Source organism: Oncorhynchus clarkii, chromosome 3 (assembly GCF_045791955.1).
Source record: "Oncorhynchus clarkii lewisi isolate Uvic-CL-2024 chromosome 3, UVic_Ocla_1.0, whole genome shotgun sequence".
NCBI lineage: Eukaryota > Metazoa > Chordata > Actinopteri > Salmoniformes > Salmonidae > Oncorhynchus > Oncorhynchus clarkii.
Genome location: NC_092149.1, coordinates 22,601,597 through 22,673,685, shown reverse-complemented (window position 1 = coordinate 22,673,685; position 72,089 = coordinate 22,601,597). Strand labels below are relative to the sequence as shown.

General features: G+C 44.5%; 1 protein-coding gene and 1 pseudogene across 1 annotated transcript; one reads left to right on the top strand and one right to left on the bottom strand.

Annotated features, from left to right (window-relative positions):
- Window positions 1–728: 728 nt before the first annotated feature.
- LOC139405822 (transmembrane protein 158-like) lies at window positions 729–1,777 on the bottom strand. Its single transcript, XM_071148257.1, has one exon. It carries the CDS (start codon window positions 1,725–1,727, stop codon window positions 1,032–1,034), a length of 696 nt encoding a protein of 231 aa, XP_071004358.1. The 5' UTR covers window positions 1,728–1,777; the 3' UTR covers window positions 729–1,031.
- Window positions 1,778–20,093: 18,316 nt separating this feature from the next.
- Window positions 20,094–69,773, top strand: LOC139385173 (probable leucine--tRNA ligase, mitochondrial; annotated as a pseudogene).
- The last annotated feature ends 2,316 nt before the right edge of the window (window positions 69,774–72,089 follow it).

Genomic DNA, 72,089 nt, shown 5'->3' with positions numbered 1-72,089 from the left:
TTACGCTACTCCTACTCTCTGTTCATCATATATGCATAGTCACTTTAACCATATCTACATGTACATACTACCTCAATAAGCCTGACTAACCGGTGTCTGTATATAGCCTTGCTACTGTTATTTTCAAATGTCTTTTTACTGTTGTTTTAGTTCTTTACTTACCTACACACACACACACACACACCTTTTTCTTTCGCACTATTGGTTAGAGCCTGTAAGTAAGCATTTCACTGTAAGTTCTACACCTGTTGTATTCGGCGCACGTGACAAATAAACTTTGATTTGAACTACACAAAAATGGTTTAATCTTAGATTTTTCCCAGACCTCAAAAGTGGTCTCCTGATGTAGTTTAAGCATTTTTATGGACTTAGAACATCCAATTGTGTTGTTTTTCTATAAAACAAAGTGTGATTTTGAGAGTGAAAATCTGAAAAAATACATCTGAAACCTTTGAATTTCTGATTTAGTTGACAGCCTAATTTATCTGTTTCAATAGTACGCCTACAATTAGCCTCCTTGCACAGTACAGCTTGGGTTGGCCTGACTGTGAAAGACCAATATGGGATTTATCATTTTAGGTAATACAGAATGAATGTCACTGTTTCTCATAGAACTTTTCACACAGAGCGCCTTTCCTTCGCCGGGCAGGCTGTTTGGGACATTTTTTGCCAAAATTAAGAGTATACCTATTCTTCAGTCACCACTACACCATATAGGCAATAATCCTAGAAATATGTAAAACCATACAAACACTGTTTACAGTGAAATGTTGTTAACACACTCTACATATGCACCTATTCTACAGCCAATGTAATACAATAACACAGCCCACCTTTAAAACTATTGGTCTTCTTACCATGAAGGCCTATAAATAGGAAATAGACCAAAACCAAAAAGCACTCTTTCATTCTAAACGGTAAAATTGGGAAACGGACATTCTTTCATACGGGTAGAATGTGAAAAAAACGTTGAAATATGTATTCTACAGTATTTTTTGCCTCTTGGCTTGGGGGCTTATCTCCAGAATTCTTTATCTCGGTCTTCTCTGTTCCATTCCGTTGGGCAGAAATCCTGCAATAATAGGCACCGGCCATATGAGGGCAGCAACACTCCACACTATTATCACTAGAGTCATGAAACAAGCCACTAGAGTTGACTCGATGGGTTTACGGTTCAATCTCCAACTTTTGTCCACATTTAGTTCGTCAAGGCTGAAGTCAACACAGCAGAAATTGATGGGATCCCCCGTCTGCTGAGCCTTTGACTTGCCGAATCGCCGGTATCGTGACATGCCACATCCAACACACAGTCTAAACTCCTGCTGGCCGCCGGTGACTCCGAGGTGTTCGATGAGAACAGGTGAGATGGCTCTGTTGATAGCAGCAGAGAAAAAAGCCCTTCCATGGTTATTGGCGGTATATATAAACACATCGCACTGGAAACCGAAGTTGCTGTCCCAACGAGCCACTAGCGAGGTGGGGAAAAGTCTCTGCACGCTGACGTTGCACTGTGGTAACGGCTGTAACGACGTGTCTGACGAGGAGGCTTCGCTCTCCTCCACGGATCTCTTCGAGTAGTGCACGTCTACCTCCAAGTTGGCCAAGAATCTGTTGGTGGAGTTGATGGGGGGTAACAGGAGGTCCTCGTCGCTCCAGCCGTGGCACCGCTGGAGTAGTCCAGCTACCGTGGTTAGGGCCAGCAGAAAAGTCGGGGAGTTGCTCAGCATGGCATTGGGTGCGTTGCTCCTACTCGCATGATGTTCCCTGGGGACGCAAGGCAACTGACGAGGCGTGTCCGTCGTTAATAAAATGCAGAAAACTGCCGTCTCCAGCGATTACACAAACATCCATAGTGTGCAGCTTCTGTTGCCGGAGAGAACAGTTGGGAACGTCAGTTGCCCGTCACACGCACCGTGCGCGCCCCCTCCCTCGAATTGGTTAAGAAAGTAACTGGCTTCTTGCCAAACTGCTACTGGGCACTACTTTGCAAGAGATAGGCTGTGGTGTGCTGCGAAGACCCTGGTAGTCTCTCTCTCTCTCCCTCTCAGGTGTGTGAGGAAGGAAAGCAGGAGTAGCCCTATCTGGGAACATGCGCGCCACTCTTTAATGCGTGACGCGGCTTCAAGGACAGGGTGGGTGGAAGATGATGTGCACAAATACAAGGCATTCCCCCTCCTCTTCCTCGCTCCCTGTAGGATATCTGCAACCCTGGGACGGATAAGTTGTTGTGTAATGTATGATTGTGTCAAAACACAATTGCTTATTGCTTTCTATTTGGCCAACTGAGTCCCTATGCCCAAAGCCTCTTAATATGAATTGTGATGCAGGAAAATATGTCTCCTCAAATTTTTGACTTTGTCAAAAGAGTAATACGTTCAATGGTGCTAAAGCGGATGCGGGATTCAGCACCATTGAACCGGACAGCAACCCATGAACTCCACAGTTCAGCACCGCTGGACAATGGACTGGGAGAATTCCCTTCCAGGGTGACATTTCCCATTGGTACAGACCTAGGATCAGCTTCCCCTTCCCCTTCCCCTCCCCCGATTTTCCCCGAATGGGGAAAATGCTAAACTGTCCCAGATCAGCGTCAAGGACCAACTTGTCTTCGCCCTACTCCAAGAAGCCCTACAAATCAGAAGGCCTTGCTAAGAAGAAGGCCTGAAGGGGAAGGCTCCCATGCTAGACTGTTCAGCCATATTTAAAACAATAAACCTATATTATAGTAAATAATAGGGTATAAATCTGCAAATAAACAAAAAATGTTGTTTGTTTTAAATCCCGGCCACACCATCAGTGATTCCAGGCCTGTCGCTACCTCATCCTTTCTATGAGAAGGTAGAGTCCCATAATTGGTGCTCATTCAACAGAACCAGTCAATCCATTGATTATCTTCAAATGACTCTTCAGGGTGAGTCTGTGTGCACACCAGTTGATGGTAATTACACAAGCATAAGATGGCAATGAAATCCCCCCTGGGATGCAAGGAGCAAGGCATATCAAATCAAAGCAGGTGCCGGAGATGAATTGCCTTAAGGGGAAGTAATCAAGTTAGATTATCTCTCTTTATGATAATGGATTTAGTCTTAATTAATTATATTTCAGCCCCAGTCAGACTGCTTAGAGTGCATGTTTGGATGTGTTACCACCAGCAGACTCAGTAATGCCATTTGTTGGGATCAAATCAGATTGTATTTGCCACATGCGCCAAATGTACAACATTAAAATGCGTACTTACAAACCCTTAACCAATTGCAGTTCAAGAAATATTTACTAAATAAACAAAAGTTAAAAAAAAAATGTACATCTAAAAGTAACAGAACAAAATGACATAACAATAACGAAGCTATATAGAGTTTGTGACAGACAGCCGTTATGGAGTAGCTATGGTGCACTCAAGGATAGCCAGGCACATCAGTGAACATCTGTCTCTCTCTATAAGTGTCGGTAGGGCACCTTGTGAGAGTAACTCAGCTGTTCTGTGACACATAGGAATAGTCTTTGACTGTATTTAATGTTGGAAAATACAATGAACCTGTCACGACTTCTGCCAAAGTCGGTCCCTCTACTTGTTCGGGCGGCGTTCGGCGGTCGATGTCACCTGTCTTCTAGCCATCGCCGCTCCACCTTTTTATTTTCCATTTGTTTTGTCTTGTTTTCCTGCACACCTGGTTTAAGTCTCCTCATAATTACTATGTGTATTTAGCCCTCTGTTCTCTCCATGTCTCTGTGGGGTATTGTTTATTGTCGAGGTTGGCACGCTTCCGGCTGGTTAGCGCCAGGTTTTATGTATACCTATGTTTTGTGGCAGCCGGTACTTTGTACTTTGTTTGTGGTACTGTGTGCTGCCTTACTTGTTTTGGGCATTTGGTATTGGTGACGCTGTTGCGTTCTGGTCTTACTACTTGCCTCAGTAAAGTACTTCGTGTTCACTCATCTCTGCTCTCCTGCGCCTGACTTCTATGCACCAGCTACACCCACCGTTGACAGAACCTCAATGTGTTAGGAACACCTCCATTTTGTGAGTTGGGAAACCTGATTAGAATTACAGCCACAGTACTGGGACAGAGCTGGCTGCAGTGTTGGCAGGGCTCTTTAATCAAGGTTTACATGTTTTACTGACACACCTGTTCTACTTTGGCATGTGACAATGTCCCATGGATGTCTATATTACATGTCTGGCTTGAAGCCTGGCTGAAGAGAAAAAAACACATTCTGACTGCTTGTCTTGTTGCAGTTGACAGTTTCAAAACAGAATCTATCCCACAAAACACTTCATAATTTAGACCACAGGTATGCATAAATCACATTCATTGCAGGGTCAAATAAACTAAAGATGATTGTTACGAATTCCCTGCAGGTGACTGTTATCAGCATCTCACAACTCTAAGCTCCACACTCCACTCCCCATCCCCCATGACCGGAGCCTGAGAATCTAGACTCTAGGGGGTAACAAAAACCTGCCCCTCAAACTCTCTCTGACCTGTATGACCTGTGTGACCTGTGCCCTGATAGATCGCTAGGGAGGTTACTAGAGGTCCGCACATCTGCCCATCATCTTGACTCTGCAGGTTACACTATACTGTCAGTCTCCCTCAAGCAGTGGCAGAGAGCAACATCTGTCTCTGACCATCAACAACTGGACTCACACATATCTCTGGACTGGTGGGATGGTGTGGGTGTCCAAAGGGAGTTGTGTGACATTTGTATGTTGTTCTTCATAGTTAGTTGCTATGATTGTCTATTGTATGTCACTCCTCTGAGTTTACTGTGCTGTGTGATACTCTGCAGATGGCATATGCAATCTATACAGTCCTTTCACATTTACTACTGCTATATTCTGTAAGGTTCTGTATCTATGCATTTGTGCCCTGATGTATTCGTTCGGTATGTGTGTATTATTTACCTCTGTTTCTGTCCATTACAGAACAATTACACTCTAAGAAAAAATGTGATATCTAGAACCTTAAAGGGTTATTCGGCTGTCCCCATAGGAAAACCCTTTGAAGAACCCTTTTTGGTTTCAGGTAGAACCCTTTTGGGTTCCATGTAGAACCCTTTCTACAGAGGTTTCTACATGGAACCCAAAAACGGTTCTTCCTGGAACCAAAAGGGTTCTCCTATGGGGACAGCCGAAGAACCCTTTAGGAACCCTTTTTTCTAAGTGTACCATTTCACGATCTTTCCCACCTTATGTGCATCCCCATATTAACCTTCCTCAGTGTGTTTAAATAAAGTTCCTGTGTGTTAACTCTTAGGCAGCTTTATTCCCCTCTAAACGCGGGCGATGCCATTGAGTCCCAAACCAGTAAAATACTTGGAGCCTGATCACTGTCTTTCACTGATATACACTAATGTCATATGGGATATTCCTTATTCTAACTGCCCTTTATTGTTTCAGCCAGAAAAGCACTATTAACGTGAGAGCCCTTTTCAAAAGATAAGAGCCAGGCTTTACAGGGTTAACCGTCACAAGGGTCATCAACTTGGAGAGGGAAAAAAGCAAAACAATAATGACACAGTTTTTCTTTTTATGTTTGTCGAGAATATGTATGACACTTGTATTAATTATATTTCCCTTTGAGCTGCTTGAATGGTTTAATTAGCTGTGAAGGACTACCTCCAGCCTTTTGATGTGAGCACCAGCTGAAGTAAAAGACAGGTCACCTCTGGCCTCAATTTGCACCTGAAAACACCTCTCCTCCTTTATTCCTCCCCTGTTGTTTATTAGGTCCTATTCTGTTCCAGCTTTTCCTTGGAAACTCCCACACACACTCCTCCACTACACACACACACACTGCTTGACACACTGATCGAAAACACACAATTACAGAGACACTGACACACCAACTCGCCCACACATTCCCAAATACTGGCCCCCTCCAAATATCAAATATGCTCCAGACAATGTGCCCGGCGAATGGAGCGAAAATGTAAATTACTTTTTTGTTCATTAATTATGCTATAAAAATGTAAATTGCTTCAGCGCCAAAAATGCTAATGGGACAGAGATAAAAGTCTCTCTTGTGCCAAAGGAGAATGTATAAAAGATTCATTTTCTCAGAGTGTATCTCTTTTTACCGGGGACCTTGCTAAAAAGAGACCTGTGCGTGGCTCCTGGTCTCTCCTCCATCCACCCTCACTGTGCAGGAGCAGACAGGCACTATTTCTCTGTACTCTCGGCTGCTCACATAGACAACCTGTTTAATTAGATATTGGCTATTGGACACATTTGTCTTCACATCCTCCGTGCTCTCACTCCTTCTGTGGATCTGAGCCTTGTGACTGACTCCCTTGATACTTCTTACTTCTGCTGTTCCTTTTCATTCCAACAATGGCAAGGCAAGTCCCCTGACCCATCACCATGGTAACCAGCTGACCTTTACTTATTGGTTGAGATGAGGGACAATTTAGAAGTGGAGAGATTTAGAGAGGAATTATATTATTAATGTCCATTTGATTCTATCTTTAGGAGAAACGTGAAAAGTGCCTCTGGGTAGGATGTGTGTTCAGGTTAGGGTTTATGTTAGTTTCTATAGCTACTTGCAAGGCTGGTGCATTGTCTTACATCAGATAGCACGTTGATTCCACCTGCACGGATTGAGGGACGAGCATCGCGGAGAAGTGACGCCATCTGACGTGAGACAATGTGGCTGGAGTGGTTTTGTGTGTACTCATACAGTGAATGAGAAGTTTGATATGATTACATTTGTATATGCCTTAAAAAACAACAACAGCGACAACACCAATGTAAATGAAGGGACTGACACACCAACACACACACAGACACTAACACATACATTATTTTTGTTGTTTTTGTACTGTTTGTATATGAATGTGTTTTACATTTGTGTGACTGTCCTTGTCTATCAGTGTAGCAGTGTTTTCTTATTTATCATGTTTTGTGTTTTATGTGGACCACAGGAAGAACAGCTGCTGCCCCTGTGAAAGCTAATTGTGATTGAAATAAACAAATCAAATCAAATGGAATACTATATAGATTGAGTGTTGGACAGGCGGACTCAAATGCACCCAGCATATATTGTGATTTTGGTGAGTAACAAAATGTTTCGATCGGCAGAGATCAGGGTACCCACCACCTTCCCTCCCCCTACCCCCCCGTGTCTGTGAGACTGCAGAGGGATCCACAGGAGAGAGGAGCACTAATTAGTAGCATTAACTAACGAGGAGTCCTGTTAGGAGCCGTGCGGGATGGCGGGCGAAGGAAGGAAGGAAGCGTTGTGTTGTTATGTACTGTATGTGGAAGTGCTCATCTCTCTCACAGGAAACAGAACTATCAGCCTTGATGAGGCAAAGCAGCACAGTTTATTAGACACACAACATCAAGGCACTGATTAAAACAAGACGATGTGAATCTGAACTCCCATGTCTACCTGTTATAATGGCATGGGAAAGATCAGAGGAACGATACCAACTATAATGTCTCTGTGTTTCTTAATAAGGCCCTCTCAGGAGATTCAGTGGTTGTTGTGGGCTGGATCGGTTAGTATGGGGCAATATAGTTTGGGGCAAATTATGGATTTGATTAGAAACTCATGTATTGACACGTGAGGTATAGGCACTAATACCAAAGTACTTTTTCGTTAAGTTATGTATCTGAGTTTATTGTAATGCAGTTTCTTACTACAGTACTATGATGGTTTGTCAGAATGCATACCACTGTTAGTGAAAAGTAAGAAACTGTAAAACAATGCTTCTGAGAAGTAATCGTTCTCAAAATAGAGCTGCTCTTGCTGTTCCATCTGACAAAAATAAGAACACCAGGGTCATAGTTAACACATTTGCTTGAACACCAAGGCAAATGTTACAGTTGACATGGTAATGAGCTTGGATGTCGGTGTCCAGGCTTTTCTATGGTCTCTAACTAATAATTCTACTCCTTCTGCCTTTCAGAACAGTCCGTCTTCACCATACCACTGTGTTCCTCCTTTTCAATCTTTGTCTTCTCTGGGAAAAGATCAAAGAAGGACACAGTGCACGGGAGGCCGGGCCCATGCTGAGGGGCTGTCGACGTGAAATAGGCCCTGGAAATAACATCACACTTATCAGACCCTCTGAACAATGGTCACAGGCAGAGGCTGATCAGGCCCTTCCTCATTGGACTCTGGGAGCCAAGATGGTGTGAGATTGCTTCTTGCCTGCGCCGATGCCGCCACTTCTCAGCACGGCTGACATGGACGTGAATCACATGGCCGTCCCCCAAAAGGTCACCTTTTGATAGGTGGGAACCGACCAGTCCTCCCCCACCACCTTCCACCCACCACCCCACCGCATCCTCTCCTCTATCCAGTCACACAGAGGAGGAACATTTTCTCTCTGATGCTGTGTGATCGTTTGTCTTCTGGCTCTGTGCGTGCGTGCGTGCGTGCGTGCGTGTGTGTGTGTGTGTGTGTGTGTGTGTGAGTGTGTGTGAACTGTAACCACCCCCTGAAACATGGCGAGAGGGTGTGATTAACATGGGTTGTTTGTCATGGTTGAGCCTGAGAGGAGGGAGGGAGGGAGGGGTGTGGGTGAAGGTGGACTTCTGCTTGCAGAAGAGATTACTTTAGTTTGAAAACAGGCATCAGAGAAAGTGTTTGAAATTACATTCAAAGGCAAAGAGGGAGCTGATCAAATCTGTCAGTCATTAGCTCATCCCAGAGTAATTGTGGATGAATAGATGGCTGTGTTATTTTCCTATATTGGTTTGAGATCTATTACTTAAATTGCAAATTAAAGAAGTAGAATCATGTAATAATTGTGAAACTAAGATGGAGAGAATGAGAGAAAAATAGATGAAGGGTAAAAGAGAGTCTTATCCCAACCACTGAGCCACTTATCCTGTGTGTCCCCTCCAAACCAAAAACAACCTTCCAACAACCACAACAAGATGACATTCCTGGTTCATTGCAGCCATTGAAATAACCCACAGTCCTCCTGCTTTGATCTCATATAACCTCCCACACTGTTAAAATGAACTAAGGCGGTGTTTCACATCTACCTTCTACATCATCTACCTTCTCACATGAATACCAGTGTTACCTCTGCTATAACTTACATAGTCCTAAACATTTTGATTGTAACATTATTTATAATCTCACAATGGGCCTGGCAACTACTGCCTAGTCTACCATATAGGAACAATTTTCATTTCACAGTCTTCTTTAAAATGTTAACAAAATATTGACTGTCAATTATCCATCAATATTTATGCTATAAACCAATTAAACATGTAAAACTATTTGATTGAATGAGAGACACAGTCTAACAAAACATTATTTTTGTGTTTTAATGCTACCTTTTACATGCACTGAAACACAAAAAAAGGGTTTTCACAACACTCTTAAAAACACAACAAAACCCTGTTAAAAACACAATTATTTAGATTGAAGAACCACTTTGGGTGTTTCAGGGTGCTTCCATTCTGTTTTGAAATCAATTGTATCAGAACACTTACATTGCGTTTACATTCAAACACCCTCCAAACACCAGATCTCAGTTTAAGTGCACTATTTATGGTTTTACTACACAATGATAGTGTTATGAGTTGTTCTATTTTAACAGTACAGAGTCCAGGAAGATAAAACCCTTGCCCACACAGAGAACTCCCTCACACTGTGAAGTGAACTCCCAGGCTGTTTCACCTTGTGTCTTTAGCTAAGGGTCTGTATTGAACCACAACATCAAAGCACATCAATGGAGATTGACTTTAGGATTAGTGACTCTCAGACAAACCCATCCTTTTCTCAAATTTCTAACTACAATCCATTGTCTTATCTATACAACTCATAGGCAATCCTGTTGTAGTTTCATGACAATCCTCCTTACTGGCCTTGTTTCTTTATTTTTAAGATCAGATGATAGAACAGTACTCAATCCACCTTGAATCGAAGGAGAATTTTGACCTTCATGAATGTATCAAGTACATAAGTACTGTACTTATGTGCCCAGTGTCCTGTTCGTTCATTCATTCATCAGTGATCAGCTGAAGGAAGCGTATTCTTTAATAGGGCAGGTGATGGAAACTGTCTAAATAGTGTCAAAAACCCATTTTCCTCTTCCATTCTTTTCTCCTCATAACCACATCCTGTGAGTTGTGCCCTGGGCAGGGACGTGGTCCGCTTGACTGTGATATACAACGTGACAGGAGACCGGCCACGGCACCCCAGGTTAGTTTAGTACACTGACATCAGACTATGGATAGTACAGAGACTTTCTGTTCTGTGCTGTTTCTCTGCCTCTCACTATCCCTCCCACCCCACCACACCTCCACCACCCACCCGTCTCCATCTTTCACTTCTATTTTCCCCTTTTCTGTGTTCCTTCCCTCTGTCTGCGAGTCAGTCAGATCAAAGGTGCATGCTCAGGGGATCTCTCATTGAGAAATGCCTCTGATTAGACGTTGGATCTATCTCTTCTGTAATGGAGATGGAGTGCATGGAAACACTAGTCTGTACTCTGTACAGTCATCATATTACCATGGAAGTCGACATCAAAGAGGCATGTGCTACTGCAAGATATAACAGAAGACCTTTCAGTTTTTGTGTAGTAGTTAGTGATTTTATAACTTTCGCTCTGTAACAAGTTTAAGGAGAGCCTTTGTGTGTGTGTGTGTGTGTGTGTGTGTGTGTGTGTGTGTGTGTGTGTGTGTGTGTGTGTGTGTGTGTGTGTGTGTGTGTGTGTGTGTGTGTGTGTGTGTGTGTGTGTGTGTGTGTGTGTGTGTGTATGGTGTGTGTGTGTGTGTGCGCGCGTGCGTGTGTGTGTGTGTGTTGGTTCGCCTAACTCCCCGTTCCACAAATCTAAATCCTTTAACTAAAAACAATCTGGTGTGGAGATAAAAGGGGTTGCTAAGGTAACCAGCAGAACCATCTTGTGCCTGCCAGCCACTGCAATGAATAAAATAAAGCAAATGCTGTGGTGTAAAGTTTGAACTTTTTACATGTATAGCTCAATATTTAGCTGTTAGATCCAAGTTATTTAATTTGAATGAGAACAATAACTTATGTGTAGTCTAAAGTCAACAATTTCCCTTTATTGACACCAAACACTCCATAACCTATGTAATACAGACTCACTGAATGTAATACAGACTCACTGAATGTAATACAGACTCACTGAATGTAATACAGACTCACTGAATGTAATACAGACTTACTGAATGTAATACAGACTCACTGAATGTAATACAGACTTACTGAATGTAATACAGACTCACTGAATGTAATACAGACTTACTGAATGTAATACAGACTCAATGGATGTAATACAGACTCACTGAATGTAATACAGACTCACTGAATGTAATACAGACTTACTGAATGTAATACAGACTCACTGAATGTAATACAGACTTACTGAATGTAATACAGACTCACTGAATGTAATACAGACTGAATTAGAAGATAGAAGTTGGGGTTGACTACACAGTATATCTTGGTCATTGCTAACTGGTACTGTCAAGGTGACTATGTATTTCTTTCAGTTGGTGCCTGAGGATATCATCATGTGACAAAACAGGTTGACAATGTGGGCAGAAACCATGTCATTTTAGAATGCAACTGCAAGCTTTTCCCTTTCAGATCACAACTATGGGAAAAATTGCATCAAGGCGGCACTGAGAATGCCTATACTGAATTTGTATCAGTCGGCATGGTGTCTGTTATGACAGTGAAACAGAGAAAAGTTGAGGTGTTTGAAATATATTCACATCACATCGACAACAATGAACAAACAAGAAGTAGAGCAGACTGTGCAACTAGGACATGCTGACCTTGAGAAAATAGTCTCAATCCTATTCCATCTAACTTCATCCAAAGCTTCAAATATACTTTTTTATTTCTTAGTATCCAAAATGCCTACATTTGCATATACATTCATCTGTCATGTTTTGATTGGTTTCAGTTAACTGATTTGTTTTCCTTTTGGGGATAATGACAAGATGTCTTGTCTGGTAGGCACACATAGGAACTCAGATGAACTCACATGCCCGCCCGCCCGCGTACACACGCACACGCACGCGCACACGCACACACACGCACGCACGCACGCACGCACACACACACACACACAAAAACAATATATGAGCACAGCTGCAGAGAGAGATAGCCACACACTGTAGGAGAGATCCCCTAACTCCCCTGGCTGCCCAAACATTTGAGTTGTGGAACAGACCAGACCCGTTTTGGATGACTGTTGGGTATAAAATAAAGTCTAGGGTCCTGCAAAAGTGTGCCACACAGATGACATGTAACACGCTACACTCAGAAAAAAAGGGTTCCAAACAGGTTCTTTGGCTGTCCCCATAGGATAACCCTTTTTGATTCCGGGTAGAACCGTTTTAGGTCCCATGTAGAACCCTCTGTGGAAAGGGTTTTACATGGAACCCAAAAGAGTTTTACCTAATACCAAAAGAGTTCTACCTGGAACCAAAAAGGGTTCTTCAAAGGGTTATCTTATGGGGACAGCTGAAGAACCCATTAACTCTTACATGTAGAAAATGATATCTCAAACGTATATTTAACCTCTTAATTTAAAATTCATAGTAATTAACAAAAAAAACTAAAAACATTAGTGTTTATCAGTAAAGTACTTTGGAATACACCCTGTTACAATGTTCTAAGAGGAAGCTATCAATAAAGCTTTTAAAAACAATGTGGCGGCGCACATGGAGGAGGTGTGAGCTATGACAACAGGGGTAATACAACGACTTTACGTGCACAAGAACATTTTGAATTTGATATAGATAATGGATCATGAGAAAATCCATATAGCTTAACGCAAGGATTTGGAAATTGAACACAGTGAGTAACTTCAAACCCTGTGATCAAAGCTTTTTTTTAAAACAGACGTTCAACAATGCATCTAGCTTACAAATGTCATTAGCTAGCTAATGTGGCTGTCAGTGTCATGACAAAAATGGATAGCTCGAGTCGCGATCTAACTTAGCTAGCTAGCTATGTTTCTTATTAATTCTTATTAACGGTATTCGTGATTCATTTCTTGAATAACTAACAAGCACATAAAACTATTATCTTACACAAATGCTAATGTGTTTACCCAATGTGAACTTGGAACAACGTGATTTGCATCGCCTGAATCTCTCAAGGTTTATGCAAGGCTCTCCATGGTAAAGATATGGCATTCACAAGGGTCAATGTAACCATAGAAACATCTCCATCTCTCTCTCTCCTACACAATATCATATGCATAGACACAACGTTGTTTATGTCTCTTTCTCTCTATATATCTCTCTCTGCGCTAGCTGGAGGATAGTGTGTTTGTGGCATTCCACTGATGTCCCATAGAGACTATAGAGTAGCTAGGCTACAGCAGAGAAGATGTCTCTATCTATGGTTTGAGTGGGTGTTTGAGGAGAATGAATGCTGCTGACTGGTGAGCGAGCGACACTTACTCTACAGTCTGCAGACAATCATCATTTAAAATGTTTCAATATCATTGACTTGATTGTGCATGAAAGATACTGACATTTACTGTTTGTGCATGCAGTGATTTTTGTGTGTGATTTGTTTGTCATATTTGGAGGTACTAAACATTTTGTTGAATTCTCGAAGACAGATAGCTTATGTGAAACAACTCCTTCAAGTTATCCATATCAGTAGGGTTACAGATTGATTGAGTGTGTCGTCACCTGTATAGATATGGATGAGCTAACTACCACTAGGCTATAGGCTCTTTAGAGAAGTTCCCAGGGGGTCCCTCCATAGGCACAGTCCACCCGCTCAGGGATATAGTCTAGCATACTGTATAAAGTGAGAACCACTTACTGTCTTCTATGGCAGTCTTGCAATGATGATTTAGTGACCAGGAAAATACCCTACTACTAGAGGCAGTTGCAAGAGGTAATTGTAGGTTGACACGTCTGACCCACTTGTGTTACCAAGGGCCTTGACTTATATGCTGTGTGGGATGGAACACTTCTTGGTAAATATTTTCATGATGTGTCATGTCAGCAGCATCGGTGTCACTTGAGAGGCTATGTGTGTGTACTCTGTTCCCAAGGTTGTTGTTATAATCATATAGGCTAAATCTATTTGAATTCAATCACTTTTTGACAGCATCCCTTTTGATTTAAATAACGTTCTTTACTTGTTTGCCCGACATGGAAGAAGTGGATGGGCAGTATCCAGATTTTCATATCGTCCTTCTCTCATCGCGGGATATACGTTTATTTTTTAGATATATACAGTACCAGTCAAAAGTTTGGACACAATTACTCATTCCAGGGTTTCTACATGTTCTACATTGTAGAATAATAGTGAAGACCTCAAAACTATGAAATAACACATATGGAATTATGTAGAAACCAAAAAAGTGTTAAACAAATCAAAGTATATTTTATATTTGAGATTCTTCAAAGTAGCCACCCTTTGCCTTAATGACAGCTTTGCACACTCTTGGCATTGTGTCACACTCTGACCATTATTTGCATTGTTTGTTTGTATGTTTTGTTTGGTCAGGGTGTGATATGAGTGGGCATTCTATGTTGCATGTCTAGTTAGTCTGTTTCTATGTGTTTTGGCCTGATATGGTTCTCAATCAGAGGCAGGTGTTTGTCATTGTTTCTGATTGGGAACCATATTTAGGTAGCCTGTTTTGTATTGTGGTCCGTTGGTTATTGTCTATGTCTAGTTGCCTGTATCTGCACTGTTGATATATAGCGTCACGTTTGTTGTTTTGTAAGTTTGTTTTAGTGTTCTTTCTTCATTAAATATAGAACATGTATTCATATCACGCTGCGCTCTGGTCTCCTCAATACATCGATCGTGACACATTGGGGTATTGGGTATGAAAAATGGGTCAACTTTGAGCACATTCGTGTACAAAAGGTCACTTTCTGAGCACTTCTACAATGGGCAAATATGTATGGTAAGATTTAGTTGAAATCAAAATGAGTGCTGTCAAATAGTGATTGAATTCAAATGGATTTATCCTAAAAATATCTTCTTGGGTTACCTTGGTGACTGTGAATGTGTGTGCCTTTTTGCAGAAAAGTTTTTGCCTTATGTGATCAGATGCCTTCAGGTGTTATTGAACATCTATTACTGTGTTAATGAACAGGTATTACTCACCAGCTATTGTTAACCAGAATCAAACTCCAGACTGTTATTTTCATCCTGTTCCTAGCAGCCTATTTTCCTTAAGAATGGGTATGAGCTGACTGAGGCTTTGGCTGCAGCTTCTGTGTGCTCTGCTGTCTTTTCTTGTGAGCAGAGCACTGACTAATATAACTGTGTCCTTGTGTTGCCTAGGTAACAGAGGCATGCAGATGGCAGCGTACAATGTGTCTCTCTGCCCGCGTGACAGTGACCTGTTCAGGTTGGGATTGGGCAGACTCCGGTCCAGGGCTGACCGTGCCCTCATGGCCCCCCTGCCCCACCTCCTCTCCCCCTGCCCCAGAGCCGGAACTCTGACCCTGTTAAGCAAGACAGGGGTCTGGGACAGGGACTATAAAGCGGACACCAGACGCAGGGTGGAGTGCTGGTGGCACCCCTGTATCATGGAGCAGTGGTAGAAGGATACGCTGGAGGAGGTGAGTTGGCAGCAATTCTTAAGTTCTCTCTTTGCTTTATGTTGGCCCTTAGTAGAGGCTTCTGGGAAAGATTGTCAGATTAATATTTTAAAACACCCCTGGCTTTAGTTCCAATTATAAACTAGCCTAATATTAAACCATACTCTGGTCATTAAGCATCCTTCAGAATAACCATAGTCATCATGGGACATTAGTACCTGGCCCTATTGCTATGTTTATATATGTGTGTGTCTGTCTGTCTGGTTGAACCCTGTTTAGTGTTCCCTTTGGGAGGCCTTCTGGTTTGCATAGACTCTAAAACATTCATTAAATCATTAACTTACTGTCTAATATTCTTGACTCATAGGCGTAATATGCTTAGTAATGAAGTAACCTATTCACAGTCTCCTGTTTGTCCGTCTCTGTTTTTGGTTACTGTTGTCACAACCATCCTCCAAGGCAAGTAGTACTGTAGCTGACCCTGACAGCCAACCTTGTGTTACGACATTGTTACAAACCCACAATGCGTCATGATTCAGCCCAAGCTTTCCACACAAAAGTATTCAGACCATCAATGAGGTCCTTCAAGATATTTTAAACGGTTGTTTAGTCAGTCTGAGCTCATTGAGTTATTCAGGCCCCTCTTGGCCTTGGGTGATTCATACAGAGTGAAGTCCGAAATGCCAACCTATTTCCTATTTATTGCGCAGGTTGACATTTATTGTCATGAGTTTTGTCATGGAGGCAGAACTGAGCGAGTGCCCCTTAGATGGGCAAGCTGCAAAGTCAAAATTGGCTATTTTGTAAAAACGTATGAAAACAAAAATGTGCTTTTTGTTCCTAATTTGGGGTTAGGCATTAGGATTAGCCGTGTGGGTGAGGTTAGGGTAAAGATTAAGTTTAAAATCTGATTTTATGACTTTGTGTGGCTGTGCCAGCTAATTACCACTATGCGGAGCTGCCTCCAGAACAAGATTCATGACGAAAAACGCAGTACTTTTGACCATGGACCGTAGGAAATAGGGTGCCATTCAGAATGCAGGCTGTGTGTAGTCCAGATAGCCCCTCACTGGTCTGGCTGGCCTTTCTTAAAGACACTGGGAATCATTAAAGAACTGCTGCCTCACACACTCTGGAAACCTGCTGCAGCTGCACTCAGACATACAGACTACAGGTTACAAAGGGTCAGAAACTTTCTGGGAAATTTCCATAATTGTTCCATGGGAATTTAAGTCAAAAAAAGTTAGCTTATAACAGTGAACCTTTTTTTGTGGGATAGACATAAGGCAATTCTAGGTCTTGTGGCATATTTTGGTTAAACTATCCCCAATTCAATGGAATTGCAACCCTCTACATGCACAGTGCATTCTTCCATCACGTGCAGTGCACTTTTTTATCACATGTACAGTCGTGGCCAAAAGTTTTGAGAATGACACCAATATTAATTTTCACAAAGTATGCTGACTCTGTTTGTATGATGGCAATTTGCATATACTCCAGAATGTTCTGAAGAGTGATCAGGTGAATTTGCAATTAATTGCAAAGTCCCTCTTTGCCATGCAATTGAACTGAATCCCAAAAAAACATTTCCACTGCATTTCAACCCTGCCACAAAAGGACCAGCTAACATCATGTCAGTGATTCTCTCGTTAACACAGGTGTGAGTGTTGACAAGGACAAAGCTGGAGATCACTCTGTCATGCTGATTGAATTCAAATAACAGACTGGAAGCTTCAAAAGGAGTGTGGTGCTTGGAATCATTGTTCTTCCTCTGTTAGCCATGGTTACCTGCAAGGAAACACGTGCCATCATCATTGCTTTGCACAAAAAGGCTTCACAGGCAAGGATATTGCTGCCAGTAAGATTGCACCTAAATCAACCATTTATTGGATCATGAAGAACTTCAAGGAGAGCGGTTCAAGTGTTGTGAAGAAGGCTTCTGGGCGCCCAAGAAAGTCCAGCAAGTGCCAGGACCGAGTTGATTCAGCTGCGGTATCGGGGCACCACCAGTACAGAGCTTGCTCAGGAATGGCAGCAGGCAGATGTGAGTGCATCTGCACGCACAGTGAGGTGAAGACTTTTGGAGGATGGCCTGGTGTCAAGAAGGGAAGCAAAGAAGCCACTTCTCTCCAGAAAAAAACATCAGGGACAGACTGATATTCTGCAAAAGGTACAGGGATTGGACTGCTGAGGACTGGGGTAAAGTCATTTTCTCTGACGAATCCCCTTTCCGATTGTTTGGGGCATCCGGAAAAAAGCTTGTCCGGAGAAGACCAGGTGAGCGCTACCATCACTCCTGTGTCATGCCAACAGTAAAGCATCCTGAGACCATTCATGTGGGGTTGCTTCTCAGCCAAGGGAGTGGGCTCACTCACAATTTTGCCTAAGAACACAGCCATGAATAAAGAATGGTACCAACACATCCTCCAAGAGCAACTTCTCCCAACCATCCAGGAACAGTTTTGTGATGAACAATGCCTTTTCCAGTATGATGGAGCACCTTGCCATAAGGCAAAAGTGATAACTAGGTGGCTTGGGGGAACAAAACATTGATATTTTGGGTCCATGGCCAGGAAACTCCCCAGACCTTAATCCCATTGAGAACTTGTGGTCAATCCTTAAGAGGCGGGTGGACAAACAAAACCCCACAAATTCTGACCAACTCCAAGCATTGATTATGCAAAAGTGGGCTGCTATCAGTCAGGATGTGTTCCAGAAGTTAATTGACAGCATGCCGGTGCGGATTGCAGAGGTCTTGAAAAGAAAGGTCAGCACTGCAAATATTGACTCTGCATCAACTTCATGTAATTGTAAATAAAAGCCTTTGCCACTTGCTTGTAATTGTACTTCAGTATTCCATAGTAACATCTGACAAAAATATCTAAAGACCCCGAAGCGGCAAAATATGTGGAAAATAATATTTGCGTCATTCTCAAAACTTTTGGCCACGACTGTACAGCTGATTCTCAAGATCTTTCACACTAATGAGATGCTATTGAGCCCACACTACTACACTGTCTGAGCCAAGGACTACATACTTCCTGGTAAGTTTTGATTATGATACTGGGCGGGGTGAATCTATTTTATATGACATACATGATTTTTTGTTAACTAGTAAATAGTAGCCTACAGCAAAGTGTGTTTAAATCATTTCTAACTTGTTAACAATTTCTGCTAGTATGTCTTTGCTACCATGTGAGATTTAGCTTGCTTGAGCCTGCTAACTGACGAGTGTTAATTCACCTGTTTCCATACATGTTTCATTTTAAAATATTTATCTTACAAAGAAGTTGTTTAATCTAACTGCTTAACTATTTATCTGTACCTGGAATTGTATTTGTTTTTTTTACTCGTTTTTTTTGTATCATCGTTACACGAAAATGCCACGGGCACCATCTGATGTGTGGAGACATTTCACTGCAGCTAATGTAGAAGGAAAAGCTGTGTACATTTGCAAATACTGTGCCAAATCATGTGTGAAGAATGCAGCAAAGATGCAGAATCATCTGGCCAAGTGCATAAAGTTCCCTTAGCACTCACAACAAGCAACCTCTGACAAAAGTCCCTCTACTGCTATTCGAGGTGAAAATGATTAATCGTACACCTTATCGATAGCAACAGCTCATGGTCCTCCTGGAATTAGTTTTTTTTTAACTCAATGGAGTAATGTAGTCAGAGAAATGTTGATGAATGTCCTGCTCAAGCTGTGTATGCAACTGGTTCACCTCTGATGCTCACAGGCAATGTGTATTGGAAGAGATTTCTGAATGGTCTTCACCCAGCATACACTCCTCCAACCAGACATGCTTTATCTACTCATTTTCTGGATGCAGAGTTCAACAGAGTTGAAGTGAAGGTCTAGCAAATCATAGAGAAAGCAGACTGTATTGCAATCATCTCTGATGGGTGGTCGACTGTTCGTGGGTAAGGAATAATTAACCATCACTTCCACCCCTCAACCACTATTCTTCAAGAGCACAGCCACAAGGGACAACAGACACACCGGTCTCTACATTGCAGAAGGCAGTCATCAAGGACCTTGGACCACAGAAGGCATTTGCACTGGTGACAGACAATGCTGTGAACCTGAAGGCTGCTTTGTCTAAAGTGGAGGAGTCCTACCCTCACATCACACCTATTGACTGTGCTGCTCATGCATTGAATCTGCTCCTCAAGGACATCATGGCACTGAAAACAATGCATACACTCTACAAGAGAGCCAATGAAATGGTTATTTATGTGAAGGGTTATCAAGTTATAGCAGCAATCTACCTCACCAAGCAAAGTGAGAAGAATAAGAGCACTACATTGAAGCTGCCCAGCAACACCCACTGGGGTGGTGTTGTCATCGTGTTTGGGGTGTCAGGTAGCCTAGTGGTTAGAGCCAGTAACCGAAAGTAACCGAAAGGTTGCTAGATCGAATCCCCGAGCTGACAAGGTAAAAATCTGTCTTTCTGCCCTTGAACAAGGCAGTTAACCCACTGTTCCTAGGCCGTCATTGTAAATAAGAAATTGTTCTTAACTGACTTGCCTAGTTAAATAAAGGTTAAATGAAAAATAAACTATGTTTGACAGTCTCCTGAAGGGGAAGGAGTCGCTCCAAGAAATGGCCATATCACAGTCTACCGATATAGACAGCCCCATCAAGAGGATCCTCCTGGATGATGTATTTTGGGAGAGAGTGGTAAGCAGCCTGAAACTCCTGAAACATATAGCAGTTTGCACGGATTGAGGGAGACAATGCCATCCTGTCTGATGTTTAGACTCCGCTTGGAGATGTAAGAGAAGAAATCCATACTGCCCTACCCACTTCACTGTTGCTCCAAGCAGAGGAAACTGCAGTTCTGAAATACATCAAATAGCGTGAAAACTTCTGCCTGAAGCCCATACACCCATACATACATGCAGCGTACATGTTGGACCCCAAGTATGCTCGCATTTTGTCTGGTGCAGAGATCTACAAGGCCTATGGTGTCATCACTACTGTGCCTCGCCACCTTGGCCTGGATGAGGGCAAGGTTCTTGGCAGTCTGGCGAAGTTCACTTCCAAGCAAGGGCTTTGGGATGGAGATGCAATATGGTGGTACAGAAGTATCTATATCCACAGTAAAAATGAATCCTATATTGACATAACCTGAAAGGCCTCTCAGCAAGGAAGTAGCCACTGCTCCAAAACCGCCATAAAAAAGCCAGACTACGGTTTGCAACTGCACATGGGGACAAAGATAATACTTTTTGGAGAAATGTCCTCTGGTCTGATGAAACAAAAAAATAACTGTTTGACCATAATGAACATCATAATGTTTGGATGAAAAAGGGGGAAGCTTGCAAGCCGAAGAACAACATCCCAACCGTGAAGCACAGGGGGTGACAGCATCATGTTGTGGGACTGCTTTGTTGCAGGAGGGACTGGTGCGCTTGGTTAGAAATGGGCCGTCCAGGCCTCCCGGGTGGCGCAGTGGTTAAGGGCGCTGTACTGCAGCGCCAGCTGTGCCATCAGAGTCCCTGGGTTCGCGCCCAGGCTCTGTCGTAACCGGCCGTGACCGGGAGGTCCGTGGGGCGACGCCCAATTGGCCTAGCGTCGTCCGGGTTAGGGAGGGCTTGGTCGGTAGGGATGTCCTTGTCTCATCGCGCACCAGCGACTCCTGTGGTGGGCCGGGCGCAGTGCGCGCTAACCAAGGTTGCCAGGTGCACATTGGTGCGGCTGGCTTCAGGGTTGGAGGCGCGCTGTGTTAAGAAGCAGTGCGGCTGGTTGGGTTGTGTATCGGAGAACGCATGACTTTCAACCTTCGTCTCTCCCGAGCCCGTACGGGAGTTGTAGCGATGAGACAAGATAGTAGCTACTACAACAATTGGATACCACAAAATTGGGGAGAAAAAGGGGTAAAAAAAAAAATTAAATAAAAAAAATCGGCCGTCCAATTAGACAATGACCCCAAGCATACTTCCAAAGTTGTGGCAAAATGGCTTAAGGACAACAAAGTCAAGGTATTAGAGTTACACCAGCTGTGTCAGGAGAATACAAACAGTGTAGCTATTCCCTCTGCAAGGCAATCAAACAAGCTAAGCGTCAGTATAGAGACAAAGTAGAGTCGCAATTCAACGGCTCAGACACAAGGTATATGTCATGTTCTGACCTTAGTTCTTTTGTTATGTCTTTGTTTTAGTATGGTCAGGGCGTGATTTGGGTGGGTTGTCTGTTTGTTTTTCTATGATTTGGGATTTCTGTGTTTGGCCTGGTATGGTTCTCAATCAGAGGCAGCTGTCAATTGTTGTCCCTGATTGAGAACCATACTTAGGTAGCCTGTTTTCACCCTTGAGTTGTGGGTGATTATTTTCTGTTTTGTGTCTGCACCAGACAGAACTGTTTCGGTTTCATTTCGTTCTCTTTGTTGTTTTATTCTTTAGTGTTCTGAGTTATAATAAATATCATGAACACTTACCACGCTGCGCATTGGTCCTCTGATCCTTCCTACTACTCCTCCTCGTCGTCACATACCGTTACAGTATGTGGCAGGGTCTACAGTCAATCACGGATTACAAAAAGAAAACCAGCCCCGTTGCGGACCAGGATGTCTTGCTCCCCGACAGACTAAGTAACTTTATTTGCTCGCTTTGAGGACAATACAGTGCCACTGACACGGCCCGCTACCAAAACCTGCGGACTCTCCTTCACTGCAGCCGATGTGAGTAAAACATTTAAACGTGTTAACGTGTTAACACTCGCAAGGCTGCAGGCCCAGACGGCATCCCCAGCCACGTCCTCAGAGCATGCGCAGACCAGTTGTCTGGTGTGTTTACGGACATATTCAATCAATCCTTATCCCAGTCTGCTGTTCCCACATACTTCAAGAGGGCCACCATTGTTTCTGTTCCCAAGAAAGCTAAGGTAGCTGAGCTAAATGACTACCGCCCCGTAGCACTCACTTCCGTCATCATGAAGTGCCTTGAGAGACTAGTCAAGGACCATATCACCTCCACCCTACCTGACACCCTGAACCCACTCCAATTTGCTTACCGCCCCAATAGGCCCACAGACGACGCAATCGCAACCACACTGCACACTGCCCTAACCCATCTGGACAAGAGGAATACCTATGTGAGAATGCTGTTCATCGACTGCAGCTCAGCTTTTAACACCATAGTACCCTCCAAACTCGTCATCAAGCTCGAGACCCTGGGTCTCGACCCCGCCCTGTGCAACTGGGTACTGGACTTCCTGACGGGCCGCCCCCAGGTGGTGAGGGTAGGTAACAACATCTCCACCCCGCTGATCCTCAACACTGGGGCCCCACAAGGGTGCATTCTGAGCCCTCTCCTGTACTCCCTGTTCACCCACGACTGCGTGGCCATGCACGCCTCCAACTCAATCATCAAGTTTGCGGACGACAACACAGTGGTAGGCTTGATTACCAACAATGACGAGACGGCCTACAGGGAGGAGGTGAGGGCCCTCGGAGTGTGGTGTCAGGAAAATAACCTCACACTCAACGTCAACAAAACAAAGGAGATGATCGTGGACTTCAGGAAACAGCAGAGGGAGCACCCCCTATCCACATCGATTGGACAGTAGTGGAGAGGGTAGTAAGTTTTAAGTTCCTCGGCGTACACATCACGGACAAACTGAATTGGTCCACCAACACAGACAGCGTTGTGAAGAAGGCGCAGCAGCGCCTCTTCAACCTCAGGATGCTGAAGAAATTTGGCTTGTCACCAAAAGCACTCACAAACTTCTACAGATGCACAATCGAGAGCATCCTGTCAGGCTGTATCACCGCCTCGTACGGCAACTGCTCCTCCCACAACCATAAGGCTCTCCAGAGGGTAGTGAGGTCTGCACAACGCATCCCCGGGGGCAAACTACCCGATGTCACAGGAAGGCCATAAAGATCATCAAGGATAACAACCACCCGAGCCACTGCCTGTTCACCCCGCTGTCATCCAGGCGAGGTCAGTACAGGTGCATCAAAGCTGGGACCGAGAGACTGAAAAACAGCTTTTATCTCAAGGCCATCAGACTGTTAAACAGCCACCACTAACATTGAGTGGCTGCTGCCAACATACTGACTCAACTCCAGCCATTTTAATAATGGAAATTGATGTATTACTAGCCACTTTAAACAATGCCACTTAATACACTGCTCAAAAAAATAAAGGGAACACTAAAATAACAAACCTAGATCTGAATGAATGAAATATTCTTATTAAATACTTTTTTCTTTACATATGTGCTGACAACAAAATCACACAATTATCAATGGAAATCAAATTTATCAACCCATGGAGGTCTGGATTTGGAGTCACACTCAAAATTAAAGTGGAAAACCACACTACAGGCTGATCCAACTTTGATGTCATGTCCTTAAAACAAGTCAAAATGAGGCTCCGTAGTGTGTGTGGCCTCCACGTGCCTGTATGACCTCCCTACAACGCCTGGGCATGCTCTTGATGAGGTGGCGGATGTCTCCTGCGGGATCTCCTCCCAGACCTGGACTAAAGCATCCGCCAACTCCTGGACAATCTGTGGTGCAACGTGGCGTTGGTGGATGGAGCGAGACATGTTGTCCCAGATGTGCTCAATTGGATTCAGGTCTGGGGAACGGGCGGGCCAGTCCATAGCATCAATGCCTTCCTCTTGCAGGAAGGGCATTTTGCAGGGCTCTGGCAGTGCTCCTCATGCTCCTCCTTGCACAAAGGCGGAGGTAGCGGTCCTGCTGCTGGGTTGTTGCCCTCCTACGGCCTCCTCCACGTCTCCTGATGTACTGGCCTGTCTCCTGGTAGCGCCTCCATGCTCTGGACACTACGCTGACAGACACAGCAAACCTTCTTGCCACAGCTCGCATTGATGTGCCAACCTGGATGAGCTGCACTACCTGAGCCACTTGTGTGGGTTGTAGACTCCGTCTCATGCTACCACTAGAGTGAAAGCACCGCCAGCATTCAAAAGTGACCAAAACATCAGCCAGGAAGCATAGGAACTGAGAAGTGGTCTGTGGTTATCACCTGCAGAACCACTCCTTTATTGGGGGTGTCTTGCTAATTGCCTATAATTTCCACCTGTTTAGTCCATTTGCACAACAGCATGTGAAATGTATTGTCAATCAGTGTTGCTTCCTAAGTGGACAGTTTGATTTCACAGAAGTGTGATTGACTTGGAGTTACATTGTGTTGTTTAAGTGTTCCCTTTATTTTTTTGAGCAGTGTATAAAGTTTACATACCCTACATTACCCATCTCATATGTATATACTGTACTCTATATCATCTAATGCATCTTTATGTAATACATGTATCACTAGCCACTTTAAACTATGCCACTTTGTTTACATACCCTACATTACTCATCTCATATGTATATACTATACTCAATACCATCTACTGCATCTTGCCTATGCCGTTCTGTACCATCACTCATTCATAAGTGTTTATGTACATATTCTTTATCCCTTTACACTTGTGTGTATAAGGTAGTAGTTGTGGAATTGTTAGGTTAGATTACTTGTTGGTTATTACTGCATTGTCGGAACTAGAACACAAGCATTTCGCTACACTCGCATTAACATCTGCTAACCATGTGTATGTGACAAATAAAACTTGATTTGATTTGAGTAATGGGACAAAATTCACCCAACTTATTGTGGGAAGCTTGTTGAAGGCTACCCGAAACGTTTGACCCAAGTTAAACAATTTAAAGGCAATGCTACCAAATACTAACTGAATGTATGTAAACTTCTGACCCACTGGGAATGTGATGAAAGAAATAAAAGCTGAAATAAATCATTCTCTCAAATATTTTTCAGACATTTCACATTCTTAAAATAAAGTGGTAATCCGAACTGTGCGAATTACCTAAGTGCTCTTAGCCACAAGACCACTTTTCAGTGGGACTACCTACGCATGGCACATTATCAGACATGATTACGGCATAAAAGGGTTTCATGTCAAAACAATGACTCTTTCAGTTGGTGAGCCCCTCTAAGACATCTGCCTTTAAGTGTTTCTGCAGGGGTAAAACAGGGAGGGAAGCTCCCAATATCCATTCTAAGGTGTTGATGACTATCCACCTCATAGAAAAGTGTGAAAAATGTGTGTTGGTGTTTTAAGAGAGATGATGATCACACCGTGTCCTACAAACCACCGGTGACAAATGACTCCACAGAGACACCATTCGGATTTGTCACTGTGTCCCCTAATGCAGCCAGTCACCCACAGCTTGAAATGGTTACTAAAGAATTCACTGTGACCCTCATTCATCTCACTCTTTCTCTCTTTTCTTCTCTCTCTCTTCATCCTCCCCTCCCCCTCTCTCTCTCCCTCCTCTCTTACACTCCCTCCCTCTGTATACTGTTCTAAACCATTACTCCAGCCATTCTTCTCTTCGTCACAATAACAACCCACTCCCCCTCCTTAGCGAGACGGACAGCGCCTCTTTGGTGTGTGTTGTGTTGTAGACCCTCCTCTCTCAGGCTACGTTCCAAATGGCACCAGATTCCCTTTTATAGGGAATTATTTTTTTACCAGGGTCCATAGGGCTCTGGTCCAAAGCAGTGCAATATATAGGGAATAGGGTGCCATTTTGGATGAGTCCTCAGGGGTTGATTTAATGGAGCCTGACAAATTGCTGTCAGTGTTGTGTGAGTGTAGCACAACGGGCCTGTCATTGTTTTGTAAGCAGCAGGGTTTCGTTCCCTCCCACTCAGAGAGAGATTGCTAGGGGTTGGAGAGAGACTGAGGTTCAGGAGAAGCAAAGAGGAGACTGAGGAGTAGAGTAATTATGAGCACCATCGCCTGGGTCGTGTTCATATTGAAGCAAGGAGGGACTGGTGCAATAACACATTTTTGTTTTCCGTTGCATGCCCTAATGAACACAACCCTGATGTTTCATCCATCACACTTGAGTCAATAAGCCCTCAGGGTTTACTCATCCATTATCAACCTGCTGTATGTCATGCAGCTGTGACTGTGACTGAATATATCTGCAGGTGTGTTTGTTGTGTATTTGCTGCTCATAGCTTTGCCCAGCTGGTTGTTTACTAAGCAAATGCCCTCATCCACTCAAAGGGTCACAGTGTTGGCTACATTTCTGTCTTCATATGGACTTTATTTTTCTAAGCAGGTAGGCTGCATCTGGGCTACCAGCAGTAGGGCTGTAATGCTGTCTTCCTAACCACTTTTATTTCAGCTGTCGTATGGACCGTCATGGATAGACAGCTACACGCTGCAGCCCAAGGGGATATTTGTCTGTCAGCATCTGTCAGAGAGAAAGATAATCCATTTACTTTGTCCACACACACAAACATGCGAGCACAGACACACCAGAGAGAGAACAAGTTGTCTTCAACTAGTTCATTCATTCAACGAGATTACACTTGTAGAGACAAAATCCCTTCCCTGCAGCCTAGTTGCGGTGTGATGTTTAGTGGTTATACTGCCTGTGGCTCTGCTCTGCTTTCAGCCTGCAGCTCGTCTCTTCACAGATGGAACCAGAGCTTTTGGGATTTGTGTGTGGGTGGACACACATACACTTTAGCATAGCCGTGCCAGTGTGTTGCATGCCCAAAATCAGCCCCCTCCCCTGGGACTCCTGTCTGTCAGGCTGTCCTGCTGGCCTGGATGGACAAGTCACTCCCTAATATACATCTAAGTCTTCCACTCTGTGGACAAGTTTCTCTCTTAGCTCCTCCGTTATCCATAGGTTATCCATAGGTTATCCATAGGTTAAATGTAGACAATACAGTCGTAGTGGGGGAGTTAGAGACTTGACTTTGGCCCTGGGGTTGTTGTGGAGCATCGACTGTTAAAAAGTAGTTTGCCTCTGACAGTCTCTTTGGGCTGATGTAACTTTGAGAAATGAACCGAGGCAGACAGCCTGTCCCTGTCCGTCAGGAGTTCATCCCTTCTCGACAACAGATCAGCTAAAGGTCCTCCTCACTACATTAGATAATGGGCACATTTAAACTGATAAAACGGCGTATTAACACGGCAAGCACATCTATTTTAATGACCGTAGGGACTTCTTTATATTTCTACATCTACAGGTACTCATTTCTCTAGTCAATGTCTGTATATTTTACCTTGGCACGAAGGCGCTCACTTAGACTGATATCTTCCAGCACTCAGCTTTACAAATTAGGCCCAGGCAGTTACCAAGGATACCGATTTTTGTCTGAAACGTCAGACTCGTTAGTTGATGCACACTGCTCTCCTCTCCTGTCCCCCTCACCTCTCTCTCTTTCCAATTCTCTTCCATTCTCCTCTCTTCTCCACTCCTCCCTTTATTGCCTCTCCTCCGTTTTCTTTCTCTTCAGTAAGAGAAAGCGAAGCATGAAGAAGGAATAGAGAAGGGTGAAAGGATATCAATTCTTAATAGTGTTGTGAGAAGCGGAGGGAAGGAGGGAGACACTGGTATGAAGAAGTGGAAGTAAGTGAGAAAACACATGAGGAGGAGAAGGGTGGGACTGACTGACTGCAAGCAAGCAAAAGCTGGAAGCCTGTGTAAACCTCTGATCACATCTGTCAGTGCTGCAAAGTACAATGCCTTTCAACACAACATCCCCATACTAGTGTGAATGAAATATAGATGATGATGATGATGAAAACAGAGAGGCCTTGGTTCCTATTACCATCCTCCATTTAACACATCCAATCAGACCAGCGCCGGTATGTTCCCTGTACAACTCACATTACAACATTAGGCCTTAATGGGCCTGTGCACAGCCACTCTACATGCATTAGATGTTATGCTCCCTCACCTCTCTGCCTTACACTCTGGTTGGGTTTAACAGCTTCTACGTATATTGCATGCCTTCTGGCATAGAACAGAGCTGTGTTAGTAATTGCCCGGCCTAAGGGGACAAATCAAGTATTTTAAATTGAATTGAACTGTTGTCTTGGGGGCTGTGTGTAATGTGTAGAAACCCAATGGGCAGGGAAGAACAGCCAGGTGTGATATGTAACTGATTTCTGTGTAACTGTTTTTAGGTGCTAAACCCAATGGACTGGGATGCTATGGACTCCCAGCAGAGAACGCTACCATCGAGAGAGGCCTTGACCCGGAAGAATGGACGAAGAGGTACAATACAAGATACGACACAAACACCTCTCTCTCTCTCTCTCATTCCCCCTAACGCCCTCCTCTCCCCTGTCTGTCTCCGTCCCCAGTAATATCCAGTCCATGCGGGAGCAGCTCGACAGCCTAGGGCTCTGCTTTAATTGGGACAAGGTGAGTAATGGGAGGAGCTGAGCACCACCTCCAACCTTCCGGTGGGAGGCTTTGTGTGGGTGGATTACTCTTTTCTCTCGTGTGTGTGTGTGTGTGAGCATGTGTGTATGAATCATCTTGTGGATCCCTCTGCTTCCCTCTCCTCTGACCAGGAGGTGACCACCTGCCTGCCAGACTATTACAGGTGGACCCAGTAGCTGTTCGTCAAGCTCGGCCTATCAGAAAGAGGTAGGTTCGGGATCCTTGAGTCTGAGTCTGTCCAATCCTTGTCATAGGCTGTCTCAATATTCCAAAGTGGTTTCCTCTCTTCATCTCCTTTCCATCTCTGCTGACGAGGAGATGACGACACTTTGAACTAATGTGATGCAGTCATGCCCCTGGTATTGTCATGGGCTGTGTGTAGAGCTCCAGGGAGGCAGGATGAGGGAGACACACCCCAGGAGGATGACTCTCAGGCAGGCCACAGAGGCTCAGTGGCCTGGGGAACAGTCTTCAGTAACTATGGAGCCTCCTTTGGCTTTGTGAGGAAAACACATTTTGTATAGTAGATTACAGACAATCGGAAAATCTGTGCTGTAGTGGAGAGGTCATGTAGTTTAATCAGATGCAAAGTATTTTGGCACTCGTATCAGTAGACATCCGTCTCTTTCTCTGATTCGATCAGCTCCTGTGATGTTGGCTTATGTCTGTCTTTGTGTCTGTGTGTAGTTGTAGTAATTGTAATCTGTGCATGTGTGTGTTCCAGGCAGTGGTGAACTGGGACCCTGTGGACCAGACGGTGTTGGCTGATGAGCAGGTGGATGACAGTGGATGCTCCTGGAGGTCTGGAGCTCTGGTGGAGCAGAAATTACTCAAGCAGTGGTTCATTAAGACCACCAACTACGCCAAGGTAGGTGTGTGTGTCTCGTGCGCATGGAGGGTGTATTGGTGATAAGCCCGTCAAGGGTCAAAGGGCATCCTATCACATCAATCTCACCACCTGCGACTTTTGGCATAATCTGATTGGCTGGCTACATTAGAGGCTGTGTGAGAATGGAAGGGGGGGGGGACCCCTCTGCCATCAATCACTGCAGAAACCATGGCAGCCGCTTCAGCCCTGGCTGTGGAACAAACCTGGGCTCAAGTAGGATCTGTTTTATTTCAAATACTTTAGCTGTGATTGAGTGATCTTACCTGGCACAATGGAACCAATGGAATAGCTCCAAAAGTGCAAACTGCAAAGCCCACCCATATGGCACTTCAGACTGGGTCAATCAAATGCTCAGAGTATTTTAAAGAAAATAAATATTACTTGAACCCAGCCCTGGCTGTGTAATCAGCAGCCTGCTGAGAGTGTCATTCCCAGGCTGGCCTCGCCGGTCCTGGCCAGTCTGACTGATGAGAAACCTCCATGTCTCCAGCAGCAGGGTCTCATAATCACTACCAGCCACGCTCTGGGTTGAAATGACCCTCTCTGGAGATTTATTCCACCCATGGGTTAGGCGGCACACTCACAGGCTGAAGAGCGTGAACACATGCAATCACTCACACACACACACACACACAGGCAGCTTGAACCTGTGCACATGGAGTGAGAGTAACTGAAGGTGCACTGATTCAAACCTCTCCAGATGAGGAATGGTTGGTACTGAGAGGCTGTGAGTGGAAGCCTTCCAAACTTCTTTGATTGGTGGGCCAGAAGGTCAGGTTCCCTATGCTGCTAGAGCCTTGATTGGTAAGAGTTGCTTGATGTGTGCGTGCATGCTGGTAACATTCCCCTGGTAAAGACATACTCACGCATTAACCAGCAGGCTTCAGCAGTATGACCCTGTCACTAGGGTTGTAAATGGTCTGAATTTTTCCATGGGAAGTTAAGCCCGGGAATTTTGCTTAAATTCATTTAAAGAAATTAGCTTTGCTTTTTTGTGGGATACACATAAGGCAATTCTAGGTCTTGTGGCATATTTTGGTTAAACCATCCCCAATTCAGTAGAATTGCAACCCTCTGCATGCACAGTGCATTTTTCCATCACATGTGCAGTGTACTCTTCTATCACATGTACAGCTGATTCTTAAGATCTTGCACACTAATTAGATGCTATTGAGCCCACACTACTACACTGTCTGAGCCAAGGACTACATGCTTTCTGGTAAGTTTTGATTACGATACTGGGTGGGGTGAATATATTTTATATGACATGCATGATATTTTGTTAACTAGTAAATAGTAGAGTGCCACAAAGTGTGTTTAAGTCATTTCTAACTTGTTAACAATTTCTGCTAGTTAGCTTTTGCTACCGTGTGGGTTTTAGCTTGCTTGAGCCTGCTAACTGAGGAGTGTTAATTCACCTGTTTCCATACATCTTTCATTTTAAAACATTTATCTTACAAAGGAGTTGTTTAATCGAACTATTTATCTGTACATTGAATTGTATTGTTTTGTTTTTTTACAAATGTTTTTCTAATCTTTACACGAAAATGCCACGGGCACTATGTGTGGAGACATTTCACTGCAGCTAATGTAGAAGGAAAAGCTGTGTACATTTGCAAATACTGGGCCAAATCCTATGTGAAGAATGCAACAAAGATGCAGAATAATCTGGCCAAGTGCATAAAATTCCCTCAGCGCTCACAACAAGCAACCTCTGACAAAAGTCTTCTTCTATTCGAGGTGAAAACAATAAACCATTGATAGCAACAGCTCATGGTCCTCCTGGAATCAGAAGTTTTTTTGTGTTTTTTTGTTGTTTGAATTTTAACCCTTTTTTCTCCCCAATTTCACAGTATCCAATTGTTAGTAGCTACTATCTTGTCTCATCGCTACAACTCCCGTACTGGCTCGGGAGAGACGAAGGTTGAAAGTCATGCGTCCTCCGATACACCACCCAACCAAGCCGGACTGCTCCTTAACACAGTGCGCATCAAACCCGGAAGCCAGCCGCACCAATGTTTCGAAGGAAACACTGTGCACCTGGCAACCTTGGTTAGCGTGCACTGCGCCCGGCCCGCCACCGGAGTCGCTGGTGCGCGATGAGACAAGGATATCCCTACCGGCCAAACCCTCCCTAACCCGGACGACGGTAGGCCCTACGGACCTCCCGGTCGCGGCCGGTTACGACAGAGCCTGGGCGCGAACCCAGAGTCTCTGGTGGCACAGCTGGCGCTGCAGTACAGCGCCCTTAACCACTGCGCCACCCAGGTGGCTGGAATCAGAAGTTTTTTGGACTTAATGGAGTAACGTAGTCAGATAAATGCTGATGAATGTCTTGCTCAAGCTGTGTATGCAACTGGTTCACCTCTGATGCTCACAGGCAATGTGTATTGGAAGAGATTCCTGAATGGTCTTCGCCCAGCATACAACCCTCCAACCAGACATGCTTTATCTACTCAAGGAGTAGGAGTCTCTCCAAGAAATGGTCCATATCACAGTCTGCCGATATGGACAGCCCCATCACGAGGATCTTCCTGGATGATGTATTTTGGGAGTGAGTGGTAAGCAGCCTGAAACTCCTGAAACCTATAACAGTAGCCATTGCATGGATTGAGGGAGACAATGCCATCCTGTCTGATGTTCAGACTCTGCTTGCAGATGTAAGAGAAGAAATCCGTACTGCCCTGCCCACTTCACTGTTGCTCCAAGCAGAGGAAACTGCAGTTCTGAAATACATCAAAAAGCGTGAAGACTTCTGCCTGAAGTCCATACACGCAGCAGCATACATGTTGGAACCCAAGTATGCTGGCAAGAGCATCCTCTCTGGTGCAGAGATCAACAAGGCCTATGGTGTCATCACTACTGTGTCTCGCCTCCTTGGCCTGGATGAGGGCAAGGTTCTTGGCAGTCTGGCGAAGTTCACTTCCAAGCAAGGGCTTTGGGATGGAGATGCAATATGGCAGCCGTGCCAACATATCTCATCAGCCACTTGGTCATAGGGACTTTTTGGATCTGAGGCTCTTTCCCCCGATGCCTCCGTCATCCTCCAAATCCCACCAACATCAGCCGCCTCAGAGTGCAACTGGTCATTGTTTGGGAACACACACACCAGAGCACGCAACAGGCTGACCAATACAAGGGTTGAAAAATTGGTGGCCATCTGGGCAAATCTGAAGCTTTTTGAGCCTGACCATGAGCCATCCTCAACAAGGTTGGAAAGTGACAGTGAAGATGAGGTCTCAGAGCCTGATGTTCAAGAGGTGGACATTGAGGAGGTCCAGGGAGAAGACATGGAAGCCTGAGAGGATGACGGCAGGTAGCCTAGTGGTTAGAGCGTTGGGCCAGGTTGCTAGATCGGTTGCTAGATCAAATCCCCGAGCTGTCAAGGTAAAAATCTGTCGTTCTGCCCCTGAACAAGGCAGTTAACCCACTGTTCCTGGCCCGTCATTGTAAATGAGAATTTGTTCTTAACCGACTTGCCTAGTTAAAGGTTAAATAAAAAAACAACCAAAGCTTTTGTTTCTAGACTATCATTTTACAGATGTATGTTGAAAATGTTTTTTGGGAGATGCGATGTATCATTGGAGATCATTCAATATTCCCTTTCTTTTGTTGTTCAGTGAAATCATCCCATGTGAACAAAACTAGTTTCATTAAATTTAAATTCATAACTAAATAGTTTTTTAAAATTTCAATTGGAATAATTTGCAGTTATGTCTACCTATGATAAGTTAAAAGGTTTATGTTTCTGTCTCCATATGATATGGTAAATATATCCTATGCAAAAAACATCTACATTTAAATGGTATTAATATTAATTTGTATATATTTCCATTAATTCCCATATAGTCCCGTTATTTCCCATATATTCCTTTTAATTCCCACGGAAAGTTTCCACCTCTGAATATTCCCCAAAATGTGCAACCCTACCTGTCACTGCACTTTACATCTGAGATTCACACACACACACGATGAACACAATTAATACTTAAATTGACAATAGATGTTTTCTATTTCGTGCATAATCACACACACTGATGGACTCTCATTTGAACACACCACACTGTAGTGTCATGTAAATCAACAACATGGCATTCACTTCAATTACCAGCCTCACACAGGCTACACATACATTCATCATTTTACACAGGCATACAAACATACACACTCTATTAAGCTTTGCTAGATTGTTCCATAGGCAGCCTCAGATATATTCACATGCATGTGTTAAGGTGATCAAATATTTAATGTATGAACGCATGTAGGAGAGATGCTACAAAAGATGCAGGGAAACACTCGCACGCACTCACACGGACATTGACACGGACACACAAAAAAACCTTAGCCACCCTCACTTTATTGATATAGAATTTTACAGCTTTACTAGGTTGCCATGGAAACCATTGGAATTGGCCCAGCCATAGGCCTACATCTCTGATTCAACCTGAGGGTTATGATGTTGTTTCTTTTCTGGAGACAAAGACACAAATTAGTTTAGTTTTTTTCTCTTCATCTCATGGTTTGAGCAGAGTACCACCTCACCTCCCTCCCTCAACGGGCGTTTATTCTTGGTGACATCGCTGTGACACTTCAAGGCGGGGTGTCTCAGACACAACAGCCTGCTGGCAGCCAGGCTGTATGCTCTCACTGGCATTGTTGCTAGGCTGCTTGACTGACACACAGACACCAGCATTTATGGCAAGACACCAATCCTTTTCTCAGTCTCTCAGATTTTGTCTTTCTCTCTCTCTCTCTCTGATTGTTTCTCTCTCCATCCATGCTTTAGAAACGGTGAAATAACATTGATACACACTGCAATTACAATCATCCTTATCGCCATTGTTAGTATTGGTTGTATTGCTGTTATTGGTGTTATTACAGTGTGTTGGGTAGAGATCTCAGAGGGTGGCTTGGTAATGGGTTGTGACAGTGGGGGAGAGGTATATCAAATTTGGTGCTGTTGCCTTTTTATATTCTCCATTCAGACAGAAGAGGAACCCAGCTGGGGCTTTCTGGCCTGCTCCTTGTTGTTATGCATAGCTTCCTTTTAAAAATGTGTGTGTGTGTGTGTGTGTGTGTGTGTCTCTCTCTTTCTCTCTACATCTGTATCTCCCTCTCATTATGAAACTGTTGAGTCATGAGCGATTGCTTTGCGATAAACGCAAAAGTAGGCCTTGTGGAGGTCAGGATTTCTAAAATCCCTCTTTGACTACATAATATGAGACAAGGTAGACTGATATTGTGCCAGGAGATTGACTGAGCTTTGGAAGAGCCTCTCGGGGTAAAGAGGTGAAGTCGATGATGTGCTGATCTGGGACTTGAACCCAGTGGGTGTTCCCCAAATGTACACAGTATCTTCATCTAACATTACAATATGATTTAACATCTTTAGGATATATTTAGCATCAATATGATAAAATAAAAAAAAGTATGATGTATCTCTCTCTCTCCCAGCCCCTCCTGGACGCCCTGGCGGAGCTGCCCGAGTGTTACGGGGTCAAGGCCATGCAGGCCAACTGGATTGGAGACTGCACCGGCTGCTACTTCCACTTTCACCTCAAGGTTAGACTCACATGTCTCATCTGTTCCTTCTTGTCAGTCCATCCTGGTTTAGTTTAGACTATTTAGTCTTCCAGGTATAAACATTTTAAGATATTCTAGGATTATCACTAGGATTAGTGCATAGATTCTCACCTGCTACATCATTCTCATTCAGCTAGCAGCACCAGTCATCCCTCTGCAATCAGCAATTTAATCAAACATAGTGACTGTGTGTTTATTTCCATTGAAATATCCAATGCATTTTTAGAATGTTGAAAGAGTATTGACATTCTAAAATGGTTTTACTAAAAGCCTATTGTGAGCTCCAGTCACCCCAGTCATAGAATTCCTTGCAGCAGACGGAGGAAATGTATTAGGTTGATGCCTTCCTTCCTTATTAAAATCGTAATCATATTTATGGTAAGGGGGGTTGTGACTCTCTCACTGTGTGTGTGTGTGTGTGTGTGTGTGTGGGGGGGGTTCTCATAAATCAGTCAGATCCTGGCAGAGTGGGTAATTAAAATTAGTGCCATCGGTGGTTTTGTAGATGGGAAGCAGGAACCAGCCCATTACATCTTGAACATTGTCAAGGGTGTTCTGTACTAAATGACTCCCAGAGTATCTGTATTATGATTCTGTATTTTTGGTGACAATTTAATGGGATTTCTGTCAGGCGATAGCATGTTAACGCATTAACGTTAAAACATGATCAATTGCTAAATATTGTATACAAACCTCGCTACTGTGTTTTTTTTTCTTACCAACTAGTGTTATGTTGTTTTTTTAAACGCTCCTTTACCCTGATCAACAACAAATGTAGCCAAGTTACTGTCCTGCCATGTATTTATCCATAAACTGTGTGTGTGTCTCTCTATCCTTCCCTCCATGAAGGTGAATGGGGAGGAGACGGGGGAGACTCTAGCAGGCTACACCTCCAGCCCAGAGGCAGTGTTTGGGGCTGCCTACCTGTCCATTGTCCCCTCCCACAGACTGCTGCATGGTACCAGCCCAGTCCGCTCAGCTCTGGAGAGAGAGTCCTGCAGACAGGCAGAGGTAGGAAGGAACCACTGTCCAGACCTGGTAGTCTGTGATCATTTTTAAGTGCTGCTTTAATCTAAAGTGGCTTACAATAAATATTTAGTATATGTGGCCCATTGTAACTCTGTCAGAGCAATGGCACATTTTACTGAACAAAAATATAAACTCAACATGCAACAATTTCAAAGATTTTACTGATTTACAGTTCAAATAAGAGAATCAGTCAATTGTAATACATTTATTAGGCCCTATTTTATGGATTTCATATGACTGGGAATACAGATATGCATCTGTTGGTCACAGATACATTAAAATGGGCCTCTGGATCACTTCATGGTATTTCTGTGCATTCAAATTGCCATTTATTGGGATTCCCCTGAATCGCTCTCTTTATCTATCTCTTTCTCTCGCTTTCCCTCTCACTCTCTTTCTCACTCCCCCAACTCTGTCACTCTCTTTCACTGTCTATTCTCTCTCTCTCTCTCTCTCACACACTATTCTCTCTCTTTCTCACTCCCCCAACTCTGTCACTCTCTTTCACTATCTTGTCTTTGTCTCTCTCTCTGTGTGTGTGTTGATAATGAGGCACCAGGGGAGAAGTGCTGACTCCTGACCTTTGACCCCCAGACTGCCTGACAGAGGTCACAGCTCACAACCTATTTACCGGTCAGGAACTTCCCCTGGTGATCTCCAGCAAGCAGGAGTTTGACGGTCATCTAGACACTGTCATCGGTACGTGGATGTGTGTGTGGGTTTGAACGTCCACATGGCTTGCACATACAGTATGTACTCACTGTGTATTATTGGCCTCGGAGCTTTTGTTCATCTCTCTGATTGAAATAATCAATTATATTTATAAATCCCCTTTTACATCAGCCGATGTCACAAAGTGCTATACAGAAACCCAGCCTAAAACGGCAAGCAATACAGATGTAGAAGCATGGTGGCTTGGAAAATTTCATGAATCACATTCAGCCTTTCCCTGTGTCCTGTACATGTTTGTAGATGTCACTGTGCCGGTGTGTCCTTGAGCCTGCAGTGTGTCTCTGTCGTACACTGGGCGTTTGGCTGCTGTGGGAATGTAACTTTAACTCTCTAGAAGGGAGTTCCCTGCTTGGTGCTTTTGGTGTTTTTCTCACTCCACGAGTCCACAAGGAGGGCAATACCCATGAGGAACTAGCCATATCCCAGCAACCAACGGCCCCCTCTTTTTTTTAGGCCCTTGAGACCCCGACTGAGTTGAAATTGGTCCAACTTACTGTTAATAGAATACACAAGGTGCAATTTTGAAATTTGGTTGCGCATCAGCAGTCACTCAATTAGCCCATGTCATTAAAAAAATGTAGGTTGGTAAGTTAGTCTAGCGGCCAGCTACAGTGGGGCAACAAAGTATTTAGTCAGCCACCAATTGTGCAAGTTCTCCCACTTAAAAAGATGAGAGAGGCCTGTAATTTTCATCATAGGTACACTTCAACTATGACAGACAAAATGAGAAAAACAAATTCCAGAAAATCACATTGTAGGATTTTTAATGTATTTATTTGCAAATTATGGTGGAAAATAAATATTTGGTCACCTACAAACAAGCAAGATTTCTGGCTCTCACAGACCTGTAACTTATTCTTTAAGAGGCTCCTCTGTCCTCCACTCGTTACCTGTATTAATGTATTAATTGTGGACACCTGTCCACAACCTCAAACAGTCACACTCCAAACTCCACTATGGCCAAGACCAAAGAGCTGTCAAAGGACACCAGAAACAAAATTGTAGACCTGCACCAGGCTGGGAAGACTGAATCTGCAATAGGTAAGCAGCTTGGTTTGAAGACATCAACTGTGGGAGCAATTATTAGGAAATGGAAGACATACAAGACAACTGATAATCTCCCTTGATCTGGGGCCCCACGCAAGATCTCACCCGAGGGGTCAAAATGATCGCAAAAACCCCAAAACCACACGGGGCGACCTAGTGAATGACCTGCAGAGAGCTGGGACCAAAGTAACAAAGCCTACCATCAGTAACACACTACGCCGCCAGGGACTCAAATCCTGCAGTGCCAGACGTGTCCCCTGCTTAAGCCAGTACATGTCCAGGCCCGTCTGAAGTGTGCTAGAGAGCATTTGGATGATCCAGAAGAAGATTGGGAGAATGTCATATGGTCAGATGAAACCAAAATATAACTTTTTGGTAAAAACTCAACTCGTTGTGTTTGGAGGACAAAGAATGCTGAGTTGCATCCAAAGAACACCATACCTACTATGAAGCATGGGGGTGAAAACATCATGCTTTGGGGCTGTTTTTCTGCAAAGGGACCAGGACGACTGATCCGTGTAAAGGAAAGAATGAATTGGGCAATGTATCGTGAGATTTTGAGTGAAAACCTCCTTCCATCAGCAAGGGCATTGAAGATGAAACGTGGCTGGGTCTTTCAGCATGACAATGATCCCAAACACACCGCCCGGGCAATGAAGGAGTGGCTTCGTAAGAAGCATTTCAAGGTCCTGGAGTGGCCTAGCCAGTCTCCAGATCTCAACCCCATAGAAAATCTTTGGAGGGAGTTGAAGGTCCGTGTTGCCCAGCAACAGCCCCAAAACATCACTGCTCTAGAGGAGATCTGCATGGAGGAATGGGCCAAAATACCAGCAACAGTGTGTGAAAACCTTGTGAAGCCTTACAGAAAACGTTTGACCTCTGTCATTGCCAACAAAGGGTATATAACAAAGTATTGAGATAAACTTTTGTTATTGACCAAATACTTATTTTCCACCATAATTTGCAAATAAATTCATTAAAAATCCTACAATGTGATTTTCTGGATTTTTTTTCTAATTTTGTCTGTCATAGTTGAAGTGTACCTATGATGAAAAGTACAGGCCTCTCATCTTTTTAAGTGGGAGAACTTGCACAATTGGTGGCTGACTAAATACTTTTTTGCCCCACTGTATCTAAACTTATAGGAAGCGTGGTCGAGTTACCGACTGCGGTGGGGCTCATTGTTTAACAGTTATCATATTAAAAACTGCAAACATTTGCCTCCACACTATTGCAAAATGTGTAGAATTGCAGGGAATTAGTGTTATAAAATGGTATGTGTGTGATAAATGTACTGTGTGTGTGTGTCCCTGGCAGGTATCGCCGACAGGAGTGTAGAGGATGCTTCTGTGGCCAGGGCTCTGGGTCTGAGCTGGAGCCCAGTCCTGAAGAGCCAGGAGGATGGAGGACACACACTGCTCAACTCTGGACACATAGCAACACACACTGTCACTCTACACAACGTTACCAGTAAACCAGCTTTTTAGTCATTCTACCAATTTTTTTATGGCTATTAATGGAAGACCCTTATTTATGGTTGAATTAAGTATCGGCAAATAGTTGTTTTGTTTTCGTGAATTCGTGTCTGTTTGAGCTCATAAGCTGTCATCCTGTTCTCTCTCCGTCCATCCCCCTCTTCTGTGTAGTTCACAGGCCTCAGCAGGGAGGAGGCATTTGACTCCATTACCCAGAAGGCCAGAGAGAAAAGTGGGTGGCCACCTGACCAGCACCAAGCTCAGGGATTGGCTGATTTCCCGGCAGCGGTACTGGGGCATGCCCATCCCCATGGTGCATTGTGGGTCTTGTGGTCCTGTGGCGGCCCCTGAGGAGCAACTTCCAGTCACCCTCCCCAAACTACTGTCCCTTACGGGGAAGGGGGCATCCCCTCTGGAGCACGCTGATGATTGGATCAGCTGTACCTGTCCCAGGTGAGAATACACTGACACTCTGAGTGAGGTGTGAGAACACTTCAGTTGCATACCAAATGGCACTCTATTCCCTACGTAGCACACTGCTCTTGACCAGGACCCATCAGCCTGGGTCAGAATCTAATGCCATCCGGTCAAATGTCTAGTTTGGAAATGAATGCCGGTGCTGTCAGTTGGATTGGAAGTTCATAGCTAGTTCACAAACATAAGTAACGGAGTTCACTTTATTCCACTTACTTATATTAAAATCAAATCATTTTTCCAAGGTTGTATATCTTTCTCAATGGTTAGTCAGCGACTTGCTCTCTTGCTCTTAGGTTCAGGCAATTATTTCTGATGCTTTCAGTTTTCTACTCCGTCAGTTTCCCCTTTTTGCCTGTACTAAAAGTCAGGATAAATGAGTCCAAGGCCAGATCAGCTTTGAGTACCGACACCCTCCCTGTGATTTCAGAGAGTATACAGAATATGGATTCTGGTCAAAAGTAGTGCACTATAAAGTGAATAAGGTGCCATTAGTGATTCAACCACTGTGTATTGAGGATATGAATACCAGCTAGTTTTTAACACACAGGGACCAGGGTTATGTAATGAGTGACAGATGTCACAGTGGTTATATATACCAGCTGAAGCCTACATGCCGGGCATTTCTATGCCCCCACCACACACACACATGGCACCAGGGTTATGTAATGAGTGACAGATGTCACAGTGGTTATATATACCAGCTGAAGCCTACATGCCGGGCATGTCTATGCCCCCACCACACACACACATGGCACCAGGGTTATGTAATGAGTGACAGATGTCACAGTGGTTATATAAACCAGCTGAAGCCTACATGCCGGGCATGTCTATGCCCCCACCACACACACACATGGCACCAGGGTTATGTAATGAGTGACAGATGTCACAGTGGTTATATAAACCAGCTGAAGCCTACATGCCAAGCATGTCTATGCCCCCACCACACGCACGCGCGGGACCAGGGTTATGTAATGAGTGACAGATGTCACCGTGGTTATATAAACCAGCTGAGGCCTACATGCCAAGCATGTCTATGCCCCCACCACACACACACATGGCACCAGGGTTATGTAATGAGTGACAGATGTCACCGTGGTTATATAAACCAGCTGAGGCCTACATGCCAAGCATGTCTATGCCCCCACCACACACACACATGGCACCAGGGTTATGTAATGAGTGACAGATGTCACCGTGGTTATATAAACCAGCTGAGGCCTACATGCCAAGCATGTCTATGCCCCCACCACACAAAGACAGGCAGACGGTGACTGTCAATGAAATGCTGCTCGTTAAACAGCGGTTGCATCCCAGATGGCACCCTATTTCCTATATAGTGCAGTACTATTGGCCAAGGTCCACAGGGCAAACCCAGCTTCTCATGACGAAGACCCTCACCAACATAGGATTTCTTCATTCAATTCCTCCTTTAAAAAAATGATAGTTCCATGATTGGACATGGAATTGTGGTACAGTAACTAGGAAATGCTGTTTCAACAGCTCAGTCAGACAGTCATACAGAGAGAGAGATGGGGTCGTCTGGTCTGACGGCTCTATCCAGAGACGTTCTCCTCCTCTTCCTTGTCTCTCCATCTCTTGTTGACGGCGTCTGAGGAAATTCACTCTCTTAACTCAACGATCATGTCCAATTAACCGTGGGGTGGAGGGTACAGAAGGTGTTTGATGAGAGATGGTGGGGGAGATGGAGCTTTATCTGTCTGTCTCGTCCTTGAGAAGTAATTTCCTCCACCGCTGATATTGTCTCTGCTCCCTGTCTGCCTACTGTTGTGAATTGGCCCCTCAGTTGAACCCTGTGTGTAATTAGTCCAGCTAGCTTGCTACACCAGGATAGTGTTTTTGATTCCCGTTTTGGCTTGCCTGGTGACATCACCAGGCGGTATAAGTTAATAGACCAAAAACAAAGAGAGTTCCAAACCTTTCTGCCAATAACAGCTAGTTATCAGGTTACACATCCCTCCCATCAGGCCCCCTTCAATTAGGTCCCTCACTCCCTTATGTCGTAGATAAATTCTTGCTTGGGGGAAAAACATGTTTTTTTCTTCTTTTTGACCATTTTAATGCAAAACTATTACAGTAAGGAACTAAATTGTTCTTGCTTCTGATGCCACATCTGTCTGATTCTCCCCGAATCTGGCACACACCCGCAATGCACTTTCAGTTTATTTTTGCTACCTGGTTGGAATTGTAGCTCCGCTACTCTGTCATTCCTGAAATCAGCCTATATACAGCAGGACAGGGAATAACCATAGTCATAGATAGCACATGTGTCCAACAATCACAGGCCCCCAGGACTCTGAAACTGCATGTCTGTCAAATGACAATAATCTGTACCCTGAATGGTCGTTTGGAGAGAGGGAAAACCACAGGAGAGTGGTGTACAGCCGCATGGAATTCTTGGAATACTATAATGCCTCTTTGTGGGTTTTTTATTCTTTATTTAGCTATTTTGTCATGAAAGGCTCTTTGGTATGATGGTGCATTTTGAACTCATGAAATGGCACCTGGGTATTAACCTGCTACACCTCAGCCTTGTTGCTAAGCATCCCCTCTGCCTTATTATAGACTGGCTGTGTGCGTGTGTGTGTGTGGTGTATGGTGTGTGTGTGTGTGTGTGTGTGTGTGTGGTGTATGGTGTGTGTGTGAGAGATTGTTTATGAAGAGGGGTATTCTCACTTTAAGAGTAAAGTGTGAGGGTGTGTTGATATGCTTGTGTGTGACAACTTTTGCCTGTTTGTGTCATTAAAAGCGCCATACTACAGGGGACCAGGTATGGTGCTGTAGTGTTCTTCTCTAGTGTTGCTGATGGTCTTCCTGGCATGGTGATTCTGACTGGGTGCTGTAGTGTTCTTCTCTAGTGTTGCTGATGGTCTTCCTGGCATGGTGATTCTGACTGGGTGCTGTAGTGTTCTTCTCTAGTGTTGCTGATGGTCTTCCTGGCATGGTGATTCTGACTGGGTGCTGTAGTGTTCTTCTCTAGTGTTGCTGATGGTCTTCCTGTCATGGTGATTTTGACTGGGTGCTGTAGTGTTCTTCTCTAGTGTTGCTGATGGTCTTCCTGGCATGGTGATTCTGACTGGGTGCTGTAGTGTTCTTCTCTAGTGTTGCTGATGGTCTTCTTGGCACGGTGATTCTGACTGGGTGCTGTAGTGTTCTTCTCTAGTGTTGCTGATGGTCTTCCTGTCATGGTGATTCTGACTGGGTGCTGTAGTGTTCTTCTCTAGTGTTGCTGATGGTCTTCCTGGCATGGTGATTCTGACTGGGTGCTGTAGTGTTCTTCTCTAGTGTTGCTGATGGTCTTCCTGTCATGGTGATTCTGACTGGGTGCTATAATTTTCTTCTCTAGTGTTGCTGATGGTCTTCCTGGCATGGTGATTCTGACTGGGTGCTGTAGTGTTCTTCTCTAGTGTTGCTGATGGTCTTCCTGTCATGGTGATTCTGACTGGGTGCTATAATGTTCTTCTCTAGTGTTGCTGGTGGTCTTCCTGGCATGGTGATACTGACTGGGTTCTGTAGTGTTCTTCTCTAGTGTTGCTGATGGTCTTCCTGGCATGGTGATTCTGACTGGGTGCTGTAGTGTTCTTCTCTAGTGTTGCTGATGGTCTTCCTGGCATGGTGATACTGACTGGGTTCTGTAGTGTTCTTCTCTAGTGTTGCTGATGGTCTTCCTGGCATGGTGATTCTGACTGGGTGCTGTAGTGTTCTTCTCTAGTGTTGCTGATGGTCTTCCTGGAATGGTGATACTGACTGGGTTCTGTAGTGTTCTTCTCTAGTGTTGCTGATGGTCTTCCTGGCATGGTGATTCTGACTGGGTGCTGTAGTGTTCTTCTCTAGTGTTGCTGATGGTCTTCCTGGCATGGTGATTCTGACTGGGTGCTGTAGTGTTCTTCTCTAGTGTTGCTGATGCTCTTCCTGGCATGGTGATTCTGACTGGGTGCTGTAAGTGTTCTTCTCTAGTGTTGCTGATGGTCTTCCTGGCATGGTGATTCTGACTGGGTGCTGTAGTGTTCTTCTCTAGTGTTGCTGATGGTCTTCCTGGCATGGTGATTCTGACTGGGTGCTGTAGTGTTCTTCTCTAGTGTTGCTGATGGTCTTCCTGGCATGGTGATACTGACTGGGTGGTTCTATACTATTGAGACTCATTAAACAGTGAGACACATTCTCAGTTCCAATGTGCATGTTGAAAGTAGGTACAATTTTTTTTTGTTTTTTTGTTACTCGCCTTTGCCAGTGTCATGCGTTGCTCTCTGTGAGGCTAACAGATGAGCAGTGTGTACAGAGAGCTCTGTTTGGATTGGATGAAAAGGGCCTGGGATGGCACTTCCAAAAAACACACCAAGCTGGTGCACACACACCCACCCACCCACCAAGCTGGCATGGTGCTGGCCGGTTCTGTGTCCCTCTGGCAGTGCTATTTAGGCAGGGCACAGGAGCAGGGATCTGATGGCTGTGTAGTGTAGTGGTTCCAGCCTGACTGTGGCATCTCCTACGGGACATGACCTCCACAGTCAGATGGTTCCAGCTCACATTAGATACACACTACACAGGCCAGTCCTCTGGACACTTTATGCTTACAAACTAAACTAACAAAAGTAATTTCACAATAGGACAATGGAGGAGATGTTTATAATTTCTAAAATGACTGCACTCTTACCTCTTTCATGTGTAAATAAGAAACGGCGATTCAAACCAGCTAGCTAGCTACATGACAAAATATCCACGAAGACTTGAGCCGTGTCATGTTCAATCATTATACTGTGTTTGACATTTGGAGTCATATCTGCCTCCAGCGCTAATGCCCTCCTGCTGGAAATTAGGTTCCAGTGCTAACTGTTACATTTGTTGCATTGTTTTAAATGCACATTAAATAAATGTTGTTCTGGTTCTATTTGACCCCTCTCTCCTGTTGTGTCTTGTCAGGTGTAAAGGGCCGGTCAGAAGGGAGACCGACACCATGGACACGTTTGTGGACTCATCCTGGTACTATTTCAGATACACTGACCCCCACAACCAAGACAGGTGAGATACACTGACCCCCACAACCAAGACAGGTGAGATACACTGACCCCCACAACCAAGACAGGTGAGATACACTGACCCCCACAACCAAGACAGGTGAGATACACTGACCCACACAACCAAGACAGGTGAGATACACTGACCCACACAACCAAGACAGGTGAGATACACTGACCCCCACAACCAAGACAGGTGAGATACACTGACCCACACAACCAAGACAGGTGAGATACACTGACCCACACAACCAAGACAGGTGAGATACACTGACCCACACAACCAAGACAGGTGAGATACACTGACCCACACAACCAAGACAGGTGAGATACACTGACCCACACAACAAAGACAGGTGAGATACACTGACCCCCACAACCAAGACAGGTGAGATACACTGACCCACACAACCAAGACAGGTGAGATACACTGACCCCCACAACCAAGACAGGTGAGATACACTGACCCCCACAACCAAGACAGGTGAGATACACTGACCCACACAACAAAGACAGGTGAGATACACTGACCCCCACAACCAAGACAGGTGAGATACACTGACCCACACAACCAAGACAGGTGAGATACACTGACCCACACAACCAAGACAGGTGAGATACACTGACCCACACAACAAAGACAGGTGAGATACACTGACCCCCACAACCAAGACAGGTGAGATACACTGACCCCCACAACCAAGACAGGTGATCTGGGATTTTCCCTTCCTCTGTCTGTAGTATCGCTCTCTCTGTTTGTCTTATCTATCTTCCTATCCCCCCCAAAAATATAATCTCTACTTTTACATCAGTCAGTACCAGTTCCTACAACATGAAAGAGGGATAGAGAGAGGGAGTGTTGTAGGACCTGGTACTGACTGATTTAAAAGGGAAGATTAGAGATTATATTTTTTGGGACTGTTCCAAAATGAAACAGAAGTAGAGACAAAAGTCACCTTAGGTAAATAGTTTTGTAGACAACGAGAATCTAGACAAATAGTACAAATGTAATATGCATTGTCCATTTAATCACTGACAAATGTTTTTTCCACTCACACATCAGCGCACCATTTTACACTTCCTCTCAAACAGATAATTTCGTACACACGCAAACAAGATACACATATATCCTTAACTTGTATTCCCTGCTGATGGAGATTATAAACTCCTGGCCATTAGCTGCTGGGGCGGTGGCGATACCCAGAGCTTTAACAAAAGAGATGAATTTCCCCAAAGGCAGGACTTGTCTTTCCTTCACTGACCTTGCTGGGTAAATCCATTTCAATTCAATCATTTTTTGACAACACCCCTTTTGATTCGAACGAAACCTTCCATACATACAGTGCCTTGCGAAAGTATTCGGCCCCCTTGAACTTTGTGACCTTTTGCCACATTTCAGGCTTCAAACATAAAGATATAAAACTGTATTTTTTTGTGAAGAATCAACAGCAAGTGGGACACAATCATGAAGTGGAACGACATTTATTGGATATTTCAAACTTTTTTAACAAATCAAAAACTGAAAAATTGGGCGTGCAAAATTATTCAGCCCCTTTACTTTCAGTGCAGCAAACTCTCTCCGGAAGTTCAGTGAGGATCTCTGAATGATCCAATGTTGAACTAAATGACTAATGATGATAAATGCAATCCACCTGTGTGTAATCAAGTCTCCGTATAAATGCACCTGCACTGTGATAGTCTCAGAGGTCCGTTAAAAGCGCAGAGAGCATCATGAAGAACAAGGAACACACCAGGCAGGTCCGAGATACTGTTGTGAAGAAGTTTAAAGCCGGATTTGGATACAAAAAGATTTCCCAAGCTTTAAACATCCCAAGGAGCACTGTGCAAGCGATACTATTGAAATGGAAGGAGTATCAGACCACTGCAAATCTACCAAGACCTGGCCGTCCCTCTAAACTTTCAGCTCATACAAGGAGAAGATTGATCAGAGATGCAGCCAAGAGGCCCATGATCACTCTGGATGAACTGCAGAGATCTACAGCTGAGGCGGGAGACTCTGTCCATAGGACAACAATCAGTCGTATATTGCACAAATCTGACCTTTATGGAAGAGTGGCAAGAAGAAAGCCATTTCTTAAAGATATCCATAAAACGTGTCGTTTAAAGTTTGCCACAAGCCACCTGGGAGACACACCAAACATGTGGAAGAAGGTGCTCTGGTCAGATGAAACCAAAATTGAACTTTTTGGCAACAATGCAAAACGTTATGTTTGGCGTAAAAGCAACACAGCTCATCACCCTGAACACACCATCCCCACTGTCAAACATGGTGGTGGCAGCATCATAGTTTGGGCCTGCTTTTCTTCAGCAGGGACAGGGAAGATGGTTAAAATTGATGGGAAGCTGGATGGAGCCAAATACAGGACCATTCTGGAAGAAAACCTGATGGAGTCTGCAAAAGACCTGAGACTGGGACGGAGATTTGTCTTCCAACAAGACAATGATCCAAAACATAAAGCAAAATCTACAATGGAATGGTTCAAAAATAAACATATCCAGGTGTTAGAATGGCCAAGTCAAAGTCCAGACCTGAATCCAATCGAGAATCTGTGGAAAGAACTGAAAACTGCAGTTCACAAATGCTCTCCATCCAACCTCACTGAGCTCGAGCTGTTTTGCAAGGAGGAATGGGAAAAAATGTCAGTCTCTCGATGTGCAAAACTGATAGAGACATACCCCAAGCGACTTACAGCTTTAATCGCAGCAAAAGGTGGCGCTACAAAGTATTAACTTAAGGGGGCTGAATAATTTTGCACGCCCAATTTTTCAGTTTTTGATTTGTTAAAAAAGTTTGAAATATCCAATAAATGTCGTTCCACTTCATGATTGTGTCCCACTTGTTGTTGATTCTTCACAAAAAAATACAGTTTTATATCTTTATGTTTGAAGCCTGAAATGTGGCAAAAGGTCGCAAAGTTCAAAGGGGCCGAATACTTTCGCAAGGCACTGTATTTGCCCATTTGTAGAAGTGATCAGAAAGTGACGTTTTGGACCTGAATTCCCAAACAATCGAGAGATAAAGGTGCTCAAAGTTGACCCATTGTTGTATAGTGCCCAGTACCAGGATACATCCAAGTCTTCATCACTGGAAAAGATAAACAGTTGAGATTGATATCATTTAAAAGCTTATAAACAGGGTTGTCAAACTATTTCATCATTTATGGAATTTTTATTTTTTATATATATCAGTTGAAGTTACACTTTAGCCAAATACATTTAAACTCAGTTTTTCACAATTCCTAATCCGAGTAAAAATTCCCTGTTTTAGGTCAATTAGGATGACAGCTGCCTGGTCCAATGGTGTTTATACTTGCGTACTATTGTTTGTACAGATGAACGTGGTACTTTCAGGCGTTTGGAAATTGCTCCCAAGGATGAACCAGACTTGTGGAGGTTACACTTTTTTCTGAGCTTTTGGGGAAATTATTTTGGTTTTCCCATGATGTCAACAAGGAGGCACTGAGTTTGAAGGTAGGCCTAGAGATACATCCACATGTACACCTCCAATTGACTCAAATGATGTCAATTAACCTATCAGAAGCTTCTAAAGCCATGACATAATTTTCTGGAATTTTCCAAGCTGTTTAAAGGCACAGTCAACTTAGTGTATGTAAACTTCTGACCCACTGGAATTGTGATACAGTGAATTCTAAGTGAAATAATCTGTCTGTAAACAATTGTTGGAAAATGACTTGTGTCATGCACAAAGTAGATGTCCTAACCGACTTGCCAAAACTATAGTTTATTAACAATACATTTGTGGAGTGGTTGAAAAATAGGTTTTAATGACTCCAACATAAGTGTATGTAAACTTCCGACTTCAACTGTATGTGTGTGTGTGTGTGTGTGTATATATACAGTGGGGAGAACATGTATTTGATACACTGCCGATTTTGCCGGTTTTCCTACTTACAAAGCATGTAGAGATCTGTAATTTTTATCATAGGTACACTTCAACTGTGAGAGACGGAATCTAAAAATCCAGAAAATCACATTGTATGATTTTTAAGTAATTCATTTGCATTTTATTGCATGACATAAGTACACTGCTCAAAAAAATAAAGCGAACACTAAAAAAACACATCCTAGGTCTGAATGAATGAAATATTCGTATTAAATACTTTTTTCTTTACATAGTTGAATGTCTGACAACAAAATCACACAAAAATTATCAATGGAAATCAAATTTATCAACCCATGGAGGTCTGGATTTGGAGTCACACTCAAAATTAAAGTGGAAAACCACACTACAGGCTGATCCAACTTTGATGTCATGTCCTTTAAACAAGTCAAAATGAGGCTCAGTAGTGTGTGTGGCCTCCACGTGCCTGTATGACCTCCCTACAACGCCTGGGCATGCTCCTGATGAGGTGGCGGATGGTCTCCTGAGGGATCTCCTCCCAGACCTTGACTAAAGCATCCGCCAACTCCTGGACAGTCTGTGGTGCAACGTGGCGTTGGTGGATGGAGCGAGACATGATGTCCCAGATGTGCTCAATTGGATTCAGGTCTGGGGAACGGGCGGGCCAGTCCATAGCAGCAATGCCTTCCTCTTGCAGGAACTGCTGACACACTCCAGCCACATGAGGTCTAGCATTGTCTTGCATTAGGAGGAACCCAGGGCCAACCGCACCAGCATATGGTCTCACAAGGGGTCTGAGGATCTCACCTAATGGCAGTCAGGCTACCTCTGGCGAGCACATGGAGGCCCCCCAAAGAAATGCCACCCCACACCATAACTGACCCTCCGCCAAACCGGTCATGCTGGAGGATGTTGCAGGCAGCAGAACGTTCTCCACGGCGTCTCCAGACTGTCACGTCTGTCATATGTGCTCAGTGTGAACCTGCTTTCATCTGTGAAGAGCACAGGGCGCCAGTTGCGAATTTGCCAATCTTGGTGTTCTCTGGCAAATGAAAAACGTCCTGCACGGTGTTGGGCTGTAAGCACAACCCCCACCTGTGGACGTCGGGCCCTCATACCACCCTCATGGAGTCTGTTTCTGACCGTTTGAGCAGACACATGCACATTTGTGGCCTGCTGGAGGTCATTTTGCAGTGCTCTGGCAGTGCTCCTCCTGCTACTCCTTGCACAAAGGCGGAGGTAGCGGTCCTGCTGCTGGGTTGTTGCCCTCCTACGGCCTCCTCCATGTCTCCTGATGTACTGGCCTGTCTCCTGGTAGCGCCTCCATGCTCTGGACACTACGCTGACAGACACAGCAAACCTTCTTGCCACAGCTCGCATTGATGTGCCATCCTGGATGAGCTGCACTACCTGAGCCACTTGTGTGGGTTGTAGACTCCGTCTCATGCTACCACTAGAGTGAAAGCACTGCCAGCATTCAAAAGTGACCAAAACATCAGCCAGGAAGCATAGGAACTGAGAAGTGGTCTGTGGTCCCCACCTGCAGAACCACTCCTTTATTGGGGGTGTCTTGCTAATTGCCTATAATTTCCACCTGTTGTCTATTCCATTTGCACAACAGCATGTGACATTTATTGTCAATCAGTGTTGCTTCCTAAGTGGACAGTTTGTGTTCATTGTGTTCCCTTAATTTTTTTGAGCAGTGTATTTGATACATCAGAAAAGCAGAACTTACTATTTGGTACAGAAACCTTTGTTTACAATTACAGAGATCATACGTTTCCTGTAGTTCTTAACCAGGGTTGCACACACTGCAGCAGGGATTTTGGCCCACTCCTCCATACAGACCTTCTCCAGATCCTTCAGGTTTCGGGGCTGTCGCTGGGCAATATGGACTTTCAGCTCCCTCCCAAAGATTTTCTATTGGATTCAGGTCTGGAGACTGGCTAGGCCACTCCAGGACCTTGAGATGCTTCTTATGGAGCCACTCCTTAGTTGCCCTGGCTGTGTGTTTCGGGTCGTTGTCATGCAGAGTTCCTCTGTGGAGATGGGAGAACCTTCCAGAAGGATAACCATTTCTGCAGCACCACCAATCAAGCCTTTATAGTAGAGTGGCGAGACGGATGCCACTCTTCAGTAAATGGCACATGAAAGTCCGCTTGGATTTGACCATAAGGCACCTAAAGGACTCTTAGACCATGTGAAAGAATATTCTCTGGTCTGATGAAATCAAGATTGAACTCTTTGGCCTGAATGGAAAGGGTAGTGTGGAGTGTGATTGAGATTTGCGTCATCTGTGGATCTGTTGGGATGGTATACGAAGTGGGGTGGGTCTTTGGTTTCCGGGATGATGGTGTTGATGTGAGCCATGACCAGCCTTTCAAAGCACTTCAAGGCTACCGGCGTGAGTGCTACCGGGCAGTAATGTTTTTAGATGGCGCCGGAGAAGAAGGCAGACGTTTGTGTTGTTTTTTCGTTTATTTGTCATTTATTTTTTTAAACTTATTTTGTACATAATTTTGCCACTATCGTCTCTTATGACCGAAAATAACTTCGGGACATCAGAACTGCGATTACTCACACGGACTGGCAGAATCCTTTTTTTCCATTAACGAGTCTGACGAGGCCGACGTAAACAGTATACTGCTTTCTCAGGAACAGGCCCAGATCCCCGTGATTTACGTGAAGAGGAGGCGGAGAAAAAGGGGCCTGAGGGCGTGCTGCCTTCTGAGAATTCGTAGACGATCGAATAAACCCCCACTTCTTTCCATTCTGCTAGCAAATGTGCAGTCTTTGGACAATAAAATAGATGACCTACGCGGAAGATTAAACGACCAACGAGACATTCAAAACCTTAATATCTTATGCTTCACGGAGACACTATCGACATACAGCTGGCTGGTTATACTTTGCACCGTCAGGATAGAACAGCGGCGTCTGGTAAGACAAGGGGCGGCGGTCTATGCTTTTTTATACATAACAGCAGGTGCACGATCTCGAAGGAAGTCTCAAGCTATTGCTCGCCTGAGGTTGAGTATCTCATGATAAACTGTAGACCACACTACCTACCTAGAGTATTCATCTGTATTTTTCATAGCTGTTTACATACCACCACAGTCAGAGGCTGGCACTAAGACAGCATTGAATGAGCTGTATTCCTCCATAAGCAAACAAAAAAACGCTCACCCAGAGGCGGCGCTCTTAGTAGCCGGGGCCTTTAATGTAGGGAAACTTAAATAAGTTTTCCCAAATTTCTAAAAACCCTGTACCACCTTCACTTCACACACAGAGACGCATACAAAGCTCTCACTCGCACTCCATTTTGCAAATCTGACCATAATTCTATCCTCCTGATTCCTGCTTACAAGCAAAAATTAAAGCAGGAAGCACCAGTGTATAGATCAATAAAAAGTGGTCAGATGAAGCAGATGCTAAGCTGCTGTTTTGCTACCACAGACTAGAATATGTTCCATTGGCTTCATCAATAAGTGCATCAATGACGTCGTCCCCACAGTGACTGTATGCATATACCCCAACCAGAAGCCATGGATTACAGGCAACATCCACACTGAGCTAAAGGGTAGAGCTGCCGCTTTCAAGGAGCAGGACTGTAACCCGGAAGCATATAGGAAATTCCGCTGTGCCCTCCGAAGAACCATCAAACAGGCAAAGTGTCAATACAGGACTAAGATTGAATCGTGCTACACAGGTTCCGACCAACCGTTACAAAGGGAAGCACAGTCGAGAGCTACCCAGTGACACGAGCCTACCAGACGAGCTAAACTACTTCAATGCTCGCTTCAAGGCAAATAACACTGAAACATGCATGAGAGCACCAGCTGTTCTGGAAGACTGTGTGATAACTCTCTCCGCAGCCGATGTGAGTAAGAACTTTAAACAGGTCAACATTCACAAGGCCGCAGGGCCAGATGGATTACCAGAACTTGTACTGCGAGCCCCATGAACCTCTCGATCGTGGCCGGCTGCGACAAAGCCTGGGCTCGAACCGAGAATCTCTGGTGGCACAGCCTTAGACCACTGCACCACCCGGGAGACGCAATACCAACATGTTTTAAGCAGACCACCATAGTCCCTGTGCCCAAGAACATGAAGGTAACCTGCCTAAAACTACCCACCCTTAGCACTCACGTCTGTAGCCATGAAGTGCTTTGAAAGGCTGGTCATGGCTCACATTAACACCATTATCCCAGAAACCCTATACCCACTCCAATTTGCATACCACCCCAACAGATCCACAGATGATGCAATCACTATTGCACTCCACACTGCCCTTTCCCACCTGGACAAAAGGAACACCTATGTGAGAATCCTGTTCATTGACTACAGCGCAGCGTTCAACACCATAGTGCCCTCAAAGCTCATCAAAAAGCTAAGGACCCTGGGACTAAACACCTCCCTCTGCAACTGGATCCTGGACTTCCTAATGGGCCATCCCCAGGTGGTAAGGGTAGGTAACAACACATCCTCCACGCTGATCCTCAACACAGGGGCCCCTCAGTGTTGACTCCAACACCATCATTAAGTTTTCCTATGACACAACAGTGGTAGGACTGATCAACGACGAGCGAGACAGCCTATAGGGAGGAGGTCGGAGACCTGGCCGTGGGGTGCCAAGACAACAACCTCTCCCTCAATGTGATCAAGACAAAGGAGATGATTGTGGACTACAGGAAAAAGAGGACCGAGCACGCCCCCATTCTCATCGACAGGGCTGCAGTGGAGCAGGTTGAGAGCTTCAAGTTCCTTGGTGTCCACATCACCAACAAACTAACATGGTCCAAGCACACTAAGACAGTCGTGAAGAGGGCACAACAAAATATATTCCCACTCAGGAGATTGAAAAGATTTGGCATGGATCCTCAGATCCTCAAAAGTTTCTACAGCTGCACCATCGAGAGCATGGTTGCATCACTGCCTGGTATGGCAACTGCTCGGCCTCTGACCGCAAGGCACTACAGAGTGTAGTGCGAACGGCCCAGTGCATCACTGGGGCCAAGCGTTCTGCCATCCAGGACCTCTATACCAGATGGTGTCAGAGGAAGGCCTTAAAAATTGTCAAAGACTCCAGCCACCCTAGACTGTTCTCTCTGCTACCGCACTGCAAGCGGTACCGGAGCACCAAGTCTAGGTTCAAGAAGCTTCTAAACAGCTTCTACCCCCAAGCCATAAGACTCCTGAACATCTAATCAAATGGCTACCCAGACTATTTGCATTGCCCCCCCTCTTTTACACCACTGCTACTCTCTGTTGTTATCATCTATGCATAGTCACTTGAATAACTATACCTACATGTACATATTACCTCAACTAACCGGTGCCCCCGCACATTGACTCTGTTTCGGTACCCCTCAGTATATAGTCTCGCTATTGTTATTTTACTGCTGCTGGTTAATTACTTGTTACTTTTATTTCTTATTCTTATCCGTATTTTTTAAAACTGCATTGTTGGTTAGGGGCTTGTAAGTAAGAATTTCACTGTTGTATTCGGCGCATGTGACTCATAACATTTTATAATATTTTAGGCAGGTTACCTTCGCTTTCTTGTGCACAGGAACTATGGTGGTCTGCTTGAAACACATCAAAATGGATGCTGTCAAAATTGGGTTGAAATCAAATGGATTTACCCTACTGTAAAGCTGCTTTAAGAGGGTGCTGGCCTCTCCCTCTTTTATTTAATAGCTGGACAGATTATGCCAGAACTGAAAAAGCAATTAAACTGTTTGAGCATCCTGTTGGCTTGCTGTGGCCTGGGCTGAGGTTTTGGTTGGGTGTCGGCCACCAAGAGGTTAGTGTGTTTGTGTGCGGGTGCGCGGGTGTGCGTGTGCATGTGTTTTTGGCCTGACACCAGTACACAGGGAAGGTAGGTCATTTTCTGCCCAGTGAGTCTAACTCGTTTAGCCAGTTCAATTATTCTGAGACATCATCCACTGGCAGAGAGGATTAACATTATGTGATATAGCATTATCTAAGGAGCATTGGTAGTTTTGAGCCGAGGTACAGTGTTTTCCCAGCCAGCCAAACTTACGTCTTCATTCTCTTCCTCATTGTTGTCTGGTGACTTGGTCAGATCTACAACCAGACAGATCCTTCAGATAGGAATTATCTGAGAGGGAGGGTTACTTCACCTCTCCTCTCTGAGCTCTGATTACTCATCATCAGGATATACATTTATTTGTGTGTGTGTGTGTGTGTGTGTGTGTGTGTGTGTGTGTGTGTGTGTGTGTGTGTGTGTGTGTGTGTGTGTGTGTGTGTGTGTGTGTGTGTGTGTGTGTGTGTGTGTGTGTGTGTGTGTGTGTGTGTGTGTGTGTGTGTGTGTGTGTGTGTGTGTGTGTGTGTGTGTGTGTGTGTGTGTGTGTGTGTGTGTGTGTGTGTGTGTGTGTGTGCGTGTGTGTGCGTGCGAGCCTTCAGGAGGATGCTCCTTGAGTTGTGGGATAGATGATATTAAGCCCAGGCTGCCCCCTAGAGGATATATCTACACATACAGTTGAAGTCGGAAGTTTACATACACTTAGGTTGGAGTCATTAAAACTTGTTTTTCAACCACTCCACAAATTTCTTGTTAACAAACTATGGTTTTGGCAAGTCGTTTACGACATCTACTTTGTATAATATATAAGTATATTTCCAACAATTGTTTATAGACAGATTATTTCATTTATTTTTCACTGTATCACAATTCCAGTGGGTCAGAAATGTGCATACACTAAGTTGACTGTGCCTTTAAACAGCTTGGAAAAGTCCAGAAAATTATGTCATGGCTTTTGAAGCTTCTTATAGGTTAATTGACATCATTTGAGTCAATTGAAGGTGTACCTGTGGATGTATCTCTAGGCCTACCTTCAAACTCAGTGCCTCTTTGTTGACATCATGGGAAAATCAAAATAATTTTCCCAAAAGCTCAGAAAACACATTGTAGACCTCCACAAGTCTGGTTCATCCTTGGGAGCTATTTCAAATGCCTGAAGGTACCACGTTCATCTGTACAAACAATAGTATGCAAGTATACCATGGGACCACATAGCTGTCATACTGTGCAGGAAGGAGGCGCGTTCTGTCTCCTAGAGCGTAAAAGTGCAAATCAATCCCAGAACAACAGCAAAGGACCTTGTGAAGATGCTGGAGGAAACAGGTATCTATATCCACAGTATAACGAGTCCTATATCGACATAACCTGAAAGACCGCTCAGCAGGGAAGAAGCCACTGCTCCAAAATTGCCATAAAAAAGCCAGACAATGGTTTGCAACTGTACATGGGGACAAAGATCTTTTTGGAGAAATGTCTCTTGTCTGATGAAACAAAAATATAACTGTTTGGCCATAATGACCATTGTTATGTTTGGAGGAAAAAGGGGAGGCTTGCAAGCCGAAAAACACCATCCCAACTGTGAAGCACAGGGGTGGCAGCATCATGTTGTGGGGGTGCTTTGCTGCAGGAGGCACTGGTGCACTTCACAAAATAGATAGCATCATGAGGTAGGAAAATTATGTGGATATATTGGAGCAACATCTCTAAACGAAGTTAAAGCTTGGTTGTGGCAAAATAGCTTAAGGACAGCAAAGTCAAGGTATTGGAGTGGCCATCACAATGCTCTGACCTCAATCCTATAGAAAATTTGTGGGCAGAACTGAAAAGGCATGTGCGAGCCTACACACCTGACTCAGTTACACCAGCTGTGTCAGGAGGAATGAGACAAAATTCACCCAACTTATTGTGGGAAGCTTGTGGAAGGCTACCCGAAACGTTTGACCCAAGTTAAACAATTTAAAGGCAATGCTACCAAATACTAATTGAGTGGATGTAAACTTCTGACCCACTGGGAATGTGATAAAATAAATAAAAGCTGAAATAAATCACTCACTCTACTATTATTCTGACATTTCATATTCTTAAAATAAAGTGGTGATCCTAACTGACCTAAGAAGGGAATTTTTACTTGGATTAAATGTCAGTAATTGTGAAAAACTGAGTTTAAATGTATTTGGCTAAGGTGTATGTAAACTTCTGATTTCAACTGTAATATCAAAGACCAGACACCTTACACATATTTACTATAACAGCTTCTATAGTTGAGCTACTTGTTATATTGGTGAATTCCTTCACATTATTATTATTGTTCTCTCGCTATACTGTAAATAGAAGTTTAAAAAAGAACAAATCGACAGAAAACACCACATATAAATTGCAGTCATAACAGTTTACTTCACTCAAACTAACATGTGCCCCCCTCTCTCCACCCCAGGCGTTTTGAGCGCTCCCTGTCAAACCACTGGCTTCCTGTGGACATGTACATTGGGGGGGAAGGATCATGCTGTTATGCACCTGTACTATGCACGCTTCCTCAGTCACTTCTGTAGGGATCAGGGCCTAGTGGGACACAGGTACAGCAACTATTGTTCACTAGTCGATATCAATAGAACCATTGTGCCAGAAGGTTGAACCCACTTAGGGGTGAATTCTAACTTCCAATGAAGCTGAATTTTCACTTAGTCTCCCATTGACATCAAGTGAAAATGTTCACTTAAAAGTAAGTGGACGCTAACTGAAGAAGGCACCATTGGCAAAACGTATTTGTAACGTCTGTGTAATTATCCCCTGCAGAATTTTTGTTTTTAAACGGCTAAATGAAATAAGCTCTTTGAATGTCCACTCCAGGGAGCCTTTCAAGAAGCTGCTGGTGCAGGGCCTCAACAAGGGCCAGACGTTTAGAGCTGCAGACAGAGGACAGTACCTGAAGAGAGACCATATGGACTTCACAGGTGGGCACAGCAGGGTGGGGACTTTACCCGCCTGCATTCACAGGTTAGAGTTAGTAGACATCCCTCACAGATGGATTCCTGAGGTTGCTCAGAAGTTCTTCCTGTTCAGGTCCTAGAAGAAGGAATGGAGGAGCACCGTCTTAACCCTTAGCCTACAATTTCTGCGTCCTTGCGGAAATCAAATGAACATTATCAAAAAATACCCATGAAAATATGTCTGTTTAAGCAAGAGATATCGCCCTTCTGCATCTGTGGTGAAAGGTGGTAGAGCTAAAGCGGTGTTTGTCAGACCACGAGACACCGAAAATCAGTCTTCTCACCAATGTCTGTAGCGTCCGAACAGTTTAGCCTACAAACTATTATGAGCATTCTAAGATTCTCACGAACACAGTGGTGTTCTCCGTTTTCCTCTAGGATAACCACAAGCCTCACAAGACTCGTCTGAAGTCGGTACAGCATCCTCTGCCAACTTCTGTCTGTAGCGTCCGAAACTCTTTTAGCTACACACTAATATGTGTGAGGAAAGCTAACAAGCTGAGACTCTCACGAACATGATGGTGTTCTTCGTTTTTCTCTAGGATGCCCATAAGCCTCACATGACTTGTCTGAAGGTCCCCGGTACCAGTTTAAGATAAGTACAGTATATGGAGATCGTTTAGTACCTAAAATAAGGGGATACAGTGCCTTCGGAAAGTATTCAGACCCTTTGACTTTTTCCACATGTTAACGTTAACGGCCTTATTCTAAAACGTATTAAATTAATAAAAATCCTCAGCAATCTACACACAATACTGCATAATGACAAAGTGAGACCAGGTTTTTAGAAATGTTAGCAAATGTTAAAAACGAACAGAAATACCTTATTAATACCTTACATAACTTTTCACACCCTTTGCTATGTGACTCAAAATTGAGCTCCGGTGCATCCTGTTTCCATTGATCATCCTTTAGATGTTTCTACAACTTGATTGAAGGCCACCTGTGGTAGATGCAATTGATTGGACATGATTTGGAATGGTACACACCTGTCTATATAAGGTCCCAAGTTGACAGTGCATGTCAGAGCAAATGCCAAGCCATGAGGTCGAAGGATTGAACTCTTTGGCCTGAATGCAAAACCTCACGTCTGGTGGAAACTTGGCACCATCCTTACGGTGAAGCATGGTGTTGTCAGCATCATGCTGCGGGGGTGTTTTTTCAGCGGCAGGGACTGGGAGACTAGTCAGGATCGAGGGAAAGCAGAACGGAGCAAAGTACAGAGAGATTCTTGATGAAAACCTGCTCCAGAGCGCTCAGGACCTCAGACTGGGAGGAAGGTTCACCTTCCAACAGGACAACGACCCAAGGCACACAGCCAAGACAACACAGGAGTAGCTTCGGGACAATGGCTTTGAATGGCCGGACTTGAACCCAATCTCACATCTCTGGAGAGACCTGACAATAGCTGTGCAGCAACGCTCCCCATCCAACCTGACAGAGCTTGAGAGCATCAGCAGAGAAAAATGGAAGAAACTCCCTAAATACAGGTGAGCCATGCTTGTGGTGTCATACCCAAGAAGACTCGAGGCTGTAATTGCTGTCAAAGGTATCTCTTGTTCCAGGTATTGACTCTGTTATTCGCTACATTTCTATTTGCTTATAGCAGTAATGTCAAATTCAATGATTCATCAAATAATTTTTTGATATATTTTTTTGATACCTTCTTAAAATTCTGAATCAAATAGCTAAATGATCCTTGGTATCTTAAAACAATTCCCCCACCCCCACGGCTTAAACAGTGCTTAGACTCTAGACAATCAATCAATCAAATGTATTTATAAAGCCCTTCTTACATCAGCTGATGTCACAAAGTGATGTACAGAAACACAGCCTAAAACCCCAAACAGCAAGCAATGCAGGTGTAGAAGCACGGTGGCTAGGAAAAACTCCCTAGGAAGAAACCTAGAGAGGAACCAGGCTATGAGGGGTGGCCAGTCTTCTTCTGGCTGTGCCGGGTGGAGATTCTAACAGAACATGGCCAAGATGTTCAAATGTTCATAGATGACCAACAGGGTCAAATAATAATAATCACAGTGATTGTCGAGGGTGCAACAGGTCAGCACCTCAGGAGTAAATGTCAGTTGGCTTTTCATAGCCGATCATTCAGAGCATCTCTACCGCTCCTTCTGTCTCTAGAGAGTTGAAAACAGCAGGTAGCACGTCCAGTGAACAGGTCAGGGTTCCATAGCCGCAGGCAGAACAGTTGAAACTGGAGCAGCAGCACGGCTAGGTGGACTGGGGACAGCAAGGAGTCATCAGGCCAGGTAGTCCTGAGGCAGGGTTCTAGGGCTCAGGTCCTCCGAGAGAGAGAAAGAGAGAGAGAATTAGAGCGAACATACTTAAATTCACACAGGACACCGGATAAGACAGGAGAAATACTCCAGATATAACAGACTGACCCTAGCCCCCCGACACAAACTACTGCAGCATAAATACTGGAGGCTGAGACAGGAGGGGTCGGGAGACACTGTGGCCCCATCCGACGATACCCCTGGACAGGGCCAAACAGGCAGGATATAACCCCACCCACTTTTCCAAAGCAGAGCCCACACACCACTAGAGGGATATCTTCAACCACCAACTTACCATCATGAGACAAGGCAGAGTATAGCCCACAAAGATCTCTGCCACGGCACAACCCAAGGGGGGGCTCCAAGCCGGCCAGGAAGATCACGTCAGTGACTCAACCCACTCAAGTGATGCACCCCTCCTAGGGATGGCATGGAAGAATACCAGTAAGCCAGTGACTCAGCCCCTGTAATAGGGTTAGAGGCAGAGAATCCCAGTGGAGAGAGGGGAATTGGCCTGGCAGAGACAGCAAGGGTGGTTCGTTGCTCCAGTGCCTTTCCGTTCACCTTCACACTCCTAGGCCAGACTACACTCAATCATAGGACCTACTGAAGAGATGAGTCTTCAATAAAGACTTAAAGGTTGAGACCGAGGACTGCATCCCTCACATGGGTAGGCAGACCATTCCATTAAAATGGAACTCTATGGGAGAATACCCTGCCTCCAGCTGTTTGCTTAGAAATTCTAGGGACAGTAAGGAGGCCTGCGTCTTGTGACCGTAGCGTACGTGTAGGTGTGTACGGCAGAACCAAATCGGAAAGATGGGTAGGAGAAAGCCCATGTAATGCTTTGTAGGTTAGCAGTAAAACCTTGAAATCAGCCCTTGTCTTAACAGGAAGCCAGTGTAGAGAGGCTAGCACTGGAGTAATATGATCACATCTTTTGGTTCTAGTCAGGATTCTAGCAGCCGTATTTAGCACTAGCTGAAGTTTATTTAGTGCTTTTTCCGGGTAGCCGGAAAGTAGAGCATTGCAGTAGTCTAACCTAGAAGTGACAAAAGCATGGATGAATTTTTCTGCATTATTTTTGGACAGAAAGTTTCTTATTTTTGTAATGTTACGTAGATGGAAAAAGCTGTCCTGGAAACAGTCTTGATATGTTCGTCAAGAGAGATCAGGGTCCAGAGTAACGCTGAGGTCCTTCACAGTTTTATTTTAGACGAATGTACAACCATCAAGAATAATTGTCAGATACAAAAGAAGATCTCTTTGTTTCTTGGGACCTAGAACAAGCATCTCTGTTTTTCCGAGTTTAAAAGTAGAACATTTGCAGCCGTCCACTTCCTTATGTCTGAAACACAGGCTTCCGGGGAGGGCAATTTTTGGGGCTTCACCATGTTTCATCGAAATGTAAAGCTGTGTGTCATCCGCATAGCAGTGACTGTTAACATTAGGTTTTCGAATGACATCCCTCAAGAGGTCAAATATATTGTGAAAACAATAGTGGTCCTAAAACGGAGCCTTGAGGAACACTGACATTTACAGTTGATTTGTCAGAGGACAAACCATCCACAGAGACAAACTGATATCTTTCCGACAGATAAGATCTAAACCAGGCCAGAACTTGTCCGTGTAGACCAATTTGGGTTTCCAATCTCTCCAAAAGAATGTGGTGATCGATGGTATCAAAAGCAGCACTAAGGTCTAGGAGCACGAGGAAAGATGCAGAGCCTCGGTCTGACGCCATTAAAAGGTAATTCACCACCTTCACACAAGTGTAGTCTCAGTGCTATGATGGGGTCTAAAACCAGACTGAAGCATTTCGTATACATTTGTTTGTCTTCAGGAAGGCAGTGAGCTTTTTCAAAACATTTTGAGAGGAATGGGAGATTCGATATAGGCCGATTTTAGTTTTTTATATTTTATGGGTCAAAGTTTGGCTTTTTCAAGAGAGGCTTTATTACTGCCACTTTTAGTGAGTTTGGTACACATCCGGTAGATAGAGAGCCGTTTATTATGTTCAACATAGGAGGGCCGAGCACAGGAAGCAGTTCTTTCAGTAGTTTAGTTGGAATAGGGCCATTATGCAGCTTGAAGGTTTAGAGGCCATGATTATTTTCATCATTGTGTCAAGAGATATAGTACTAAAACACTTGAGTGTCTCCCTTGATCCTAGGTCCTGGCAGAGTTGTGCAGACTCAGGACAATTGAGCTTTGGAGGAATACGCAGATTTAAAGAGGAGTCCGTAATTAGCTTTCTAATGATCATGATCTTTTCCTCAAAGAAATTCATGAATTTATCACTGCTGAAGTGAAAGCCATCCTCTCTTGAGGAATGCTGCTTTTTAGTTAGCTTTGCGACAGTATCAAAAATACATTTTGGATTGTTCTTATTTTCCTCAATTAAGTTGGAATAATAGGATGATCTAGCAGCAGTGAGGGCTCTTCGATACTGCACGGTACTGTCTTTCCAAGCTAGTCAGAAGACTTCCAGTTTGGAGTAGCGGCATTTCCGTTCCAATTTTCTGGAAGCTTGCTTCAGAACTCAGGTATTTTCTGTATACCAGGGAGCTAGTTTCTAATGACAAATGTTTTTAGGGGTGCGACTGCATCTAGGGTGTTGCGCAAGGTTAAATTGAGTTCCTCAGTTAGGTGGTTAACTGATTTTTGTACTCTGACGTCCTTGGGTAGACAGAGGGAGTCTGGAAGGGCATCTAGGAATCTTTGGGTTGTCTGAGAATTTATAGCAGGACTGTTGATGATCCCTAGTTGTGGTCTGAGCAGATTATTTGTTGCGATTGCAAATGTAATAAAATGGTGGTCTGATAGTCCAGGATTATGAGGAAAAACATTAAGATCCACAACATTTATTCCACTGGACAAAACTAGGGCCAGAGTATAACTGTGGCAGTGAGTAGGTCCGGAGACATGTTGGACAAAACCCACTGAGTCGATGATGGGTCCGAAAGCCTTTTGGAGTGGGTCTGTGGACTTTTCCATGTGAATATTAAAGTCACCAAAAATGTGAATATTATCTGCCATGACTACAAGGTCCAATAGGAATTCAGGGAACTCCGTGAGGAATGCTGTATATGGCCCAGGAGGCCTGTAAACAGTAGCTATAAAAAGTGATTGAGTAGGCTGCGTAGATTTCATGACTAGAAGCTCAAAAGATGAAAATATCTGGGGGGGTTTTTGTAAATTGAAATTTGCTATCATAAATGTTAGCAACATCTCTGCCTTTGCGGGATGTGCTGGGGATATGGTCACTAGTGTAACCAGGAGGTGAGGCCTCATTTAACACAGTAAATTCATCAGGCTTAAGCCATGTTTCAGTCAGGCCAATCACATCAAGATGATGATCAGTGATTAGTTCATTGACTGTAACTGCCTTGGAAGTGAGGGATCTAACATTAAGTAGCCCTATTTTGAGGTGTGAGGTATCACAATCTCTTTCAATAATGGCAGGAATGGAGGAGGTCTTTATTCCAGTGAGATTGCTAAGGCGAACACCGCCATGTTTAGTTTTTCCCAACCCTGGTCGAGGCACAGACACGGTCTCAATGGGGATAGCTGAGCTGACTACACTGGCTGTGCTAGTGGCCGACTCAACTAAGCTGGCAGGCTGGCTAACAGACTGCTGCCTGACCTGCACCCTATCTCATTGTGTAGCTAGGTGAGTTAGAGCCCTGTCTATGTTCATAGATAAGATGAGAAGTATAGAGGGTTATAAACCATATTTGTTCATTCTTGTCCTCTGAATGTTTTTCTGGATTTTTTGTTGTAGCTTTTCTCCTCCTCTTCCCGTTGCTTGGCAACTGGGTAAACACGAACACTGGCTCCGTTCATGGAGGTGAGGCTTTATAGCACTCTGTCTGAGGGCTTCCACACTGGACACGCACACAAATGAGTTCTAGCCCTGAGTAAACAGACTGATCAAGGGATTGACTGATAGATCGTTCATGTCTATCTGTCTGTATCTCAGGAGGCTTTTTTTGAAATTATTTTTCTTCTACTGTCAGTATTTGTTTTTTACATGTACCTGCAGGCAAATCTGAAATGGCACCCTATATTGTGCACTACAAAAGTAGTAATAGAGTGCCATTTCAGACAACGGACAGTTTGCTGTAGATATATAGAGGTGTCCAGTGCTAACCATTGCCTTGTCTCCTGTGTCAGGTGAGGAGCCGGTGCAGGTGGGAAGTAAGGCCGGGCTGCAGGTGACGTGGGAGAAGATATCCAAGTCGAAACACAACGGCCTGGACCCTCAGGAGGTGGTGCAGCAGTATGGCATCGACACTGTCCGTCTGTACATCCTCTACACTGCTCCCCCTGAACAGGACATCCTCTGGGACGTCAAGAGTGAGTTACACGCACCCTGTGTGTTTGTCATACCAGTATTAGTCTCTATGTTCCCGCTGCGGAGCTTGTCATCAAATGTTCAATTAGTGCTACAGGTTTCACTTGAAGTGTGAATTTGACACTGGAGGCCTCCCGAGTAGAGCAGTGTTGCTGTGCCACTAGAGATTCTGGTTGGAGTCCAGGCTCTGTCGCAGCTGGCCCAACGTCGTTCGGGTTAGGGGAGTGTTTTGCTGGCAGGGATGTTCTTGTCCCATCGCTCTCTAGCGACTGCTGTGGCAGGTGTAATGCACGCTGTCTTGGTCACCAGGTGTACGGTGTTTCCTCCGTCACATTGGTGTGGCTGGCTTCCGGGTTAAGCGGGGATTGTGTCAAGAAGCAGTATGGCTTGGTTGGGCCGTGTTTCAGAGGACACACAGCTCTCGACCTTCGCCTCTCCCGAGTCCGTACCGGAGTTACAGCGATGAGACAAGATTTTAACTACCAATTGGAAAGCGCAAAAAAAGGGATATTTTTTTTCCTCTATAAATAAATCTAAAAAATAAGAAAAGATTGACACGATGCTAGCTATAGCACCTTATCGTATTGCATGAGGAATTATAGGCTACATCCACACTATACATTTTAGCCTCAGCGCTGCATAACAGGAGAAGCTGCTGTTGTCATGTCATCCTGGGATCTATATGGTAACCTGAGACCACTCTCAGGTCTGGCAGCCCAGAGAAGCCTAGCGGGTGTGAGGAGCAGAGAATGGAAATTGATTTTATATCCAATAGTGACGCTTTCACACTTTATAAATAGCCGCCTTCTGTTCCAACTCCCTCAGTGCGGTCGGTGGGGTTTGATTATTTTCTCGCCCTTCAGAGTCCGTGCTGTTAAAGGGCCCTGTGCGCGTGTGTATGGCCCAGCCCACCCTAAGCCCCCCCAAAGCACCGGCCATCCTTTGATCCGCCCTCTGTCTTTGACCTTCTCCCAAAGGCCCGTGCCAAAAGGGTTCTCTTTCCCAGAAGACTTAGCTGTGGAATGTTCACATGCACAGCCTTCTTGTTTTTAAACACAGTGTGAGCCAACCAGTTCAGAACCATTTATAGTGATGACATGGTGAAAAAGCTTTTATCCTCTGGTCCTATTGTTGTTTTCCATTCATCACCATGAACCATCACAGGCAGCTGGGAGGTCCTCCCTGATGTGTGTGTGTGTGTGTGTGTGTGTGTGTGTGTGTGTGTGTGTGTGTGTGTGTGTGTGTGTGTGTGTGTGTGTGTGTGTGTGTGTGTGTGTGTGTGTGTGTGTGTGTGTGTGTGTGTGTGTGTGTGTGAGAGAGAGACTCTCACACACACAGAGACACACTCTCACACACACAGAGACACACACACTCTCTCTCTGAGAGAGGGAGAGATTAGGATGCCACTGTGACCAACCTGTCTTGTGTTTACAGGTCACGTCACAGAGGACTTCCTCCTGAATGCAGCCAGTGGACATTGTGTGCGTGCGTTCATTCTGATCTCTGACGTCTTTTTCTGGTCCTCTCAGAACGTGTTGTCTCGCGTGCTGCAGCACAGTGTGGAGTTTGAGGAGGCTCTGTCCACGCTGTGTGTGATGACCGCTCACCTGGCCTCCGAACTCTGGGCAGGTGGGCCACCACATTGAGGGAATTAATAAATAAATAACGGACAATAATATGAATGATATTGGTTTGTATGGTGTGGTGTCACATCATGTATTGCTATGACGATCCCATTCCAGAGAGGGAAAACTAATAGTCTGCTACACTCCTAGTCAGACAGAGACCGACTGGAGAGGAGATGAAAGGACCGTCTGGAATGATGATATGGGTTTGGAAAGAATCCAACAGGAAGTTACCTCAGGGTGTCATGTTGATGGGGCCTCTTATCTAACACGCAAAATGCTCTGCAACGCCCTGGTGATGTCATCAGAGTCCATTGAGATAATTTGTTTGTGTGTGGTGTACCCATGTGAATACTTCAAGAATATGAGCTGATGAACCAAAATTGACATGAAAAGCTATGCAAAGGTCCAGGTCTACGAGTTGAGTACACAATAAATTCACAGGAATCTCCTCCAGAATGTGATTGTGACCAAATATCCCCTGACCCAAACTGAGAATCCCCAGCCCTATTACATGAACAATGTAGCTGATGCTGAGTCAGGACAAAGGTTGACCCATGTGACCTGATGGTATAAAAATAGCCGGAAGAGGAAGTGTCCCCTCTACTTTCCAGTAGAACATCCCCCTATTGTCAAACACACAGAAACAAGCCCTCTATTGAGGGGATGGAAATCTGGGCTGGGGGCTGAGAGTAGGGGCTAGTGGGCTGGGAGTAGGGGCTAGTGGGCTGGGAGTAGGGGCTAGGGGGCTAGGAGGAGTGGGGGGCAGGGATCGGGAGTAGGGGCTTTTTGGGAAAAGGCAGGAAAAGGCAACATCCTCTTGCTGATAGCCACAGTCAGGGAATTTGAGGGATGAACATGGACAAGATAAACTGTGTGGTTCTCGCTCGCTCACTTTCTCTCTCTTTATCTCTCTTCATTTCTCCCTCATAGACAGAAAGGACTAGAGTAAGTTAATATCCTTCATGGAAGCCCCTGTGGATCCCCCCCACATTAGCGTAAGGAGGCGGTGGGCCGGCAAACCGAAGGACTGTTGTTAATCCTCAATCTGTAGGGAGCTCTTGAAAGCTTTCCTTTAAAGCTCCATAGAGTTTTCAAAAGTTATGAATGTCCCTTATTACATGAGGCATGACCATAGAGATCACAGTGGTGAGATGGTCAGTCAGTGTGGTGAAGTTGTGTGTAGGCTGAGTGTCTGTAAAGTACTATAAAGGGCTATAAAAAATAAAATATGATTGGTTGATTGATTGCTAGTTTGTGATTTGTTGTCTTCCCCTCCATTCAGGGCTGAGCCAGGTGAGGAACCCCCTGAGCCCTCTCCTTTCCCGCGGAGGAGACGAGCTGCAGCAGCCTTGGCCCACCCCAGACCCTCTGTACCTGGAGACCCCTGATACCCTGGAGCTGGTTGTACGGGTGAGACTGTCAAACGCACACTACCACCCGGGTACTCTAGGGAAAGGGAAAGGGGATACCTAGTCAGTTGTACAACTGAATGCCTTCAAATGAAATGTGTATTCTGCATTTAACCCAACCCCTCTGAATCAGAGAGATGAGGGGGGGGGGGCTGCCTTAATCGACATCCACGTCTTCGGTGCCCGGGGACCAGTGGGTTAACTGCCTTGCTCGGGAAGAATGACAGATTTGTACCCTGCACCTTAGAGACTTCTGCCCTATGTGTACATAGTCATTGAACAGTGGTCACTTAAATAATCTTTATATAATGTTTATTGTTCTGAGATCGTATTGTTCCGAAATCATTTATTTTGATCGCTGAGAAATTAAGCTAGTTGATGACTTACTTTATCAGTACATACTGTATTCTCAACATATCTCATCCATATAACTACTGCTGAAAATACCTTCCTACTTATATACTGTATATTGTTCATACTGTCTATGCACACCACGTGTTTATATTCCAGACCTTTTTCTTCTTGTTGGGGGGGATTGTTTGTTTGTGTGTTTGTGTGTTAGTATTGTACAGTTAGAAACTTACTGCACTGCTGGAGCTAGAAACACAAGCATTTCCCCACACCTGCTTTAACATCTGCTGATCTGTGTACGCAACAACTAAACAATGTTTTGATTTGACACACACACACGCCTCACACACTCACTCCCCTTTCACTCACACACATGCCAAGGCACACACCCCTACAGAAAATGATACAGACTGAAATAAAATGCCACACACTCAGACATACTATTGTGTATACTCAAAATGGCACTCACACTTCCTTGAACCAAAACAGCTGTAGCCCCATTCATGCGCTCACTCTCTGTAATTTACACAGAGCCTATGATCATATGGCTTGATAGGGAAAGTGTGTGTGTGTGTGTGTGCGTGCGTGCGTGCAGCCCAGGGTGCCTAGGCAATCAGCAGGCAGTCCAGCTGTGGTGGGCAGGGTCAAAGATGAAAGTCTCTGAGAGATCCCTGCTGGGGGGAATCAGAGTCCTCACACACACACATCTCAAAACATTGACTCCGATAATGGATAATGGCCAGCTAAAGACTGCGTTCATCTGAAGTAGATGTTTTCCTCCTCTCATGGCCTGTCCCGTGAGGGAGCTGTAATCCTTTCAAACACTCATTAAGGAAACACAACCATTTGCCTTTCCACAGTCATCCCCCCACACAGACAGAGTAACACACACACACATATACTATTGACCCTTTGGCAACTGTATGATGCTGGTGTTGGTTGGGATCTGGTCTGAGGCCTTGATATGTGTTTCCCCAGCCTAGCGGTGCTAACCTCCATCTCACTGGGACTCTGACAGACTGAGGCCTGGGTAAGGCCCACAGAGCAGGCCAACACGCACTCTCTCGCTCTTTTGCTCACTCTCACACACAAAAGTACACACATGCACTGACTAATTATGAGCATATCTTAACACACACAAATATACAGATACCATATGCACACACATAATACACACACTCATAATTGGGAGAAAGCTTAGACTTGACCCAAACAGACACACGCTGATACACAAACATACAAAGACTGGAAATGAGGAATAAAGGTTCCTCCTACTCGGCTGTAGAGGATCTGACTGCCCAGCCCATTTTCACCACAAGCTGGCTGTTTTTAGACAGCTCAGGTTACTGAAAGGAGAGGAGGAAAGGCATATGCATGTTCTATAGTCCCTGATGTAATTAGAGCGCTTTCGATGCAGCCACAGCCTCCACTAAGAGTTGGCTCGGTCAGTGTACATTATTTAATATGTCTGGACCAAAGTTTGCTCTTACTCAATGTTAACTAGCGATTTAGAGTGTTTAATGGGATGGAGGTCAAAGTATTCAGGTTTGTACTCTTAACCTTTTGGGTTTTCTCTCCTCCCTTCCATCTCTCCCTTTCACCTCTCAGATCAACAACAAGGTGTATGGGACGGTGTTGGTGCCTCAACAGGTGGCCCAGGATACAGAGCAGGTACGGGCGCTGGTTCTGGGGAGCAAGCTGGGACAGCATCTCCTAGGATACCGGACCATCAAGAAGGCCATTCTGTTCCATAGGACCGCCCTCATCAACTTCCTCATAGAGGAGCGACCACTCAATCCTGGATGCTGATTGGTGGACTGTCATGTCAATCAGAAGATCACAGCCACTCAGACTTAAAGGCGGGGACATCATGTGAATGGAAAGATGAAAGACTATTTGTAAATTAAAACAATAAGTAGTATCAACAGACATTTTTGTAAAAAAAACTACAAAAAAATATCTTTGTGAATAAAATTATCTTGGTTTGATCTTTTATGAAATGTATAAAGCTGAAGAGGAACGTGTGGTGTTTGTGCTCACAGTATGTGCTATAGAACCTACAGAACATAGTGCTGAAACTAGCATCATGAAAAGCTGATGAGTGAAATAGAACATCCGTCTGTCAGTTGTGAAACCAGGAGTCATACACTGAGACTGGAAGTGTTTTCAGACTGGATGACATGTGTATCACTTTCCCCTTGTCACCATGGTGACACCAGACCCTACTCCAGTGCAGAGAGTTGTTTTGCGATCTGAAGTCACCATGTTAACATACGGTCATGCATGGTTACGAGGTGATATGGCTCCAGCGTGTCTCTAACATCTCTCCCCAGCTATTCAACAGGTGAGTGAGGGTTAAGCCACATAGAGTCCACTGATAATGTGATGTGATTAGGTCCCACTCATGTTGGCCTCTCCATCAGTGGCGTCCATGTTTGAACAGAAGTGCTGAGGAACATTCCAGGACCTCTGGCCTCAGTGGGAACACAATCACGTTCCATTCAGAACACTAATTCCATAACCACACAGAACTCCATGTATGTTGTTGAGACAGACTGCAGCAGGGACAGGGACAGATAAGACAGGGCTTTGCAGAAAGAGTTCAGTGTGTTAAATCGGAGGGCATGTTGTCCGGTCCTCTGGCAGTCTATGGGGGTGCCACAGGGTTCAATTCTCGGGCCGACTCTTTTCTCTGTATATATCAATGATGTTGCTCTTGCTGCGGGCGATTCCCTGATCCACCTCGACGCAGACGACACCATTCTGTATACTTCTTTTCCTTCCTTGGACACTGTGCTATCTAACCTCCAAACAAGCTTCAATGCCATACAACACTCCTTCCGTGGCCTCCAACTGCTCTTAAACGCTAGTAAAACTAAATGCATGCTTTTCAACCATTCGCTGCCTGCACCCACATGCCCGACTAGCATCACCACCCTGGATGGTTCCGACCTAGAATATGTGGACATCTATAAGTACCTAGGTGTCTTGCTAGACTGCAAACTCTCCTTCCAGACTCATATCAAACATCTCCAATCTAAAATCAAATTTAGAGTCGGCTTTCTATTCCGCAACAAAGCCTCCTCCACTCACGCCGCCAAACTTACCCTAGTAAAATTGACTATCCTACCGATCCTCGACTTCGGCGATGTCATCTACAAAATAGCTTCCAATACTCTACTCAGCAAACTGGATGCAGTTTATCACAGTGCCATCCATTTTGTTACTAAAGCACCTTATACCACCCACCACTGCGACCTGTATGCTCTAGTCGGCTGGCCCTCGCTACATATTCGTCGCCAGACCCACTGGCTTCAGGTCACCTACAAGTCCATGCTGGGTAAAGCTCTGCCTTATCTCAGTTCACTGGTCACGATGGCAACACCCACCTGTAGCACGCGCTCCAGCAGGTGTATCTCACTGATCATCCCTAAAGCCAACACCTCATTTGGCTGACCTTTCCTTCCAGTTCTCTGCTGCCTGTGACTGGAACGAATTGCAAAAATCGCTGAAGTTGGAGACTTTTATCTCCCTCACCAACTTTAATCATCTGCCATCTGAGCAGCAAACCGATCGCTGCAGCTGTACATAGTCCATCGGTAAATAGCCCACCCAATTTACCTACCTCATCCCCATACTGTTTTTATTTATTTACTTTTCTGCTCTTTTGCACACCAGTATCTCTACCTGCTCATGACCATCTGATCATTTATCACTCCAGTGTTAATCTGCAAAATTTTAATTATTCGCCTACCTCCTCATGCCTTTTGCACACAATGTATATAGACTCTCTTTTTTTCTACTGTGTTATTGACTTGTTAATTGTTTAATCCATGTGTAACTCTGTGTTGTCTGTTCACACTGCTATGCTTTATCTTGGCCATGTCACAGTTGTAAATGAGAACTTGTTCTCAACTAGTCTACCTGGTTAAATAAATGTGAAATAAAAAGGACAGGGTGAGTCAGACAGACCAGAGAACAGACTGAAAGGTGTTGATTCCAGTCTGAAACTGTCGTTACGAGAACAGAGGAATTTGACTGACGTCTGGAATCACAGCTGGTATTCTGGTCTGACTGATGATGTCATCAGTGTATTGGCCAATGGATACAGGTTGCGGCTGGGTTGGATTGATGAGGTCATAGGAATGGGACAGAGGTACATGAAGTGAAGAGGACACAAGATATTTGAATCCAGTCTCCCCTTACCGCAGCCCATTCATTGCCGGTCATTAACATCATCTATCAGTGAGCCACCTCATGGCTTGTAAATGGGACTCTCCTTCCCTGTCGTGTATACCCCAGTGACTGAGCACAGAGT

Coding starts and splice junctions, on each gene's coding strand:
- LOC139405822 (XM_071148257.1), bottom strand. CDS start 1,727: ATGCTGAGCAACTCCCCGACTTTTCTGCTGGCCCTAACCACGGTAGCT.